General features: G+C 52.7%; 5 protein-coding genes across 8 annotated transcripts; all 5 read left to right on the top strand.

Moving 5' to 3' along the window:
• Positions 1–3,429: 3,429 nt before the first annotated feature.
• KRT36 (keratin 36) lies at positions 3,430–18,207 on the top strand. 3 transcript variants are annotated; one of them, XR_011493839.1, is made up of 10 exons: positions 3,430–3,658; positions 6,833–7,337; positions 7,621–10,056; positions 10,767–10,849; positions 11,108–11,264; positions 11,818–11,979; positions 12,084–12,209; positions 12,382–12,602; positions 13,033–17,639; positions 18,080–18,207. XR_011493839.1 is itself a non-coding variant. In XM_070483245.1 (8 exons), exons 2-8 carry the CDS (start codon positions 9,598–9,600, stop codon positions 13,208–13,210), a joined length of 1,386 nt encoding a protein of 461 aa, XP_070339346.1. In that variant the 5' UTR covers positions 3,430–3,658; positions 6,833–9,597; the 3' UTR covers positions 13,211–16,190. The 3 variants fall into 3 exon arrangements, 1 of the variants encoding a protein (XP_070339346.1); XR_011493838.1 differs by having other exon boundaries at positions 18,017–18,153; XM_070483245.1 differs by lacking the exon at positions 18,080–18,207 and having other exon boundaries at positions 6,833–10,056; positions 13,033–16,190.
• KRT35 (keratin 35) lies at positions 18,121–23,248 on the top strand. Its single transcript, XM_014833546.3, has 7 exons — positions 18,121–19,736; positions 20,568–20,650; positions 20,847–21,003; positions 21,130–21,291; positions 21,597–21,722; positions 22,226–22,446; positions 22,734–23,248. The coding sequence occupies exons 1-7, from the start codon at positions 19,266–19,268 to the stop codon at positions 22,879–22,881; spliced, it is 1,368 nt and encodes a 455-aa protein (XP_014689032.3). The 5' UTR covers positions 18,121–19,265; the 3' UTR covers positions 22,882–23,248.
• Positions 23,249–27,975: 4,727 nt separating this feature from the next.
• Positions 27,976–34,664, top strand: KRT32 (keratin 32). Of its 2 annotated transcripts, XM_044745718.2 has the most exons (8): positions 27,976–28,956; positions 29,634–29,716; positions 29,878–30,034; positions 31,303–31,464; positions 31,547–31,672; positions 32,396–32,616; positions 33,257–33,344; positions 34,526–34,660. In XM_044745718.2, exons 1-7 carry the CDS (start codon positions 28,489–28,491, stop codon positions 33,315–33,317), a joined length of 1,278 nt encoding a protein of 425 aa, XP_044601653.1. In that variant the 5' UTR covers positions 27,976–28,488; the 3' UTR covers positions 33,318–33,344; positions 34,526–34,660. The 2 variants fall into 2 exon arrangements, with proteins under 2 accessions (XP_044601653.1, XP_014689037.1); XM_014833551.3 differs by lacking the exon at positions 33,257–33,344 and having other exon boundaries at positions 27,979–28,956; positions 34,526–34,664.
• Positions 34,665–46,600: 11,936 nt separating this feature from the next.
• Positions 46,601–50,573, top strand: LOC106826295 (keratin, type I cuticular Ha8-like). Its single transcript, XM_014833545.3, has 7 exons — positions 46,601–47,092; positions 47,276–47,358; positions 48,167–48,323; positions 48,688–48,849; positions 48,938–49,063; positions 49,549–49,769; positions 50,180–50,573. Exons 1-7 carry the CDS (start codon positions 46,601–46,603, stop codon positions 50,271–50,273), a joined length of 1,335 nt encoding a protein of 444 aa, XP_014689031.3. The 3' UTR covers positions 50,274–50,573.
• Positions 50,574–57,986: 7,413 nt separating this feature from the next.
• On the top strand, positions 57,987–63,281 carry LOC106826309 (keratin, type I cuticular Ha8-like). Its single transcript, XM_014833560.3, is given in 8 exon segments — positions 57,987–58,541; positions 59,604–59,686; positions 60,651–60,707; positions 60,709–60,796; positions 61,123–61,284; positions 61,373–61,498; positions 61,881–62,101; positions 62,832–63,281. Coding segments are annotated over 8 exon segments (1,320 nt in total). The 5' UTR covers positions 57,987–58,094; the 3' UTR covers positions 62,968–63,281.
• The last annotated feature ends 72 nt before the right edge of the window (positions 63,282–63,353 follow it).

Raw genomic sequence — 63,353 nt, 5'->3', positions numbered from 1 at the left:
GCGGACCCCAGGCAGTTGGCTTAGTCCTACAGGCGTCTCTCAGACATGGCCCCCCCAGCTCACTGGGTCAGAGAAGGTGTCCGCCCTCCACTCATTCCAGATCCTCCCGTCTACCCCACTACAGAAGGAGGCAGGCTCAGTGCGAGTTCACCTGCCCAGAACTGGGCCAGGAGCTAAGGCGTCAAAGAGAAACAGGGCATGGCCTCCACTCCCCGAATGCTTTACCTTCTTCGTGAATCGATTTTGTCAGCAGCTATTTATTGAGCACCCACTGTGTACCAGGCACTATGATGGGTCCTGGAGAGAAAGAGACAGGCCAAAGGCAGCCTCTGTCTTTTTTTTTTTTTTGAGGAAGATTAGCCCTGAGCTAACATCTGCTGCCAATCCTCCTCTTTTTGCTGAGGAAGACTGGCCCTGAGCTAATATCCGTGCCCATCTTCCTCTGTTTTATGTGGGACACCTACTGCAGCATGGTTTGACAAGCGGTGCGTACGTCCACATCCGGGATCTGAACCGGTGAACCCCGGGCCACAGGAGCAGAAAGTGCAAACTTAACTGCCCGCCACGGGGCCGGCCCCCTAAAGGCAGCCTCTGTCTTCATGGAATTTGCAGACTGACGGGGAGGTGGGAGGAGACGCCCCCAACAGTAAATTATTGCGATCTTCGAAGCTCAGCTCAGGCTGTGCCTTTTGCCATAGATCTCCTCTGGTCTTCCTCCCACTCCCATTCTCCCCTATCTGTTCCCAGGGCCTCTGTGCTGGCGATCATCGCAGCAATTATTGGAGAGCTGGGCGTGAAGCCCACAGGCTCTGGAGACACGTTGCCCTGGTGTGAGCCTCAGCTTTGTCACTTACTCCATCTGTAACCCTGGCCAATTGACTTAACCCCGTGGGCTCACTTTCCTTGCCTGCTGAGTACCACCTCCCTTGGAGGTCATTCCATACAAGTGCTTGGAACAGTGCCCAGCACACAGTAAGCACTCAGTGAATGCAAGCTTTCCAGTTCTCTTCCCGAACCTGTGAGTTCCTTCAGGGCAGGGAGAGTTCTGGAGTCATCCTCATCCGCATTCTTAGAATGTTACAGAGCTCAACACACGTGTTGAATGCAGGGAGAGAGAATGAACGAAGACCAGCTGTGAGAAATGAGAGGAAGGTCAGACAGCTGACTGCACTGAGGGCAGAAGGGGACGGGGTCTCCCCCAGTCTGAGGGAGGGGCCTGGGTCAGAGGAGGGCCTCAGAGCTGAGCCCCATGGCTGCTTCAAGGGCCTGTGGGGTCCATAGCCCAGGCTTGCTGGGCCTGAGACCCAGGCCAAGGCTATTGAGGGGGCAGCCCCCTCCTTTTCCGAGCTGGCATTGGGGAGCTTGGTGGGGTACGGGGTTAGTCCATGTGGGGCAGTGAAATGAGCTGGACCCCGGGCCTGATGGGGGCTGTGGCCTGGGAGCCTTTCACTCAACCCCAGGGAGGACAATGAGAAGCTGGGCTCCATCCAAGGACCTCTGGGGCCCTATTAGGAACCCTGGGGAAGTTGGCAGCGAAGCCCAGGTGTAGGCGTTTCAGTCAAAGCCGACTCAGGAGCCGTCCTGAGCTGGAGGAGAGGTGGTCGCCCCAGCACTCCAGTCTGAGGTGTGGGAGAGGCGGTGTGGGCGTGGGATCTGCACCTTCCATCCAAGGCACAACTGTGTCCCCTCGGTCATCTGCACGGCACAGCCACTCCAGGGAGGGCAGCTGTGTCAGGGCTGCTGGACCACTATTGCCCCTCCCCTGCCCCAGGCTCACACCCCTGCTCCCCAGGGCTGCAGCTACGTGGAAGCAGCCCCGTCCAGTGTCCATCGGTGCCTGACCAAGCTCCATGCCAATGATTGTGAATGAGCACGTGTTAATGCAAGAGATGCCAAGAGAGGGGATTATAATAAAGGGGGAAGTCATAATGTGTCTAGCACTTTTCTCCTTATGGAGCTTCTTTTCATCCTTTATTTCATGTCATCTTTACCCCATGAATTGGTACCATTGTGCCCATTTTACACATCTGAAGAATGAGGCTCAGACTGGTTAAGTGACCTGCCTGGTGTGAGAGCTGGGATCCACACTCCGACATGCTTTCCAAGACCACGACTCGCCCTGTGTCAAAGGTCAAGCAGCCAGCCTTGGGAATCAGGAAGCAACGAGGCTCCTTCCTAAGCCCCATCACTTAGGGAACGAAGACTTCAACGGTGGAAGGTTCCCGTGGTGCCCCAGCGCCTCCAAGCTCCGGAGGGCAGCACCTCCACACGGCAGGTGCTGCACACAGTGGCTAACTGCCGTGCTGCCTGTGTGACTCCTGGCTGCTCCCGTCACCCTCCTCCTCATCCTCCGCTCAAGGCGCCTGCCTCTCCCCGCGGCTCCACCCTGGGTGGATGGGCCAGCGCACTTCTGCTCTCCCCTTGGGGCTGTGTGTCCTGCCTGGGCCCTGCAGGGGGCAGACTCACTCCAGAAAGCAGATCAGTGCCTCTTTGGCCACCTGCTGGGACACGGGGTGGAGGGACAGGGCCCCAGACCTGGTCCTACCTGGGCCTGGTCCCAACATGAGGCCCTGTCCAGCCCTCAGCGTTGTGTTGGGCGGCTGGGTGCTCTGGTGAGCAGGGACCAGCTGAGGGCCGAGCTGCAGCCCTGAGAGCCTTTGGGGCCTGTTGTCCCTGTCTTGGGCGGCAGCCTCGAGGGTCCACAGGAGACCCAGAGTATGAGGTGAGGGTATCTGGGGTTTCCTGGCAAGGGAATCCCACTGTCCTGCCCAAGGGAAGCCTGAGGAAGAGAAGGAAGAGCGGTCACAGGAAGGGGGTCGATGGGTTGTGAGGATGCACTGTTCCAGCTTTCCCGTGTCAGCTGCTGGGGCCCTTCTTCCCTCCCTGCCAGCGTCAGCGCTTCTCAGGGCTGCTGGGGACTTGCCCCCTGTGGGACCGTGTTCCTGGGGCTTTTGGTGGCTGGAGCGGAGCAGGGTGTGTGGGTTGCATCCCTTTGATCCGCTCCTCTGGGAGCTGCAGAGATTGGGAGGGAGCAGGTGGGGTGTTGCTGAGACTCGCCTGGCACCTGTTGGGAGTGGGATTTGGGGGCGGGGGTTGGCCAGGAGCTGGCATTTACTCTTCTGGCCCATTTTTATGGACAGCCATAATAACTCTGTGGCTTCTTTCATCCAAAGATCTCAGGCCAGTTTGAAAGCGAATCCGCGGTATAGAGCGTGGTTAATTACAACCTGGAGCCCACAGTCCTTAGCAGGAAGCCAGTGAGGTCAACCCTGCACCAGCCCAGTAAACGCCGGTGGCTGAACCCAATCAAACAGGGAGTTTGGGAAGTTCACTCTGTGGTTCAGTTAAGTGGTACCTGAATCAAGGGGACGCAGAGGCTGAGGTACCAGCTTCCTTCTCCCAGTGGGTCTGGCTGTGCGTCTCCCACAAACCACAGGTTCTCTAAGCGCATCGTGGAGAGCAGGGTCAGCTCTGGAATTCTCCATAAAAGCTGGGTGGGGGGAGTTAGGGACTGAGTGACTCTGAGCAGGAGGCCCAGGACTCTTCCAGACGGGAGCTGTCAGCCAGCACAGCCACGCTGGAAGAGCTGGCCCATAGGCGAGAAGGAAGGGGGCCCTAGGATGCGGAAGGCAGAGCTTGGCACAAGAGAACCGGAGAGGTACGGCTTAAGATGGGGGTCAGGGTGGCTCTCTGGGCCTCCCCCATGGCAAGTGCAGTTTGGAGCAGAACGCTGAAGCCCTGGGAAACCATACTTCAGGGGAGAGAAAGCACCTTTGTATTTTGGGGCATGTGAGAGTTTCAGGGCAGTTCTGGGCCTGGTAAAGTGGGAGTTTCAAGGCCTAATCAGGGTCAGGTCGAGGCCCAGTGGGGATTCAGGACGATGCATGGAGCAGCATGTTGGGAAGATGGATGCCCGGGAGCCTTGTAGACCCAGAGGCTCAGGAGGGGCCCCTGCTCAGGGCCATGGCCAACCTGCCAGCTCCCCCCAGGCCCCTGACCTCGGGCTCTGGGCCCTGTGGACGGGCAGCCGGGGAGCGGGGAAAGACCTCGTTGGTCACTCAGTGTGTGTCCAGGCTGTCCTGAGGCTGGCGAAGCCTGGTGACAGCAGGGGGGGGGGTGGGCGGAGGTTTGGGGCATAGACTGAGGGGTGGGAAATGGAGCCAAGAAGGACTTGCCAAAGCTCGCCCAGGAAGGGCTGAGTCACTCTGCTCAAGGCAGCTGCCATCAGGGCGGAATGTCACTGAGGTGGCCAGGATAAGAGAGAGGACAACTCAGCACAGTACTTCCGAGTCCTGCTTGCTGGGCGTGTGAGGGCAAAAATGGCAGCCACCGAGAACAGGGGATAAAGGGCAGAAAGGCACGATTTCCCAAGGGGAGCCTGATATACCTGTCCCCATCCAGCTGGTCATGGCGACAGGCCCCAGGGGGAGGAGGGAGGGAGCCGCTCTGACTTGTTTGGCCAAGGCTCTCACCCAGAGAAGCCTCCTGTGGAGGATTACTGGGGAAAATGTAGGATGCCCCATTAAATCGAATTTGCAGACAGACAATGAACACTTTTTTAGTATAAGGATGCCCCAAATCGTGTGAGTACTTTTGTTTGCTCAATCTGGCAACCCCATCCTTAGCAGGTCTGCAACAGCCCCGAGTCTTCCCATCAAAATAGAGAAAGCGAGACCTTTCTCTGATTCTTCGGACAAATTAAATTGGTGGCTCGAAATGTCTTAATTGAAAACCTTTCTTCCTCCCATAGTGCTTTCTTCAACTTTTTGTACCTGTTACCGCATGTCTGTACTAGAATCTAACGTCAGAGCATTCGATGGAGTTGTCACAAGATACATAGGAACCGTGCTTTTCAGGGAGGGGCCAGGAATCCCCGCCACTGTCGCTTGAACAAATTCTTTGTTACAAGGAAAAAGCAGTTGTGCGGGGGAAATGAAGGCGAGCTTGGGTCTCCCGTTTTCTGGGTGGATGCTGGGGAGGGTCTAGAGAGGTTAAGACATGGGATCAGCATTTCTTAGATGCCTCTTAGGGAGGGAAATTCTGAAGGACCTGTGTGCATGGATGTCAAAGCTGGAAGGGGCAGCAGAAGAAACCTGGGAGGATGAAGCCTATAGGCCGGCAGGACGCTGTCCGAGAGACAGCCATTGGACTGCTTGAATGATTTTATTCCTGTTGGCGGCCAGTGGTAGGCGACCCGGCAGCCCCGCGGTGCACTGTCTGCTTCCTCTGATGCCTTTGGGGCACTGTGATGGGGTGATGGCTGGCGACCACAGCCCAGAGAAGCAGGGAAGGTGGGAGCCTGCTCGGAGCACTCATCTCCTCCTTGGGCACACTGTCATGGGCTGTGCCTGGTGCCTTCTGTGGAGACTCTGCCCATGGAGAGCCTAGGCTTTCAGATGGAAGCTCATTCGAGGGTGGAGACTTCTTTTTACCGAAGAAGGAGCCACAAACCCAGCAGTTGACTTTGAACTTGGTGGCCTTCCAAGATGGGCTGGGAGAAGCCACAGTGTTTTCTGTTCCTGCAACAGCATCTCCCCTCTGCCCCCTCCCTCCTAAGCTGGGGTCGTGAGGGACAGAGAGCATCCTTTCTGCACTGTAGCCCCCAAATCAGCACCTGTGCCTGCAGGGAGTAGGGTTTTTGGAAGCTTCTAGAATAAGGGTCAGAGGCCAGAGAATCGTGGTGGAGGGGGCCCCTGCAGCTCTAGACACAGCCCCAGCCATCGCCTTTTTGAGCAGCTGTCTTTTCTAGCACAGCTGGGTTAGGCCTCTGAATCAGTGTCCCTTGAAACCAGGGTGAGTGGTTCGTGCCCCGGAAACAGCGTTCCACGGCGTTCAGACGACACGGCTCGAAGAACAGTTTCAATCTCTTAAATCTGTGAAATGAGTTCCCGTTTATCAAGCATGTTTTAAGGTCGCTCTCATAATCCTGTGAACGTGGCCTATGGTCTCCATTCACCTCTCGGGAAAACTGAAGCTCAGAGGGACTGAGCCGCCTGAACTGAGGTCTGGCTGAGTCCAGGCCCCGGACCCGGCCCTGCCACCCAGGCCGGCACTCTCTGAGCCCCTTCTCTGCGAAGCCAAGTCCCCGGCTGAGTTGGCCAGAGATGGATGTCCTTTCAGCCTGGATGTGCTGGGATGCCTGCTCAAAGTCCTGGTGACACCGCACCTCTGCGTGGGCCCTTCTGGGGAGCAGCCTTGGGAGGGGGTTAACGCTGCCTCTGCCTGTGGAAGGAGGCCCGCATCTGCTCTCTCATGGTGCGGGTGTGGACGCAAGGGGCGACTGAGGTCTGTGGTGGTTTGTGAAGAAAACAAAACCTAACAGTGTCGTGGGCTGGAACCTCCGTAACTCCTCTTTATTCTGCAGGTCAGGGACAGAGAAGGGCCAGCGGCTGTTGGGGATGGTGAGGGAGTCATAGACACATCTGGGCGACTCCTGGCCAGCATCATGGGAAATGCTTGGGCCTCAAATCCTGCAATGTCTGAGATGGACAGCCCTCCACCTTGCCTTGTCCAGGCCCTTCCTTGTTCATATTGGGGCTCTGGGGCCCTGGGTGGACAAGGCTCACACAGGGAGTTTGGGGCAGAGCATGGCCTGGAGTCCAGGCCCCCTGACCCTTAGCCCAGTGTATTTTTGATTAATGTTAGAAAGAATGGTCTTAGAATAGGACCCTTATTTGGAAAGAAAACCTGATGAATGAGTACCCCTGGTTTACTCTACACTGAACAGGTGGATTTTTCCAGAGCTGGGCCACCCTGGGGGGTGGGTGGTCACCTGCAGCTGCCCTGGGAGATGAGCAGCTCTGTGAATCCCGGATTCTCTTCTCTGACACAGGCAGAGCATCCTTCCTCTTGGGCCTCACTCCATCCTGTGATGGTCCAGGCTTCCGGGCGGAAGAGCACAGAGGACTTCCTTCCATGAGGGCCTCTCCACCCTTCCTCTGAGAGGTGGCCCTGCAGTCTTCAACACGGAGAAAGTCAGGGGGCTGAGGGTGAGTGAAAGGCCATTTCCTTTGCCCGGCCTGTCACCTGCTCCAGGAGAGGTAGGTGGCTCTCCTCACAGTCCTGGAGATGCCTGCCCGGACTCTGGCCCAGGTGGCCTTCCTGATGCGCCGGCTGAGAGTGCTGGGACCTGTCAGAGCAGCTGACACCTGCTTATTCAGTCACCCTGAGAAAAACCTAGAATCAGCTTCAGATACGGATTGCACGGTGGAGGAATTAAAGGAAAGGAGGCCATTAACTTCAGATGTCCGGTGGCCAGAGTTCCCAAACAGAGAAGAACCGTGCCAGGGGCTTGGCCAGGACTGCCCTCAGGACAAGCACGCTGTGTCACAAATGAGGTGAATTGAGGCCTGGGTGTTTTAAGGACTTGCCTGAGTGGGGCCCACAGTGACAGCCAGACTCTGCACTGTTGTCCTAGAGAACAAAGGGGGGCTTATAGAGGTCTGGTCAGAGCCCCAGGCCCGTCCTGAGAGTCCAGTGGTTCTCAACTAGGGGTGGTTTTGCCCCCCAAGGGACATTTGGCTAGGTCTGGTGACATTTTTGGTTGTCAGAACTTGGGGGGGGGGTGTTACTGGCATCTGGTGATAGAGTCCGATGCCGCTAACATTTTACAATTCACAGGAGTCCACCACACCAAAGAATTACGGAGTCTACGACATGCGCAGTGGGAATGATGAAAAGCCCTGAGACAGCCCCATCCAGGACAGCAGGGAAGATGGGCAGCTGTGAGGACCGTCGCTGAGGCGGCCGGAGCTCTCTCTGGAGGCCTGATACCTCCACCCCCCATCCCAGGAGGGGCCGCATGGTGGGCTCCCTGGGAGCCCACGGGGCTGCTCTCGGGCATCCTGTCGAGATACCCACTGCACTGGGTGAGGCCTGTGCGCCACAGCCAACCCTCCTGAGTAATTTCAGAGAGAAGCTTATAAAGCATTTTAAGAGGCCGGCAAATTACAACTTCAGAAGCACATAAACGCTTCCATAAACGCCAGCCTTGCAAACCAAGTGTGTGTGGGAGAAGAGTGGGCAGGCTGCTCAGGCCTCGGGAAAACCCACGGTGGGAGGCGGAAGCACTGAAGCCACCTTTGCTCCTCGATTCTGAGGTTCCTCTCTCGTGGCTTGCTTAACTCTCTGGCAGTGTTTCATTTGTTCTCCTTGTCCCTTCCCTGTCCAGAGAGTCTGCACTGACCATCTCTGTACCCTGTTCAGGGACTGGGGGGCGCAAGTGGGCTGTCCCGAGGTCCTGATTCTACCTTCCTAGGTTCAGAGACCTGGGGGCCACAAAGAAAATGCCTTCCAAATCAGCCCCACTTGAGGCCTCACACCCATGATCCCTTGCCCAGCACAGCCATGAACCATCATCAGAGACTGTCCTCCTAGCCTAAACAACACCTCTACAGCACCTGATGGTTTTCAAAAACACTTTCATTGTTCTTCTTTTTTCCCCCTTTGGTGAGGAAGACTGGCCCTGAGCTAACATCTGTTGCCAATCTTCCTCTTTTTGCTTGAGGAAGATTGCCCCTGAGCTAATATCTGTGCCAATCTTCCTCTACTTTTTGTATGTGGGATGCTGCTAGAGCATGGCTTGACAAGTGATGTGTAGGTCCATGTCCAGGATCTGAACCTGTGAACCCTGGGCCACCAAAATGGAGGGTGCTAACTTAACCACCACGCCACGGGGATGGCCCCACACTTCTGTTCTTTTTGATCCTTCTCTTATCCATGTGAAGCAGTCAGGGCAGGCTGGTGACCTCTACTGTCTCAATGAGGACGCCGAGGATGCCGGAGAGGGAGTGAGGCACTCAGCGTCACAGGCAGATTATCAGCAGAGACAAGATTTGAATGTAGGTCCCTCGTCCCTAAATTCTGGGTGCCTGCACTTGACCTTGGCAGTGTAGAGAAAGCAGTGGGACAAGGGCATGCGATTTGGTATCTGAGAGCCCTGGTTTCAGATCTAAGCTTTGTTCCTCACAGCCTGTTCACCTTGAGCAAGCTTTTTTTTTTTAAGCATTCTGAGCCTCAGTTTCCACACTGGTAAAATGGAGACAATATTGACCACCTCCCAGGATTGTTGTGGGGTATAAATGAAGCAACTGTCAGCCTGGTACATAAAGAGGTACTCCGTGAATTTTAGTTTACTTTCCCCCCTTTCTCCAGCTCGGGGCCCAGGCATAGGTGAGCAGCTCAGAGGGGTGGGGGTGGTGGATGGGGGTGACAAATGGACAGGCTGGGTTCCTCCAGGGAGGCGTGCAGAGACAGCAGGAACCAAATGTCATTGTGAGGCCACTCCCGATTTATGGGATCTAGAGCAGAGACTTTGAAGAGGCCATAAAATTCATATTCTGCTAGGAAATGACAACAGCTGAGGTCCTGACTTAGCAAACCAAATTCTACAATTATTACGTTTTTTTTACAAGTAAGGAATTCCGGATGGGTAGCAAAAATTGCATTCTAATGAGATTAGCTTTCCAGAATGGGAATAGGCTTTCCCGAGACTAACATGCCAACACCCCACGGAGAGTGTATATAAACGCCCAGAGAGGCCTCGAGAGTCCAGAACCAGCGCTCCTTGCTCAGCCGAGACCTCCCTCTGTGAGCATCATGGCCACCCAGATCTGCTCCCCGATCTTCTCCTCCGGCTCTGTCAGGGGCCTCTGTGGCACAGCAGGCGGCATCTCTCGGGTGTCCTCTGTTCACTCTGTGGGCTCCTGCAGGGTCCCCAGTCTTGCTGGGGCTGCGAGGTCGGCCTCCTCTGTCAGGCTGGGCCTCTCCGGTCTTGGGAGCTGCTTGCCCGGCTCCTACCTGTCCACTGGGTGCTACCCCTCTGGCTTTGCTGGGAGTGGCACCTGGTTCTGCGAGGGGTCCTTCAATGGCAACGAGAAGGAGACCATGCAGTTCCTGAACGACCGCCTGGCCAACTACCTGGAAAAGGTGCGCCAGCTGGAGCGGGAGAACGCGGAGCTGGAGAGCCGCATCCGGGAGTGGTACGAGTCTCAGATTCCGTACATCTGCCCAGACTACCAGTCCTACTTCAAGACCATCGAGGATCTCCAGCAGAAGGTAACGGATGACCTGGCCCTCTCCAGCTGGGCAGCCCAACCTCTGGAAGGGCTCTGCCTTATCCCAAGAGACTACAGATGGGACTGTAGCTCTTACGGAATTATCCTATTAGGGCAAGATTTTCTCTCCAGGGTCTTGGTTTCCTGGGGGACCCAGGCCTCTCTGCTCATATCTCAACATGCTTGTAACATGTTGTCAGCCATTCCTCCCCTCCCCTTGCTGTCTCAGCTGTAGGAAGGGCAGTAGCATGTACCAAGCCCCTACTGGACACAGGCACTGTGCTGGATGCTCTTCTGTCTGTTGGCTTGTTTATTTCTCATCTGGGAGAGACTTGGGTATTACTGGACCCATTTAACACATGTAGAAGTTGAATTCTAGGGAAGTTCAGCAACTTGCCCATGATTACACAGCCTGTGAGTATTGGATGCCTAGCCTGAACCACGTCGGTTGGGTCTCTCCACTCACCCTGCTGTAGCCCTCTGTGCCACTCTGGGGACTGCAGATGCCAGACTGTCGGTCTCTGGCATCCTCGTGATGCCTCTCCCGGGGTCAGTGCTCCCTCTGCACCTGGATTCAGGGCTCAGGGCTGGAAATGCTGAAGGTGCTGGTGGTACTCACAAGCATGGCCTCTGTGAGCTGGGCTGTGTCCTTCCACCCAGCCGCTCAATGCTAGGCCTTCCCCAGCTCATGGGACATCCCTTGCTCCCCAGATCCTGCTGACCAAGGCTGAGAACGCCAGGCTGGTCCTGCAAATTGACAACGCCAAGCTGGCTGCTGACGACTTCCGGACCAAGTGAGTGGGCCTGACCAGGGAAGGTTTCTGTGCGGCTCCCTTGCCTCTGTCCCCTGCCTTTGGGAGCCGGTGAGACGGGATTGAGGCCAGATGGAGCTGTAGGTGGGAAATGTGGCATTGGTTCCAGAACCCTTCCTGGTCGAGGGAAAGGACCACTATGCTGCTGACTCCAAATTAACCACTGCAGCTGAACAGCAGGGCAGGGGTCCGCCTGTGGTGGTCCTTTGCCACAGACTCAGCAGGGTTCTGTGTGTGCAGGTACGAGACGGAGCTGGGCCTGCGGCAGCTGGTGGAAGCCGACACCAACGGCCTGCGCAGGATCCTGGATGAGCTGACCCTGTGCAAGGCCGACCTGGAGATGCAGGTGGAGTCCCTGAAGGAGGAGTTGGTGTGCCTCAAGAAGAACCACGAGGAGGTGAGGCTGGTGCTGGGTGACCTCTCAGTTTCCCCTCCAGTGAGGAGCCCCTGCTGACCCTTAGGCATAACAGCTGTGACAGCCACCTCCACAGTGACCCCAGCTGACATTTATTGACTGCTTACTGTGTGCCAGGAACTATATGAAGCTCTTTGCATTTCATTATCATTTCATCTTCACAGTAATCCCAGGAGGTATATACTATTACAAGCTCCATTTTACAGATTAGAAAACTGAGGCACAGAGAGGTTAAGTCACTTGCCTAAGGTCACACAGATCCCACACTCCTGCCCATGACACTAAATCTCCATTTGGACTCTAGTGCCTGATAAACAACAATTCAATTTGCCTGGTGTTTGCATTGTCACTCTTTACTCTCTCAAATCCCTGAAGGGGGGGTACAGGTCCATGAGGAGGCTGGGGCTCAGAAAGGTTAAGCATCCTGTCTAATTTCACACAGCTGGCCACCGAGGGAGGCGGGTTCAAACCCAGCTCACTTAACCCCAATCCAGTATCTTTTCCACAATCTTATGCCAATTCACCTCCTCTGCAGGAAGTCAATACGCTCCGTTGCCAACTTGGGGACCGACTGAATGTGGAGGTGGATGCGGCCCCCACAGTGGATCTCACCAAGATTCTGGATGACATGAGGTGCCAATACGAGGCCCTGGTGGAGAATAACCGTAGAGATGTGGAGTCCTGGTTCAACACCCAGGTGGGCTGGGGCAGCCCAGCAACACAAGCCCCTGGGGTGGGGGGTTACCCTTCACAGGAGCTTCACTGGTGTGACCGTGCTCTGGGCCCTCTCGTGTGCTTCAGACCGAGGAGCTGAACCAGCAGGTGGTGTCCAGCTCGGAGCAGCTGCAGTGCTGCCAGACGGAGATCATCGAGCTGAGACGCACGGTCAACGCCCTGGAGATCGAGCTGCAGGCCCAGCACAGCATGGTGAGTGGCCTCTGCCTGAGTGGCTGGCCACAGTGCGTGGCAGGCCCTCGAGCCCCTCATCTCAGCATGCAGGTTATCATGGGGTGTGATCAAAGCGGCACACAGATTCCCAGGGCTGTGGTCTCTGGGTGGGATCCCCTCTGGTGTCAGCTCTTCCTCTTTCCCATTGTAGCGGAATTCCCTGGAATCTACCCTGACGGAGACAGAGGCGCGCTACAGCTCCCAGCTGGCCCAGATGCAGGGCCTGATCAGCAACGTGGAGGCCCAGCTGGCCGAGATCCGCTGCGACCTGGAGCGGCAGAACCATGAGTACCAGGTGCTGCTGGACGTCAAGGCCCGGCTGGAGTCGGAGATCGCCACCTACCGCCGCCTGCTGGAGAGCGAGGACTGCAAGTGAGTGGCCCGTGGGCCCTGGAAAGCCGGTGGGAGTGGGGGAGGAATCACCTAGATCGGACCCTCAGTGCTGCACATTAAGGAGTCAGGCCCTGCACGCAGGGAGTCCATCCCTGAAGCAGTTATTGCACAGATGACAGGGGATCGATCCACAGCCTCTCGAGAGAGATTCTTTCTAGCCCTGGGCTTTGGTCATTCCCAGGGGGACAAGCCAGCCCAACACCCAGCGCTCTTCCAGCCATTGTTTTTGGCTGGGACCTTCTAATCTTCATCCCTGCAGCCCCATCCTCCTCCCCTCGGGGATTTCAGAGATGCTGAGGCCCTTCGTTGTCATCACCCACCTGGCTCACTTGATTCCCTGTCTGTTTAACGTGAATGTCAGTCCCATGCCTCGATGCCAAATGCACCTGACACGCTTTCATTTCCTCAGGCTGCCTGCCCACCCTTGTTCCACGGAGTGCAAGCCTGCCGTCAGAGTTCCGTACATCTCCACGGGGCCCTGCGCCCCGGGTTCCCAGGTCAGCGCCCAGATCCGCACCATCACCGAGGAGATCAGAGACGGGAAAATCATTTCTTCCAGGGAACACATGCAGCCCTGCCCGCTGTAACCAGCCTGCCCGGCCCACTGAGGCGGGCCCTGGCCCACAGGAAGGAGGACACCCCTGTGGCTCCTGGCTCTAAATGACCCCCCTTCCCTAGAGGGGCTCCCCGCTCAGCAGGTTTTTCTACCAAAATACTTCTGATGTTGTGTTTCTAGACTTAACTGCTTTTACGCCATGCAAAACTAGGCTTCCCTGGAAATTTCCCCAATAAAGTGTGTTCTCTTGGCATAGCAAACTTGACTCTGTCTATTTTCACCTGCTGACTTAGTGCTTGATCATGGGTTGCAGTAAGCTCGTGGGTTTTGGCTCTGAGTCTTTCCTGGCTCTGAGCAGGAACAATGACAGGGTGATTCAAATATTTAATAACGGGGCAACCCCAGGCCCTGGTTCACAAGAACAGACACTGATCTGATCCAGATGGGCGCTGGCTGTAACCCACAGGCTGGGCCCTGCCCATAGGTGCCCACCTGGGGGTGGCACAGGCCCCCAGGCCCATCCTCCTTGCCAGCCCTGCCTGGATCTGGTGGTCATCTCTGTCTTATTTTCATCTTCTCCTTCCTTGTCCAGCTCCCGTCACCTGCTGGCCCACCCTCAGGCCTGACACTGGGGATAGCTCTGGAGATGGGGTTCCAGGACCAACCGGGGAGAGGCAAACTCTGGTTGGCCAGCCAGGGCCCCCTACCGGAGTCGGGGTGAGCTGAGAGATGGAGGCGGGAGGGCAGGTGAAGCCACGTCTCTGACACTGGAATCAGGGCTGCAGTGAGGGGCAGCAGGGACAGTGAGGTGTGCGTGGGTCTCAGGCACAGAGCAGAGCCTGGGGAGCTCGCTGTGGGGCAGCTTCAGAGTGTGTCCTGGATTCTACGGTTGAGCTCAACCATGGCAAGCCCTGGACAGCCCTTTGCTCAGAGAAGTGTGGCCTGTGAGAAGTCCGAGGGCCCTACGTCTCCTTTGTCCCTCTGCCTCAGGTGACTTGCCCAAGGCCACACAGCGGGCAGTGGCAGAGACAGGCCATTGCTCAGCTATTCTGAAGGTAACTCTGGTGCTCTTCCCAGCACACAGTTTCCCGCCTCTCTCTTTCAACGTGCGTCTTTAACCACCTGCCAGACAAGCCAGAGGTGCAGCAAACGCATCTCAGACCGTAGGGGAGGATGCGCACAGGCGGAATGGGAGCAGCCCAGGCTGAGCCTGGCTCTGCCCTGGGCGGTGGGTGCCCAGTCATGAGGTCCCTGCTGTTGGCTGGTTCATTTGTGAAATGGGGCTGCCGGGATGCTCCAGTGGGACAATGTGTGTCAGCACCCGGGAAGTCATAGCTATGAGTGTTGGTGTTAAATGAAGACTGCCCAGGCTGAGAGTGGGGAACAGGAGACTTCAGCAGGTGGGCCCAAGCTCTTTGATTTCTTATGTGGCAGGACACCGTGGGGCCTGGTCTGCTTGCCAGCAGCACCCTCGGAACTGGACAGTGGAGCTGAAGGCCTTGACCCCAGAGGATCTACCGGCTTTGGGGCAAGAGGCCAGGCAGGAGGGCCAGTCCACATGGTCTCACCCTGTCCTGCCCTGCCCCTCTCTGTGCTCCATACTCCTGCTCTGAGCCTAGGGTCTGCAACTCCTGGCTCACCCGAGGCTCAGGAGATGAGAAGAGGGCGGCCGGCACGCACCGAGCGCATCGCATCCCCGTTTGGGGGACTGTGTCTTCCGTTCTGGCCACGGCTCGAGCTGCCTTGCTACTGCATTGGAGCAGGCACGCAGACCACACAGCATCGAGACCTGACAAACAATCAGGCTGCCAACTCCTCACACCGTACAGTGTTCCCTTTTTATGAGCACTCTACAGTTTACAGAGTGCAGTCACAGCCTCATCTCATGCCCTCAGACAGCCCAGTGTGGCTGCAGGCGCTTATGGATGTAGCTTTGCCTAACTTTTATTAAATTGTTCGGAGCGTCTGCATCGGTTAGGGAAGCCCTTCTGCTCTCCACCTCACACACCCCCTTAAGCGAGTTCCAATTTCAGTCACTAACTGATGTGCACATGAATTCCATACTGTTGTGGACTGGGCATCGCACAGCAAGTGGCAGACTCAGGACACCTTCTCAGATCTTTTGACTCCTGTGTCATTGCCCTTTCCTTGACATCAAGAGAGAAAGGATATGAAATATTACATTTTATCAAATTTCCCCAGTGTGAACATAATACTTTATGTCAAGGCGGTCTGATCAGCTAGACCAAATAGTGGACAACAGGCACAGTCCCCAAGGAGCTGACGGCCGAGCTGTGGAGACAACCCCATGCACTACCACCCAGCACCAGGGATGGCCGGCGGGGTGTGGGGCAGGCTGTCCCGTTCTCAGGCGGGGGAGAGATCACTGAGAGCTGAGGAGACCAGGGAGGGTGTTAGGGGAGAAGCGGAACTGATGGAACCCGTGAAGGACGGGCAGAAGGAGGAAGGAGGGCAAAGGGTATTTAAGAGCATGGCCAAGGGTATCCATGGCATGTTCTGGGGACAGCGTGGACCCCATCTGAACAGAGTGCAAAGGCCCTGTAGGATTATGGTTATTATTATTACATATTATTATGTTATGTGTTAAGCTACTTGCTAAACCACGTTAGGTCTTGCTGATAAGGGGGTCTAGGTAACTATTTTGTTCTATTAAAAAGGATGCTAAGAAAGAATGGAAATAGACCAGAACAATTTACATGCTACTTCATAGCTTTAAAAATATTACTTATATGTTTTATAAAATTATCCAAAAAAAACTTATCAAGAATTTGTAGCCACACTTTCAGTGCTGAATTGACTTACGGGCTCTGTCCCCCTTTGGGCAGAATGGCTTTCAGCCCCGGGAACACTTCGTTCTCTGCCGAAGGGGCTGGTTAGTCTGGGCAGGTGCTGGCCGCCTGCAGAGATGCCAGGCTCTCGCCATCACTGAGGCTCGGGTTCCCCATCTCTAAGGGCAGGGACAGTAAGACGGACTTTGGAAGTATCTTCCCTCCCTGCTCCCTGCCCACTTTTCTCTCCTTTCTTCCTCTTGCCCTCCCTTTCTATGCTCCCTTCCTCTCAGAATCCTTTCTTTGCTCCCTTAGCACAACTCACCATGGGTAAAGCAATCATTCATTCATTCGTTCTGAAGCCCAGCACTGTGCTCGACACTACACAGGTTTCAAAAGAAGCACGAGGTCAGTCCTTGCCTCCAAGAGTTTACTGTCTCCCTGGGAAGATGGGGTTGAAACACAGGACAATTTGAGGACGGTTCCAATGAATGGAGGGCCTGCGGATCCACCACCACTCACGGCCATGGGTGTTCAGAGCCAGGACGGCACCACAGGGCTGGAGCAGGGAGCAGGCTCCAGGGAGAAGGCTGGGCTGGGGCTTGGCCCCCAGTGACCATGAGGATGGCCTCAGGCCTGGAGTGGGAAGGCCTGGGCTTCAGGCTCCCTGGGAAGACCATGAGAATGTTGGGTCAAGCACTCACCATCCTGGGAGTTGGCACCCTTCTTTCCCTGGCTGAGTGGCAGGGTGTGTGGGAGCCTTAAAGGAGAGGGTGCACCTTGAACGGCTGCACAGATGCTAGTTCTGCTGGCTCTGCTGCTCACTAGCTGTGTGACCTCGGGCAGGCTCCTGAAACATTCTGAGCCTCAGTTTACTCATCTATTAGATTGGGATATTGGTGACACTGATTTCACGAGGTTGTTGTGAGGGGTGAAGGAGAGAATGCATGGAGAGAGCTCAGCTGCTGTGCAGGGCCTGGCAGGTACTAAGCACTCTGTGAATGAAGGCTATTACCATTAGCCTCATTAATAGGGCTGGGTCAGGGAGAGAAACCCCTTCCGGGCAGCACAAGTGTGGAGCCCTGCCTGGGAACCCATGTGACCCCTGGAGGTATAAACAGCATGGGGCTTCCTAGGCCTTCACTGCTGTGGCTGCTCTGGGCTCTCTGGCTCCTGAGTGGCCCTGTTGAGCCCAGAGAACATTTCTAGGAGGCTGGGGCTCAGAAGGGCTTGGGCGGAGCCCTGTACCCACATGGGTGGGAAACACAAACGCTCAAAGAGGTGCAGCCAGGCTCTCAGCTCAGCTGCGTCTTTGCACTGGGGCATGGATTTCCAGGGAGGAGAGGCCGAGGCAGCCAATGGGGCCCTGGATTGGGCTGGGCGGGTGCCGGTCACACCAGGTCCCTGGGCGTGGGAAGCGCACAGTGACTCATGGGAGATCTATACTGGAGGGCCCCAAACACATGCACCTGGCCCATGTTTGGTTGCCTGTGTGCTCAGAGTCCATCCCCACTCCCTAGTGACAGCTGCTTAGCATCACCAATCTGAGTATAACAAGACCCCACCTGTGTGGGGACTGGCAATCAGCAGCTGCCGTGACTGAGCACTCACGACGAGCAGGTGCTGTTCTAGATGCTCCAAACTCATGTAACCTCGCAGCAGCCCTGGGAGGTAGGTACCATCCTCCTCTTCCCAGTTCACAGGGGAGGAAAGGGAGATGGAGAGAAGCTAAGTCACACAGTTGCTATGTGGTGGGGCTGGGATTTGAACCCAGAGAGTTCACATGTAACCATGATGCTGGGCTGCTTCTCCTGGGACACTGTGGCTGTTGGCCATCCCCTTGTGGAGCCCACCCAACTCCATCCTTTCTGTTCTCCATGGAGCCCAACCACATCCGGCAGCCCTGATGGGATTCTGGAGCAGAGGTGGAGGTGGGTGGTGTAGTGGAGAGGGCCAGGCCAGACTCGGGTTGGCATCTTGGTTCTGCCAGTCAGTAGCTGGTGGCACTTCAGCAAGCTCTTATCGTCCCCGAATCTTGGTTTCCTCAGCTTTGGGGTGGGGATAACAAGCTCGGGCTCAACATGAGGATTAACACGGTGCTCCGCTCACAGTCGTTCTCCGGATGGGAAGATGATGCATGTCTCCAGAAGAAGAAGCAGGACCCCAGACCGCGGGTCAACCAGAAGGGAAGTCCCATGGGGCTCCGTGTGACGAGGCCCCTCCCCAGTGGCACCCGCCCTCTCGCTCAGCTCCCAGGCCCTCTCCCAGGTCTCACTTGCTTGGCAGATTGGATTTGCTGGGAAAATAACCCACCCTTGTCAAGCTTTCTGGGCACCACTCCAGACAACCTGCATAGCAGGGAGAAACTCTGAAGGTTAGGCTCTCTGTGCCTCCCGAGCAGGCCTGTGAATCAAGGCCACTCCCCTGTCCCCAGGCAACCAGAGGGAAGGCTTGTCCATTTTTCCGCCAGGGCCTGGGAAGACATACCTCCCTATGCATGGGAGGGGTCACCACGGGCAGGTGCTCAGTTAGTCAGCCTCTGGTCATTCTGGCTGGAGCTGAGGCTACACAAGCAGAACAGATTTCCTGGTGAGGGACGGAGTAGGGATGTGTCATCGAGGCTTTGTTGTATCTGGGGTGACCAAGCGTTCCGTTTTGCCTGGGACTAAGGAGTGCTCTGGGGACTAAGGAGTTCTCTGGGATATGGAATTTTATCACTAAAACCAGAACAATCCTGGTGAGACCGGGATAGTTGATCCCCATAGCCATATTTCCTAGGCCATTCTAGAACCTTCTATGTCTCATCAGGTGTGAGGCACCTGCCTTCTTGCAACCACCAGGCTTGGTCTTCCATCGCCCAGGTGCCAACCCAGAGGCCTCCTCTACTCTCTTGGGTCCATAAAAGGAGGCAATGCTGGAGAAAGGCAAGACAGTGGCTGGACTCCCACACCTCTTAACAAGGAGTCTGAGGTCTGGGCTCTGATGACAGGCCCCTTTGAAGAACAGACGGAGACTTGGTCTCCCGGGCGACGTGGGACGATGGAGATGAGTCTCGACGTAGCCGCCAGTCCAACGGGGCTCCTTTTTTATGAGGCCGGGAAATGTTCACGGGGAGCTAAATAACAGGTTAATGAGGGGTTCTGATGGAAAGTGGTATTAACTTTAATGAGGAGAAAACACTTTGAAAAGGCCAACACCCACTGGGGCAGAGATATAAACCCGGATGAGGCGCTGCTTCTCTGCATCGGGGGTGTCTGGCTTTGGTGATCCATCGCTTGTGTCCGGGCTGCTGAGGCCATGGCTTCCAAATGCCTCAAGGCCAGCTTCTCTTCGGGGTCTCTCAAGGTCCCAGGAGGGGCCGGTGGGGGCTCCGCTCGCATGTCCACCATGTACTCCAGCAGCTCTTGCAGGCTCCCGAGCCTCTCCCGGGGGGCCCGGAGCTTCTCTGCCTGCTCAGTCGGGCTGGGCAAGAGCAGCTGCAGGGCCGCTAGCTGCCTCCCTGCTCTCTGCCTCCCCTCCGGAGGCTTTGCCACCAGCCTCAGCATAGGCGGGGGCTGGTTTGGGGAGGGCATCCTCACCGGCAACGAGAAGGAGACCATGCAGTCCCTGAACGACCGCCTGGCCAGCTACCTGGAGAAGGTGCGCCAGCTGGAGCAGGAGAACGCCAGCCTGGAGAGCCGCATCCGCGAGTGGTGTGAGCAGCAGGTGCCTTTCCTGTGCCCTGACTACCAGTCCTACTTCCGGACCATCGAGGAGATCCAGAAGAAGGTAAGGGGTTCAGAGTGGTTTTCGCTGCCCGCCAGCACAGGTGCCACCAGCACTGGAGTGGAACCCAGAACATCTGTGGTGGTAACCCTGCTCCCATGCGGCACTTCAGAGGTCACACAGCATGGTCACATCTGTGGCCTCATTGCTCCTCACGGTAATCCTATGAGGGAGGTACCACCAGCCCACTTACAGATGAGAACACTGAGGCTCAGGCTGGTCAAGTGACTTATTCAAAGTGATCCAGTTGGCAGTTAGTGGAGCCAGGCCTTGAACACAGGCTCTCTGAACTTGTGTGGTCTTTGGTACCACAGCCCCCCTCTCTGCATTTCAATTGCTTCATTTTTTTTTAAGGTGAAGGGATTGGATTTGATGTGTCTGGTGCAGATTGGGTTTCCTATAACCAACTCGGGGAAGGAAAGCCTGCCAGAAGTTTCCTTCTTGCCAAGACTGCATCCCCTGAAAGTCCCAGCTTGCTCCTGAGAGGGACCATGTATGTTCAGGGAAGCACAGAGGATGATGCTCTTGGTCAAGACCTTCCTGAGCCCCTGGCAGCCTGGGAGATAGGAAGACACACCGGGTCTTCCCTGCAGCCTTTCCACGCGGCCCTCTCTCTACCCCAGGTCATGGGTCACAGGCGCACTGTCTTGGAGGGGAACTTAGAGGTTTCCTGGTCTGAACCCGATAGCACGCCTAAGCCTTCGTGGATCCTCAGCTGCCAAGAGCCCAGGGATGGGTGACCCCCTCCCTCCAAAGGCCACCCAGACCAGCGTTGGGGAGCTCAGGAAGCAGAATGTCCTTTCTTTCCCTGAAGTCACTTCTTTATCTCCCCAGACCCTGTGCACCAAGGCAGAGAACGCCAAGCTGGTGGTGCAGATCGACAATGCCAAGCTGGCTGCAGATGACTTCAGGACCAAGTGAGTTGTCCTGCTCGCCCCTTGGTTGGGGGCTGGTAGAACTGGATGTTGGTGATGCCCAGACTCAGGGTTTTGGTTGCACCAAGTCACTGAGGCATTAAGGCAGGACACACAGCACCAGGCCAGTCTGGGGTGGCATCTGACTTAAGTATAAGAAGGAAATGCATCTTCAGGTGCTCTGATGTGTGCCTGCCAGGTATGAGATGGAGGTGTCCATGAGGCAGCTGGTGGAGTCAGACATGAACGGCCTGCGTAGGATTCTGGATGATCTGACCCTGTGCAAGGCTGACCTGGAGGCCCAGGTAGAGTCCCTGAAGGAGGAGCTGCTCTGTCTCAAGAAGAACCACGAGGAGGTGAGCATAGGGGAGGAGGTGAGCAAGGGGGAGGAGGTGAGCATGGGGAAAAGGTGAGCTTGGGGGAGAAGGGTGAATGAGGCAGCCAGCTGGGAAAGTTAGTGTTGACCCTTGTGTGTGCCACAGGAAGTGAACTCACTGCGCTGCCAGCTGGGTGACCGGCTCAACGTCGAGGTGGATGCTGCTCCACCTGTTGACCTGAACCGTGTTCTGGATGAGATGAGGTGTCAGTATGAGACCCTGGTGGAGAATAACCGCCGGGATGCTGAAGATTGGTTCGACACCCAGGTAGGGACCTAGAAACAGTCAGTGCAACAGAAACACGGGGTGGGGAGGGGGGTGATGGGGTCACACAGAGTGACCCTGGGGTTCTGAATCAAGAAACCTGAATTTGTGTCCAGCTCTGTTTCAACCTCACTGCACACCCTGGGCAGGCTGTTGTCCTCTAAGCAACAATGTCCTCAAGTGTGAAATGAATGGTTGGACTGGGTGATCTGGAAGGTCCTTCTTGGCTCATGACTCTAAGTGGCCTCTGTCGACCTCTGAAGCTGAGTCCCCAGTGTTCCTGACCAGGTGCTGTGTGTATGTTTCAGACGGAGGAGCTGAACAGGCAGGTGGTGTCCAGCTCGGAGCAGCTGCAGTCCTGCCAGGCAGAGATCATCGAGCTGAGACGCACGGTCAACGCCCTGGAGATCGAGCTGCAGGCCCAGCACAGCACGGTGAGCCCGAGACTCAAGCAGAGCTGCTGAGAGACCAAGCCTAGCATCACACAGGCCTCCCGACCTCCGTGCTCTGACCTCACAGGCAGGCTCCAGGGGTTCAAGTTCTCGAGCATCAAGGATTTTCTGTGTAGAGAAGAGGAAATGAGGACTCAGCCCCCATTCATAAATCTCTCAGTGGTAAAAGACAGGGGACCTGTAGCAACTGACAAGCCCCGGTAGCAGATCCTGGGTTTGTGTAAACAGACACGTTCAGAGTAATTGCCAGTTACTCAGAGATATCATTAACAGAGGAGATACTCCTCAGATCAAGTTGGTTACAGGGGCTAATTGGCTCATCTCAAATGAGATGTCTGATTGTGGTTCACCCTGACTCAAAGTGATTCTCTGAGCTTTCGTTCTTGGATTCCAAGGCCCTACTGAGACCCAGATGGATCAAGCACATCTTCCTTGCTCCTTCTCTGACCTCTAACCTTTTTTGTCCCTATAATCCCTGCCCTCAGAGAGATGCTTTGGAATCCACCCTGGCGGAGACCGAGGCGCGCTACAGCTCCCAGCTGGCCCAGATGCAGGGCCTGATCAGCAACGTGGAGGAGCAGCTGTCCGAGATCCGGGCGGACCTGGAGCGGCAGAACCAGGAGTACCAGGTGCTGCTGGACGTCAAGGCCCGGCTGGAGTGCGAGATCAACACGTACCGGGGCCTGCTGGAGAGCGAGGACTGCAAGTGAGTGCCCCTGCATGCTTGCTCGCCTTCTGAATGCAATCCACAGAGCCCTGGGAGACAGCACGGTGCCTGGTTAGAACCCAGCATTTGCAGTCAGGTGCCCTGTATTGTAGTTCTGGTCTTGTTACAAATTCATCACGTGACCCTGGCAAGCCTTTTTCTCTCTGGGCCTCCATGTCCCCATTGGTAAAACAAGGAGGCACGACCAGGTGATTTTTAAGGTGCTCTGAGTTATTGAAAACAGCAACTGGAAAATCATAGTAATCTGACCTTTTTCTTTCTCCTAGGCTTCCCTGTAACCCGTGCACCCCTGACCACTCGCCCTCCAAGTCCTGCCTCCCCTGTCTTCCTGCGGCCTCCTGTGGGCCTGGAGCAGCCCGCCCAACCTGCAGCCCCCGGCCCATCTGTGTGCCCTGCCCGGGGGGCCGGTTCTAAGAGTGACTGGCCCAGAAAGCCAAGGCCATGGTCTCCAGGGCTTGCCCTTGGCCTCTATTCAGCCCTAAGCCTAAAGCCCAGTCGCCTCTCTCCATGTGGAGCCCAGGGCCTGGCCCTGAGAACGCTCACGGCAATTCACGCCTTAGAGTTTCTCAATGCCTGTCATGAGGCTGGCCGCAGCTGGAGGCCGCAACTCTTATCATTTCAAAGGGTGCCGGGTCTCTGTTCTCAGGCTGCCTCCTGGGTCAGGTTTTCCTTCTGGGTGCCATTTCAGTGGGTTCTGAAGTGCAAGTGAGGGCTTCTATTGGCAGAACAATAAAGCTCACGTGCTCTGGAAGCCCAACTAGCACGTTCTGGTATTGTTGGTTTGTGTCTCTGCTGGGTGAAGAGGGGTGACTCCTGGGCAGAGGCACAGGGGTCATTTGACCATGTATGACCCTGGGGACGACAGGGTCCCTATGCCCCTGTTTGGGTGCAGAGAGGCCTATAGTGAGGCTTTTTGCTCAGCTTTCCTGATGAAGATGCTTCTCCAAGATTCCAATGTGGTGACGGGTGTCAGAGACCTCTCTTACTCCCCCTCTTAGTGTCCACGCTCATGGGATCCCAGAGGAGCATGGATAAGGCTGAGACCAGTACGACTGGAGGCATTTCAGGCCACCTTTAGCCTCAGGCCTGCGGTCCTTCTAAGAACAGCAATATGGACTCTCACCCAGGGAAGCCTCAGGAGCGTGTTTGCATCAACTCCCACTTCACTGCAGCCCTTTCACACAGCCCTTCCGGTTCAGCAAAGCCCCTTAAAATCCACACACCATTAAAAGCAGGAGAGTCTTGTCCTTGAGACTCATCACGTTCTTGTGCAGCCTTGGCATCTGGTGAGGCACAAAGTGCCTTTGGGTACCAAAGCATTTCTGTATGGAAGTGGGAGCTCCCAGCATCCTGGTCCAAATGTTCTCATTTGTGTCCAGAATGTCTTCCCCTAACAGACCAGGCAAAGACCAAGCTCCATCTATTCCAGTGTGAAATGGAGAAGGATGAAGGCAAAACTTTCTGAGATAGACAGAAAGGCGGGTTGTCCCCAGATGTCCATGTGCCCTTCATAAGATGCTGAGAGCTCTGCTAAGGAACTTCAGGGATACTGAGAGAGTTGTAACAGCGCCCAAGGTGGAGAACAGATTGGTGAAAGATGCTGACCAAGGTGGGCCTGAGGGCCCCACCCCTCAAGGGTGCCCAGTATAGTTCACCCTGATTCAGTGTAGATTCCCCCGCCTTTCTAAGCCCCTGTAAAGGAGGCCCTGGGCTTTGAGTTCTCCCAGCCTCCTCTCTCCTGGCTCGCTGCACCACCTCAGCTTCAGTCTTCTTGGAACACCTTGGCTGGTTTTGCTGAGGCTCAGCCACCTGAAGAAGATGGCCATCTTGGGATCATTCAGTCATTCAACAAACCCACACCGAGTGCTTCCCTGGGCCAGGCAGTGCGTTAGGTGCCAGGAACAGGATTGACCCTCACTGGAGGGAGGCCTAGGGATGGCACAGGAAGGACGCCCACTCACTGCCTCTTTTCCTTCCAGGAAAAGAGGAGACCAGCTACAGGGGGCCATGGTGTTAGTGTGATGAATGTGGGCTCCAAAAGTGAGTCAGACTGCCCTAGAGTCAAATCCCGGCCCCACCACTTACCGTCTGTGGGAGCTTTAGCAGGTGGCAGTCCCTTCCTGAGTCTCAGTATCCTCATCAAAAAAACAGAGAACGTGACGCTTAACTGTGCTGTAATCCCTAATGCTTTGCTGAGCACATGCTGGGCTTGTGAAAGCCGATCAACATTGTTGATTCTGTTCTAGCTGGGTGCCTGGATCGCTCTGAGAGTGGGCACCCACCTTTTCCTTGTCCAGGGTTTCATTCATTTCTGAGGTTCGTTCTGAGCAGCAATGCCCAGGGTAAAGCAGGCCAGCCAAAGTGGACGTGGAGTTATATGACTTGTTGTCCAATTCTGACTTGGAGCAAAGTCAGTGCGGGAAGCCACGGCAGCAAGCAGCACACGGATGCTCTCTTGAGCATATGGCTCCAGTGAACTCTGTTTTACATAAACCACACGCTTCCTCTTTACGGCATCCTTTGTGGTACAAGCACCTTCCAAGCTCCTCCTGGCTCCCCCCAAGATATGCTACCCAGATCCTGTGTAGCCGTGCCTCTAATTATTATTTACTCCCTTTGCTTGTGCTTTTAAATTATGATGCTCTTTCCATTCGGCCTGAGGTTCTCAGCCTTGGCTGCACTTTGGAATGACCTGAAGAACTTTAAAAAAATATGGATTTCTGGTCTCACCCCCAGAAATCCTGACTTAGTTGGTCTGGAATGTGGCCTGGCGCTGGAGTTTTTCAAAGCTCTTCAAGGGTTCCCCTGTGCGGCCAGGGCCGAGAGCTCCTGCATTAGTGGGGGGCCTCTGGGCAAGGCAGCTGGGGCAACAGGCCTCTCAGTGCAGCTCGGACCCAGACCTTAGTGCCATCTGATCCCAGATTGTACTTGTGACTCTTCCTTAGTTCTGGCTTTTTTCTCTCCTTTAATTTCAAACAACTGAACTGAATTTTTAATTTCAGTTTCTGTACTTTTAATTCCAAAGAGCTATTTTTTGTTCTCTGTTCCTCTTTTATAACATCCAGCTCTTGTTTCAAGGATGTAACTGCTATACTGATCTCCGAGATTATCAAAAAAATATATTTATCTATCTTAATAGATTGTTGCAGATTCTGCATTGTTTTGTTTTCCCCAATTTCCTCTTTTTCACTGTTTTCTTTGTTTGCTTGTTTTGTTTTGTCTCTGCTTTTCATGTTGGAAACTTCTCTCAAATGTCTGGGATCCTTCTGTTTGTATGTAAGGACGAGACACTAGAAAGCTGATGGAACGTGCCATGTACACGGGCAGGTTGGTAAATTGGCTTTTTGGCTGGTAGAACTACCTAAATTCAGTTTTAGTAAGTCTTTCCTCTGGAGTCATTTTGTTTTTTCAAAGAGCAGAGGGTAGGAGCTGGTCTTGGGCCAGGCCTGGACACGCCTCCTGCCTGCCCTTACTTGAGTAGGCCCTTCATCCTGGACCTATTTAGCCCAAACTCTCACCAGTATTCCTTCCTGTTTTCTCTCACTTGCTTGGCTTTTTCTGCATCACTTTCCCTTCTCTCCCTCTCCTTTTTCTAATAAATGTATTTGCTCAATAGCTCGCTTTGGCCTCAGAGGGGCTGGGCTTCAGTGAGAGCCTTTGGATTCACATGGACCTAATCTGGACCCACTGTGAGCCTGCCCTGGGGCTGCCTTTGCTGGCCCCCACTTCTTCCACGAAATGTCCCCCAGGTCTGGCACACTGGCCGGAAATCTAGTCTTTGAACACTCTGCTCTCGTTTTTCGCACCACTCTGACGTGAAACTCAGTCCTTCCTTCACAATGTAAAATACTGCTCACGCCAAGCATCTGAATTTGGTGGTCTTTGCTGAAGATCTCTTGGGGACCATGAGGTGGGACTGTGTCACACAGGTCACAGCCTCTCACCACCTTCCTGGTGCCTCTCTTCCTGGCTCCTGCCTCTCTCTCCTCTCACTCCTTCCTGCCACGATTGCCCTGGGAGCTTCAAACTCTTCTCCTTTTTCTCCCTCTGATGTCTTGCTAGCCAGCATCAAGGCACTTGGGGTCCCGCCTTCTACCCCAACAACTTCTTAATGCATTTTTTCAAGTAAAGACAATTCTTTCTGCAAGAGGAATTCTGGCGGCAAGCGTTAAGATACACACACTCCTATACCTCAGCGGTGCTCCAAAGCGCCTGGAGGACTCGTTAGACACAGATGGTGGGGCCCTACCCTCAGGGTTTCTGATTCAGTTGGTCTGGGGTGGACCCAGAAACTGCGTTTCTAACATGGTCCTGAGTGATGTTGATGCTGCGCATCTGGAGACCACACTTTGAGAACCCCTCCTACACCTGCTTACAGTAATTATATTGTAATTTATTTTGGTGAGGATTAAACGGGCAAATTAATGCCAAGCACCCAGCACAGTACCTGGCACTTATGTATGTTACATAAGTACTGGTTATGATTTTAAAGGGTGGTCCGATGAGTCTCATTCCACGTGGTTGCTGTCACAGCTCCTTCTGTCTGATGCCACTGTCTTCTCTAAACAGTTAATCCAGACAAAGGAACTGGAATTTACGATTGTTGCAGGAAATCAAACTGAGAGATAATCTAGTCTAACCCTTTCAATTTGCATGAGGAAACAGAGGCCAAGAGAAGTGACTTTCCCAAGATCACACAGCAAGTTAGAAGGTAGCATCTCTATCTTGACTTTTCTTAAGCAACAAATTTTGGGGACTATGGCTGGGTGGCATTTGCCCTTCCCTGCCGTTTCACCAACACTTCTAGAAATACATGAAAAATAAGAAAGTACTTATACTCCAATATTTTACTGAGAAGATTAATGAATAAAAAGTGTCTATGTAACACACACATCTTAGACAGGAAGTGTGAGAGCCCACAAGTACTACAGGCAGGACTGAGGACTCCTGGTCTTGCCCATTGCTTTCTTAAGGAATGCCCAAGGCTTCTATAATTGGGGACATGCTTCCAGACTTAGCTCATCTTGGGGCTGCATAGTGTGGCTTCTCAAGGGAGCTGGTTCATGCTGCTTCCGGTCTCCGAGGTCCCGGAGTGAGCCCTCCCTGGCCACCACTGCAGAAAGCAAAAGCAGAGTCTGTTCCAGCCTGTCCAAGCTTAGTCTGTTCAACAAACAATCATCGAACTTGTGACAACTCTGCATGTGGAGCAGCAAGAAATGGAGGGGAGGATCCAGAGATGCTCAAGACGGAGCATCTGCCTCAGGGAGATCTTTACGACATTGATCTCCTTTCCCAAGAGTATGGTCCTCCCGTCTCTGTTTCTCAGTCGTGTCCAGTTGGAAGGATGTCCCTGATTCTTAGGCTCTCTGTCTGTGTCCTGAGTTTGTTCTCTCCTCCCTGATTGTATTTTCTTCCTCTTGGTAGGAAGACAATGCGTGCTAAGAAGCCTCAGACGTTCTTTCTCCTTTCTCCCTGGATTTATACCACTGCCAGTATGGGTGCAGCTTCTGTCTCCTACACATTTCCTCTTTAAGGGGCCAGGCCTCTTCTGACAGGGAATGCTCCCATTAAAAGGAGCAGCCACTGCCCCACAGAACTGTGGCCTTTCTCAGGGCCGGAGCCGGTGGGGGCGCAGGGGGCAAGGCCACTGGTGGCCCAGGGCCAGGCTGCTGTGGTATCCTGGCAGCCCTGCCCTGGTAATGAGGGCCCAGGTGTGGAGGCGATCCTTTGAAGATGTGTCCTGCAGCCCTCCCCTGGCGATCAATGACAGGAGCCCAGAGTCCTGCTTTAGCCAAATGACAAGCTTGGCCTCTTTTATGAGGAAAGAAACTCCTTATTGGAAACCAAATTAAAAATTAATTAGCAGCTTCTTCTGGGGCTGGGTATAAACATCAACATCCATGATGACTTTCTAGCAGGAGCCCCCTCACTCCAAGGGTATAAAAAGGCCCAAGCAGGATGCGGTCTTGTATACACTGGTGATCCAGGTCACTGCAGCTGAGGAGAAGGGGCCTCCCCAACATGACATCCACCTGCTCACCGGCCTCCACCAAGAGCTGCCCCCGGCCCTCCTCTGTGTGCTCCAGCAGCAAGAGCTGCCGGCCTGAGCTGTGCCTGGGTTATGTCTGCCAGCCCGTGACATGCATGCCTTCCGTCTGCATGCCCACCACCTACCGGCTGGCCAGCTGCCTTTCCAAGACGTACCTCTCCAGCTCCTGCCAGCCCAGCAGCTGCCGGCCAACCAGTGGCATCTCCAGCTCCCTGGGTACCTGCAGCTGGTACTGTGAAGGGACCTTCAATGGCAACGAGAAGGAGACCATGCAGTTCCTGAACGACCGCCTGGCCAACTACCTGGAGAAGGTGCGCCAGCTGGAGCGGGAGAATGCAGAACTGGAGAGCAAGATCCAAGAGGCCTGCCAATCTCAGGTGGTCACCATGTGTCCTGACTACCAGTCTTACTTCCGGACCATTGAGGAGCTCCAGCAGAAGGTGAGGGCAAGCGGTGAAAAGACTTGTTGGGAAGGTGACGGGAAGAGCTGGCATTCCAGATTTGAATCTCATTAATTTACTAAGCTATGTTCAGAGAAAAGAGACTTCCCCAGGGCACGGGATTATCTCATAATTTGAGTGCTCAGCCAGGCCCCTTAACGAGGAAAGAGGCCTGGGATGTAGTCTCAGTTCTCCCATTGATTCACGGCATGACTGGGAGGTCCCTTCCCTTTTCCAGGCCTCAGTTTCCTCATCTGTAAAATGGGGATCATAATGGTCCTTACCTAATGGGGCTGTCGAGAGGATTCCGTGAGTTGATGCAGGTGAATTGTTGAGCGCAGCCCCTGGTACGTGGTGAATTTTCAGTAAATGTCAGTGCTCGTTAAGGACTCTTCTAACTGTTGCATGAAAGACATCAGACTTAATGAGATTTTTTCCTTTCACATTGCTCATTGCATCCAAAATGGGCATTTGGATTTGTGAAGACCCAGGTGCTTAAAAAATAAATCTCCTGTTCTCCAAGGACTCGTCGTTCATTAAATATCCCCCAGAGTTCCAGGGGCTTCCACAGGGATGGCTGCGAGGCTGCAGGGCCCATCAGCTGTTGTCTCCTCATTTGGGTTCTTTTTCCTTCCTCTCATCCCAGACTAACCCCCTCTCTGTGCCTTGGCCCCCAGGTTCTGTGCACCAAGGCAGAGAATGCCAGGATGGTTGTGCACATTGATAATGCCAAGCTGGCTGCTGATGACTTCAGGACCAAGTGAGTTTGGCTGGGGGATGGGGGGGTCCCCTCTCCCTGTACAAGCTTGGGCAGCTTTCCATTAGTTTCACAGAGAGTTGGAAAAGCACCCGCAGGACAAGGTCTTCCCTGAATTCTGTATTCAGTTTCACCCCTCTGCTGCTGACCCTGTCCTTGCACAGGTACGAGACGGAGCTGGCCATGCGGCAGCTGGTGGAAGCCGACACTAACGGCCTGCGCAGGATCCTGGATGAGCTGACCCTGTGCAAAGCTGACCTGGAGATGCAGGTGGAGTCCCTGAAGGAGGAGCTGCTCTGCCTCAAGAAGAACCACGAGGAGGTGAGCCCTGAAGTCAAGTTAAGGTGACCCTGGGAAGCGGGGTGGGAAGAATGTGGGCTTTTGGGTTGGGTAGATGTGGGTTGAAATTCCTAGGCCTGCAGCGTATTGTTTCTGGGACTTTGCCCAATTTATTTAACCTTTCTGAGCCTCCTCAGCTCAACTCCGTCATGCAGTGTTGCTGCGAGACTTGAATGAGGTCATGAGTGTCAGACATCTTTCACTTGGTCAGTGCACAGAAATGCTAGCAAGCTTCCTTCTGCATTTCCTGCATGTGCGTGACAGCCACACGTTTGTGGTGACGGCATTTGTTTTTCTCATGAGAGCCACATACCAGGGTAGAGCGGTGCACTAGGGCCGGAGGGGGTTGGGTTCTGGAACCCATAAGGAATGGCCTGTCCATCTCTGCTAGGCTGGATTGCTGGTGGTGACCCCCATCTCTTCTAAGAGACAGTTGAACTACAGCGGTTTTCTTCTTTTTTCTGTCTCAATCCTTGTTCCTCTTCCTCTCTTCTGTCTGCATATAATATACTTAATCCAAAAGCCACAGGTTGACCCTAGGCTTTCCGAGTTCTCCTCATCTCCTGCAGGTCCTCGGAGGGAAACCCCTCCCCGCTGGGCCCCTGTAAAGCCCACCTGGGCTCTGTGGTTTTTCCCTCCTTCCCTGGGTTGACTCTCAGCCTCTTGACTTGGAGTTTGAAAGAACAAGTGCCTCTGAGTCCTGGCTGGGTTTCCTTAGGCTTAAGTGTAAAGTAACACTCAGTCATCACTACTCGCTGAGCGCCCTAAGGCACCTGACTCATCCCAATTAAATCAGAGGACTGGGAACCCCACCAAGAAGTCACTAACGAGGCATCATCACACACTCTGGCAGCCTCGGCGACAACTTTCTCTCCTTGGCAGCCGGGCCTGGGGAGGTGCCTGAACCGAGAAAAGCCAGGCTCCTGCTGCCCTCCTTCCCAGACGAACGCAGGCTGGGAGTGTAGCCAGGCACACAGGGCACAGGTTTCCCATTTTAGCCCAAATGGACCAAACAAACCGTGACGCTGCTCTTGGCTTCCGCCAAAGCAACAGGAAGCGTTTAGCTGGAGTGCTTCTCCCATCACGGGTGTGTCCAGCTGGAGCTGGAAGACCAACCAGATACTGCAGAGTGGACTGCGGTCCTCAAAGGGCCCCTCTAACCTAGAGATCTTCTGTTCCATCTTTTCTCGTCTCCCAGGGGAGATGAGCTGGGATTGTGTGACTTGCCTGGGGCTCTTGTGCCTTTTTAGGAAGTCAGCGCCCTTCGATGCCAGCTTGGGGACCGCCTTAACATTGAGGTGGATGCTGCGCCCCCTGTGGACCTGAACAGGATGCTGGAAGAGATGCGGTGTCAGTATGAGACGGTGGTGGAGACCAACCGCAGGGATGTGGAGGAATGGTTCAACACGCAGGTGGGCCTCCCGCAGGTGGGCTGGCCCCCCCTCAGTGTCCCTGAGAAGGCATTCTCAGCCTTTCTTGTGTCCCCCATCACAGATGGAGGAGCTTAACCAGCAGGTGGCCACGAGCTCTGAGCAGCTTCAGAGCTACCAGTCGGACATCATTGATCTGAGACGAACGGTCAACACGTTGGAGATTGAGCTGCAGGCCCAGCACAGCCTGGTGAGTGCAGCTGGGTGGGCCCCTCTCCCCCAGCTCTGGCTCCCGGGCAGCACCGAACGTAGATGCAGGCATTCAGGAAAGAGGAGGAAGAGGAGGCCCAGATTCAGCCACCACAGAAGCTTGCGCAGCTGACCTCTCCCAGGGGGGGCTTTCTCCCAAGACCAGGATCAGAGATAAAAAGGGCATGTTTCACATCTGACACGGGTTAGGCAGCCACTGTCAAACACAACTCCCTGAGAAGGCTTGTTATGAGCTTAGCCTGCCCTGCCTGTCTGAACCCACGCTCCTCGACCCCACGTGCGGGGCTGTTACAAATCCCCATGCCAGGATGGATTAAATCAGAGTCTCTGGAGGTGGGGCCTGGGCCTGGGTCTTTTAAAAAGCCTTGCACGTGACTCTAATGTGCAGCCAGGGCTGAAGGCCACTGATCTCAATGACGCCAAGGGGGAGGGGCCAGGCGAACTCAGAGCCACAGCCTGCAGCCAGGCAAAGCTGAAGGAGGGAATAAGTGACTCAGGATCACACAGACCTGGGTTCAAACCCTGGTCCGTCACTTACCAGCTGCTTAACCTTGACCTTTCTGGGCTTCAGTTTCTGCAGTGACGTAGGGAGGTGTCATTCCCAGCCCCTGAGGGAGTCTTGGCTCTTCTTGGTTCTTTCTGAACCGGGCCGTGGAAAATAGGTCTGCTCCTCGGGGTTATTTTGTCTTTCCTTTTGCCTTAGAGGGACTCTCTGGAAAATACCCTGGCAGAGACCGAGGCCCGCTACGGCTCCCAGCTGGCCCAGATGCAGAGTCTGATCAGCAACGTGGAGGCCCAGCTGGCCAACATCCGCTGCGACCTGGAGCGGCAGAACCAGGAGTACCAGGTGCTGCTTGACATCCGGGCCCGGCTGGAGTGCGAGATCAACACGTACCGGGGCCTGCTGGAGAGCGAGGACTGCAAGTACGTGGGCCCAGCCCAGGCCGCACAGAGACACGTGGGTCGGGGTCAGCCGAGGCCATAGGAAGCAACTGGATCTACCCTAAGATAGAACCCTGTCATGATCAAGAAGTGATTAGGAAGCTAGTACGATCTGAGTCAGGCAGGTGTTTACGCTGCCATCCCCAACCTGGCCTGTTGCAGACCATTCTGCTCGATTCCAAGTCGACAGACTCCTTCCTGGTACCTACCACGTGCCAGGCACCATGGGGGACACCGAGGTAGAGGACAACAAGGCATCTGCTCTCAAGTGTCTGGGGAGACAGGCAGACGGGCAACTGGAGGTCACACTGGTGGAGGCAGGGGATTGTTGGCGCTTGGGAGGACAATAGGGAGCTTCCTGTGATGAGCTGCGGTGGGAAGGAGGACAGGAAAGTCAGCTGGGGCCCATTTGTGGAGAGCCATGAAGGCCTGGCTGGGGAAGAAGCGCTTTATTTTATAGGCAGGTGGGAGGCCTTTTTTCAAGGAAGAAATGATAGAATTTGCTCAACTATTTCCGCCACTAGAGGGCAAACACCTAGAACTCAGAGACAATATGAAATATTTTTATCCCCTGCTCCTGGCACGTAGTAGACGCTCAATAAACGTTTCTTGACCAAGTCAGTGAGAACTCAAAGCTGCTCTTCAGGAAGATGGCACAGATGGCAGCAGGAAGGACTGAGTAGAGGAAGCAGGCCCTGGCGGTGGTCTAGGTGAGCAGTGGGGGGGCTCTGTCAGGGCAGAGGAGGCACCCGCCCCCAGCCGCTGTGCAGGGAGGCTCCACAGGGCTTGATGGCTGGCTGGGCGCAGGACACCTCTGGGCCATGGACCACCCGGTGGGCTGATGACTCTCGCAGGCAGTTTCTTATTCTACATTCAGCCTCGCTTCTCTGTCATTCAGAATCTTATCCTCCAGGACAAGGGTTGCAAAGTCAAATGTTTTTCAAGGCCCAGGCTATTAACATATATGAGTGACATGGGTCGCTGTGAGACTGCGGAGAAGCAGGGAGCTGTGCCCTGTCCAATGAGGGCGCCGCCCCCTCAGGGCCGTTTCTACCCTGTGAGATGCAGCTCCGGTATCGCTGGATCTTCTGATTGTTCAAGGGAATCTGGACTTCTTTTACATGTTAAATTCTCCCGATTTTTAAATATTTTCAACAAATTAAAAAAATATAATGTGCCGGCCAAATGAAACACATTTCAGGCCGGATGTGGTCCTTGGGCTGCCTGTGCAATCTCTAGGTTGCTTGGCCTCCATCCAATGTTCAGCGTGTTGTTTCTAGTTTTCAGCCCGCAGCTGTCCGTCTCCGAGATCGTCCTTTCTCCTTGTGCTGTGTATTCCTTCTATATCAGTTGATTAATTCACCTTATTTAACACATTCTTATGAAGCGCCTGCTCTAGGCTCAGTATATGGGGTGGGCAAGTACACACGGCTGCTGACCTCCCTCCCTAGTGGAGAGACAGACCATAACAGAACAGTCGCAGATCACTCTGGAAGGAGGTACATGGGACCCTAGGGCGATTGGACACAGAGAGATCAGAGGAGGTTTCAAGGAGGATGGGACAGTTGGGTTGAAGGAAGCCACTCTTCATCCCAGAGCAAATGGGAGCCCTTGAAGGTTTCAGGCGGGGGAGGGCACGATGAGATTTGTGTTTGTAGACGGTTACTCTGGCCACTGAGTTGACGATGGTTAGCAGGGGCGAGCGTGGGGTTGGGAAGACTAGTTAGGAGGCCGTTGGGGTTACACAGGCGAAGATGATGGCGGTTGGGACTAGGGAAGCTGGGTGGAGAAGGCGCACAGTGGGGTTGAGAGGCGTCGGGGGCAGAATTGACCTGACTTGTTGCTGAGTTGGCTTCCTTCTAACCCCGCCCCACCTGCTTTTCCTCCGAAGGTTGCCCTGTAACCCGTGCTCCATGCCGTCCTGTCCCCCTTGTGCGCCCTCCCCCAGTGTGCCCCGCAGTGTGGTGCCATGTACTGTCGTCGGTGTACCTTGTATTACCTGCCCTCCCGGCCGCTACTGAAGTTCCTCAGCACCGGTGGATCCTGGAGGGACCAGAGCTGGGCGGCTGGTGCCTCCTCAGGATGAGCCTGACCACGGGTGGGTGGCCGCCAAGACAGCAGGGTCCGCCCGGGCCAGCAAGGAACCAGGCACCACGTGCAGCGGTACCAGGAGGAGGGCCGTCCGCAATGCGCCTGCATCCTGCAGGGGGCGCCCTAGCCCCCACCGCTTAGCGCCTGCCCGGCTCACTTCCCCGGCAAATCGCTCTCTTTGCTGATGCTTCTGGCTGTCTCCCGCTGCTTCAGGAGCACGTGTTCCGAGTTACCTGGAAAATAAAGCCTCATTTGGTGGTCCTGCAAAGACATCGTTCTCTGTTTGTCACTGACGCTGCTGTATCTGACAGCCAATTCTACACAGTTGGGCTCAAGAGGAAAGTGGCCGATTTCTATATTTATTTCTATGTCCCTTCTGCTTCCACAGGGGCTTCAGAGGTGTTCACTAAAAAGTCCCGCATGCCATAAACCAGTTAAAACTGGGGGATCGGTCCAGAGCCAAGTAATAAAAGAACAGAGGGAGATAATTATGGCAGAAACCCTGGCCAAACTACTGTAATTGAGAATAATACTGTAATAACCCCACCCCTAAACCTCATTACAGCTGGTACAATGGGATCATTCATTCAAAAGATCTTCACCGATTGCCTCGTACGTGCCAGATTCTACATTACGGGCTGGCTAATCCACGTGGTAGTCCCCCAGACACCTTGTTAATAATGTCCCATTTAATCCTTGCAACAATCTATGCAGAACATACCATTATTTTCTTCCCTTTATAAATGAGGACACTGAGGCTCAGAGAGGTTAAGAAACTTGTGCAAGGTCACACAGCTAGTAAGTAGTGGACCCAGAACTCAAATATAGATCTTTAGGCCCCAGAGATGCTCAACCAATTCACATTCTAAGTCCTCACTATTTGCAAACTACAGCTGGGTGCAGGGGATACCAAAAAATGCAAGTGATCCCCACTGTCCAGACACTTCTAATTAAAGAGGGAGCCAAGACCAGTGTGTGTAAGGCCTCATTCCTTCTTCAATAAGGGTCTAATAATAATAATAAAAATAATAATAACCATTGCTACCACTTATTTAGCACTTATGATGCAGCTGGTACTGTGTTGAGCACATCACATAAATTAACTTGTGCGGTTTCCTGAACCCTGTAAGGCAGGCATCGTGTCCATTTTACAGATGGGAAATGGGGATGTGGAGAGTGGTTTAGTCAGTTGCCCAAGGTTACATGCAAGGACAAAAGTTTGAACTCGGGTCTAGCTGCTTCCACTGTGGCATTATTCTAACCACTCTGCTACATTGCCCAATTCCTACCTAGAAGGAGCATGTGCTGACAAAGATCGGGAGAAAGTACCAGCTTGGGGAGAGCAGAAAAGGCTTTATGTAGCTGGTGGCATTTGCGATGGGCCTGGAAGGTTGACTAGAATGTCTACAGAGCAAGAGAGGTATAGGTGTGTGGGGTCTGCAGGAAAGCAGAAGTCACGCCGAGGAGCCTTGAGTGGCTCTGCTGGCTGGAGCAGCCAGTTCCTGTGAAAGACTGGTGGTCATAAAGGTCAAGTGGTAGGAAGGTGGGAGCCTGTGGTTGGCCTTGGTTTGCCCACGAAGAGCCTGGACTCCGTCCTGAAGGAGGTGAGAGGGCTGCTGCAGGATCTGAGCCCAAGGATGACATGACCAGAGTGGTATTCTAGAAAGCCTCACCAAGGAGGGTAAACAGGATGGCCAAAGGCAGGGAGGAAGCTGAGGAATAGAGTGAGGAAGATGTGAACAGGGTCTCAACTAAGGCAATGACAGTGGGGATGGAAGAATAAGGGATCAGTTTGAGAGATTCAGTGAAGGACCTGAGGGTATGATTGGCCAAGGCAGATAAAGAGGAGACAGCCAGGAACAGGAATCTCGAACACCTTTCTGAACATCACCCTCCAAACGCATAGTTCTTCCTCAATGAGCTGAGGTGATGTTTCTATTAAGGATCTGCCTTCTGGACCTGCCAAGAAGTGATGAGAAGTGGATTGGATCCAGAAGCTGCCTGGGGCTCTCTGGACATGATCCTGCATGCATGTCTGGCAGACAGGGTCATGAGCCTGACCGGAGACACAAACACACCGCTGAGCCAGGCGGGGGAGAGGATGGCGGCGGTGGGGGGTGGTGGGGAGGATTTCAATGAGCTGGAAGGCCAGGGAGAGCGGCTCCTGGCCAACTGGGTGTTCTGATGCCTGAGTGCAAACTAGCCGTCATTCATTCCAATCCCTGTGCAAAATTTGTCTAGAATGTACTTAGCTTGGTAAACATAGCAGACTGAACAGAACCAAATCTTTGGCTCTAGAATCTTAGGCCTGATCTGTCCAATATGGTAGCCACTAACTTCATGTGGCTATTTAATTTTTAATTAAAATAAAATTAAATAAAATCAAAAAATTCAGTTCTTCAGTTACATTAGCCATATTTCAGGTGCTCGGTACCTACATATGGCTAGTGGTACCATACTGGACAGTGCAGACAGAGAGTATTTCAGAAGAGAATATTGCAGAAAGTTCTATTAGATGGCACTGTCTTAAACTGTCAGAATCACCAGGAACCTTACGGACGATCTGGCCCAGGCTCTCACATTTACAGACGAGGCGTCTAAGGACCAGCGAGATGGATGGAAAAATGTGCTCACAGACATGCAGCCAACGGGCAGGAATTGAAGCCAAGCGCTCTGACGCCAAGCCTAGCGGGTCTCTCTGAGCACTTTATTGCTTTCTCCAAGCACCAAGGTTTATTATTCTTTCAGGCTAACAAATGTTTCCCCTGTGCCCTTCTTTCATGTTCCTAAGAAGAAACATTTTCTCTGAGATGCTGAAACTCTCCCCTGGGAATACAGTTCTCCTTTAAAAAATAGCTAGCAACCACCCCCTCAGACTCTCCTTGTCTTTTGGGGCCTCAGGCTGTGGCCAGAGCTGCAGCAGGAGCAATCACGCAGGAGTTGCGGACACTCTGGGGACTTCTGCAGGCTCCTTTCCCCAGCATGGATTGTCCAATCTAACCTGGTCCCTGTTTCCACACCCGTGTGTCACTCCGACTTGCCAAGACCTATCAGACCACCCAAATGCCTGTTAAAGATTTTACAGGAAACCAAGCTGCACAGCACAGGGCCACGAGCGCCGCCCCCTGCTGGAGACGGATGGCCACCATCTTCCGTGTTTGGAAGGTACTCCAAGATAGAGACGTCACGAGCTAAGCTCCCACCTGGCCCATCTCTCTTATTTGACGGATGAGGAAGGCGTGGGCGTAGATCTTGAGAAATGTTTATGCCCACCAGCACCAGGACCTCCTGGAAACTGGACCCAGTGCTACGCGTGGGGATTCTCAGAGGAGCTCTGTCCTCATATCAAAGCATTTGGATTTAATTAACTCCGGTTTATAGCGAAACTTAGGCAAGGCCACGGTAAAGTAATAAAACCTCTCACATATTTGATGTCTGGGAGAAGTGCCCACAGGCAGCGGGATCCTCCTTGAGTGAGGATGGGAAAGAAAGGGCCAGTGTTTCAAAGACACAACTTTCTCTGAGGCCATTAAAGAGTCTGGGCCTCACTTCTGCCCGTCTCTGCCCCAGAGCAAGGCCCCTTCCTAGGGGTAGGGAGGACGGCCCACTGGGCAGAGCTGCCTTCAGGAAGCCTGGAGAATGGCCCAGGGGTCAGACACAGTGACCGGGAGGCTGGGTGGTTTGCGGACTGAAATGCACTGAATGGTACCCTCCCTACTACTCTGGGAAAACTTTTATAATATGATCAAAAAATGATATGCCAGGCCATACCTGGGAAAATTGTTAACAAGAAAACAATTCTCTTTTGGGTTTCGTAAATTTAGTATATGAATGCAATGATCTCAATTTTGCTAAACAGAAAGTTCCTAAGATCATTTGATGTCTATCTTTTTGAACAATTGGTCGAGATAAGTTTATTTCCATATAGCCCTGTCTCTTAGTCATAAATAAGTGACACTGAACACACCAATGAGCATCTTGCCATAATGGCAACAGTCAGTGTCTTTGGCTTCAGAAAACCTGGGCTGGGATCCCCATTCTAGCACTAACGTGTGTGAGATTTTGGTATATCGCCCAAACCCCCGTGCATCTCAGTCTCCTTTTCCCCTTGGGAAGGAGGACTAATTCTCCCTTCTACGCACAATTGGGACAGGATGCACGTGAAAATGCCTCTCGTGATGCCTGGTGTATTGTAAGTGCTCAATAAATGCTGGTTAAAGAAACTCTGCTTTTCCAACAAGTGCTCCCATCTTCTGGTTCTCCTCAGTGTCTACGGCAGCTCAGTCACTTTCTGAGCCATTGGAGCCCGTGTTTCAGAAACACCAGGAGCGGCAGCAACACCACCACATCATCACGCGGGCAGCTTTGCTTGGCTCCAAGGTTAAAGAGCATCTGGATGGACTTCTTATCTTGGTCTAACCACCTCGGTTAGTGGAGGGTCCGTGTCTGAGGCCCAGTGTCCAGTTCTGGAGTCTACCTGATGGCGCCTTTCCTCCGCTCCAGCCCTCCGGGTCCAGAGCGCACTAAAGGTCTCCCCACGTGCTCCGAGGGATCCACTTGTTAGGCCTCATTTATTGTGCTGCGCAGAGCAGGGGTCGGTGAACTACAGCTCGCAGGTCAAATACAGCTGTTGCCTGTTTTGGTAAATAACATTCTCCTGGAACGCAGCCACACCCATTCGCTTCCGAATCGTCTATGCCTGCTGTGTGCCACACCGGCAGGGTTGGACAGTTGTAGTGCAAAGAGACTCTATGGCCTGTAAAGCCAAAAATATTTACCATTTTCCCCTTTAACAGAACAGGTTTGGGGTAGAGGAAAGAGAATGTCCTGGATTAGGAGCCCCCAGTCCCAGCCTGGGCCTTGCAGCTGACTTGCTCTGTGCCCCTGGGGAGCCCACAGCCCTTCTCGTCTCCAGCTGAAGCAGGAAGGGGTTGAATTTGCTCTCTTGGTTTGGTTCTAACACCTTAGCACCCCTTCATTCTGTTGTTCCGCCTCTCTGGGGGCTCCCCCCTGAGGCTAGAGGCCCCCACGCTCAGTGAACTCTGCCTGTGAGATGACTCCTGCATCTTAAAGGCAGTGCCACTCCAGAGGGACACCAGATGGTCGCTCAGGGACCAGAGTTTAACTTCTCCATGGGGTATCTTTAAAGAGATGACATGAAACATCCCTTCTAGCAACAGAAGCCTGTAACACAGAGTCCAAAAGCAGCCGCCTCTCTCTTTTGTGAGGTAGGGAGTTACTTATGGAGCCTGAATACCTGCCTGTGGTTGTTCTGACGGCAGCGGACATGAGGGTGTCACGGGGGAACAGGTGTCGTGCGCCTGCTCCCACGGTGGGTGGATGAAGGGTCTGGGTGACACAGCACTCTCACACTCGGGTGCTTGACCCTTGGAACCAACGTGCAGCTCAGCTTCCAGGACCATGGCTTCTAGCTGGACCAGAAACCCTTGCTCTTCGAGCTCTGCAAAGAGCTGTTTGCAGGCTCCCAGCTCCATGCAGCCAGCGTAGGGACTCTGTGCCCAGCGGCTGCCCAGCCTCCAGCACCGCACTGGGGCCCACCTGAAAGAGAGTGGCCAGTCTAGTAACCATCTTTCCCGAGCCTGTGGTTCATGGCCAGTCCAGCCTGGCCTTTCCTGTGGTCATCCAGCCTTGTCCTCTCCAGGGACCAGCAACCCTGCTAACTTGTAGATACTTGTAGCTGGCTTAGTGAGAGCTCAATGGCAGCAAGAAGGAGTCCATGCAGTCCCTGAATGACCACCTGGCCAACCGCCTGCAGAAGGTGCGGCAGTGGGAGCAGAGGGAGGAGCTGGGGGCTGAGGTTCAGCAGTGGAGCAGATGGCAGGTTCTCAACATGTGCTCCGGTTACTGCTCGCACTTCGAGACCGTTAAAGAGCTGCAGTAAAAGCTAAGGCGAGGCCTAGGGCTCTGACATCAAAGCAGGGAAAAATGGGTGACTATTGGTATAGGAGAAATGGAGGGGTTGCCTGGGGGATGGCATTCCATAAATGTTCATGGAGATGAATTGCGGGTGCCAGAAATAAACGTTGGTGTCAGAGGCCCGACTGCTTGGTCCTACCCTCAGTTCCATTCAACAAGCGCCGCTGCTGAGGACTGTGATGAGAGGACTCCAGTCAGGACATGGGTTTATTTCTTCACAATCCAGATCCTGCCTTATTTAAGGACTTGCCACCACTCATTCGAGGGAGCACAGCCGGCGGTGAGTCGCTGTCCTGGGTGCTGTGGAGCAGACACGCCCGCAGAGTGGGGTGTCTGCCCTTCAGCTTGGTGTTCAAGGCCACTCTGGTTGGATCCTCCCTGCTTTTGGTAGCTCACCTCTCTCTAATCTTCTTGACACATCCTGTACTTCTGCCAAACTGCTTCGCCACCCCCAAAACATTGGCTCCCATGTGTAATGTTCTCTTTCTCACCTTTGCCTGTCCCAATTCTAGCTGGGCTCCAGGGCTGGGTGGAAGCTTTTGTGGAGGCCGGCCCCATGGGGAGGGCTCTCAGCTCCTTTGAACAAGCCCTAGCCCGGTATTTGAACACCTCTGATGGCACTTTCATCTCTCTCTCCTGCTTTTGGAGCCCCTCTTCTGTACAAGATGGTGGGAAGGATGAAATACCTAGCTTCCTTTGAAAGAAAATATGAACTGTGTTTATTTTGTATTTTCATTTCAGTGCTGATATTCAGCTGGGGGGCCCAGGCTGTCTGTGCGGTGGTTTCTACCAGTCTCCTTTATGCTCGCTGCCAACACTGGTTAGAATATTTCTGATATCACCCTTGATTCCACTAGATGTCAAGACTGAACTGTCAGTTTTCACATACGTTATTCCTTTGAGCCCTTTCAGCACCCCCTGAGGTGGATATTATTATTTCTATTTTATCTAAAAATAAAGTGTGCCTTTCTGAAGGGCTCAGCAGGTGTCAGGAGCTTTGCTGTGCATTTGTGCTTGGTTGCGTTCAATTCTTACAGCGATCCAATAAGCAGGTACCATCACTATTCCCAGTGCACGGAGAAGACTTCAAATTTAAAGGAGCTGGAAGCTGAGCCTGCAGTCACAGAGTGGTGACATGGGGCCACTTAACCACGCATTGGTGCCTATGAGTAAGTGGGATGAGGAGACAAAGGGAGGTCAAGTGGACCAGGCTCAGGGTCACGTGCATGGCTGTGCAGGCGAGGGGCTTTCCTCTGACCACCTTGTTGCTGCCCAAACCTGACGAAGGCAGCTCCATCACTCCCCTTCCAGATGGATCTACAGCAGGACGAGGGGTGGAATCCCAGCAGGGTTTGTACTGTCACAGAGCTCAGCCTGCTCTGCTGTGACTTCACTGCCAGACCTGAGACTGTAAAACTCCCAGAAGAAAACCCAGGAAAAAAGCTCCTTGACATAGGTCTTGGCACTGATTTTTTGGATATGACACCTATAGCACAAGCAACAAGATCAAAAATAAAGTGAGACTGCATCAAACTAAAAAGAGAGCATGCCCTCGTATATTTATCAGCCATGTCTATTTTGTTTTTCTGAAAACGCTAAGCTTTTTAAAGGGGGTGATGGTGGTGTTTGGAGACCCTGAAGAGGAAGGGAACTGGCGCTTGTGAAGTGCTTCCTCCGTGCGAGGCATTGTGTTGGGACCTCTGCCCACTGGTATCCTTTGCTCTTACCAGTAGCCCGGTGTGTCAATATTATTGTAAATATTCATAGGAGAAAACGGATGCATTTAAGGGTTAAGTAACTTGGTTGAGGTCAGGCAGCTCAGAAACTGAGGTTTTGATATTTTCTATTTCCATTGCTGTGAAACAATAGAAAATATGAACATTGGTCTTTTTCCTGGGTTCCTGGCACAGAGCGCCTAAAACCCTTGTGATTTCCTAAGCGATAACACTAGGAGCATCTTTTGTTCTAATATATGGTCTTTGATCCCAGCTCCTGACTCAGAGTTCCTAAATTCTTTGGAATTTTCTTTGGAATTTTGGGTGATGAGAGGGTCTGTTGTTCTAATGAGGGCACTCTTGGTGGGCTCCTAGATGGGGGCTGCTCACCAGAAAGACCAAGCTGTGATTAGAAGCTCGGGACTTTCCACATCACCCCCATCCTCCAGGAAGGGAAGAGGGACTAGAGACTGAGTTAATGATCGATCGTGCCCACGTGATGAAGCCACCATAACAATCCTCAAAGTATGGGATTCACAGAGCTTCCAGGTTGGTGAACACATGGAGGTGCTGGGAGAGTGGCTCGCCTAGAGAGGGCATGGAAGCTCCGCCCCTTCCCATAAACCTTGCCCTGTGTGTCTCTTTATGTGGCTGTTCATCTGTACCCTTCATTATCTCCTTCCTAATACACTGGTAAACGTAAGCAAGTGTTTCCCTGAGTTCTGTGAGCCATTCTAGCAAATTATCAAACTCAAGCAGGGAATTGTGGGAACCCTGATTTATAGCCAGTTGGTCAGAAGTACAGGTGACAACCTGGGACTTGCCACTGGTGTGTGAAATGGGGGCAGTGTTGTGGGACTGAGCCCTTTTGTGGGATCTGACACTAACTCCAGGTAGATAAGGTCAGAATTGAGTTGAATTGTAGGACACCCGGGTGGTGTCACAGAGAATTGCTTTGTGTGTGGAAAACCCACACATCTGGTGTCAGAAGTATTGTGGGTGTAAGAGTAAAGAACAAAACAGGAGTGTTTTTTCTAGACAGTCGCAAAGGAAACTAGTTTCAACTTTGATCGGCTCTTGGGCCACCAACAGGGTAATGGGAAGAAAGATGGTGACATGTCTAAGGACCTTGGGGTGAGTGTGGCACCACCCCCATAGGCCCAGTGTGGAGCCTTGTCACAAATGTCACCCCACTCTAAGGCAAGGACTTGTCTTTTATAGATGTGCTCCTAGTGTCTAGAGTATGTCTTGGTAGGTGGAAAAATAACATTGATAAAGAAACAAACTTTGTGGATTGTGGGACTGGATCTAAGAAATCAGACGGTAAAATCCTATCTAATTTGAATTAAAAAGGTGATGAATTGCCTTTTCCATTCATCAAATCCTCAAGAGTTGCATACTCAGAATAATAAATTGATATGCTCAGCCTCTTAAGCGACTTCATGGTTTTCTTTACCTACGATTTTCTCTGGCACCATTTCCTAACGCCTAGGAGACATGGGAGTACGAGGCTCTACACGCAGTTGTTGTCTTCAATCTTTGTGTCCACTGCAGTGTGTGACGGATGTGTTCCCTTACAGGGCACAGACCGCTGGATGCCCCCAGATGTCTTTCTGCAGCATAGAAAAGGTAACTGTGGGTTATGTGCAATTTCCAAGTGCTAGCCTGAAACTCCACTTCTTTCTCTCCCGCTGGTTGAGATGCACCTGTATATAGCAATATCAGGTTTGAAAAGAGCATCCCAAGACCACAGCTCCCCATTTCCATCTGCAGTAGACTCCCTGCATCCGGAGACTGGGATTTCTGCAGTCAGAATCTGTGCACAGAACTTTGCACACACAGGGGAACGAAGGAGGGCTGACAGCTTCCACCACTCACACCTTGTCTTCACCACTTCTTGGCACTGAACCTAACTCATATTTGGTCACCAAGGACCACAAGGACTCTTTTTAAAGGGTTGGGAAGGAAGACAGTCGTCGGAGTGACGGTAGGGATCCTCACCCCACACTCACCTCCTTTGAGAAAAATGCAAATCAATGGAACAAAGGAACTTTACAAAGGGACACACAACATCAATGCCATTATGCAAAACGGCATACTCAGTAGAAGCCCAGGCCAGGACCATGATCAGGCTTTAGTAGAGAGGAGCATCCTCCAAACATGTAACGCTTCAGCAAGGATGTTATGAAGTAAGAAGTGTGTATTTTGAGATGGAAGAAATCATGGGTTTTAGCCAATGGAATGAATTCTGCCAGAGAATAAGGTCAAAAATGGATTCTATTTAGCAAATCAAATGGCTTTAAAAGTCTAGTTCCCTGGTTTATAGAGAAGCTTGTCGCTATGTGATGAGGCGGAGGAGGGTAACAAAGGAGTGTTTGAAGATGTGAACTATGCAGGTCACACCCAGAGGCCTCTGAAGGACAGATGGCCTGGCCAGGTAACGTCTTCTAATTATGGTGCCTGTAAAGGGTTTTTCACAGATTTCCCGGGATACCCAACTGGACAGAATTCTCGACTTCTGTATTTCTTCTTGATAGAACTCCAATAGCCTATGTTTCACATGTATGTGTCTGGTTTCTGTAGAGATATCTGTTCAGCTTTTGCTTGATGCTCAGAGAACTGGCAAATCTTCATTTTCTCAAAGATCTAGTGATTATCCCTTGGGGATCTCGCTCTACATCAGGCCTTTCTCAGTTCTATCTCCTGTCACAAATTTTGAGAAAAAACCTCTGGGACCTTAGGAGTCAGCTGTTTTGGTTCCCCAGTATGAAGAGCTAGTAGGGTCTGGGATGCAGTATTACATTTTGGAGACAGCTCTCCCCTGGGCATCGTCCTGCGTGGTCCTTGGAGAAACCCTGCCTTATTCCTTAGGTGCCACAACACCTGTATTTTCTGAGACACAAAGAAGAATACAGAATGTCAGATTTTTGTTCTATCTCTTAATTTCAACTTCTAGCCCAGTTTCTAGGCCTTATAATCCTTCTTAGTTCTGACAATGACAGAGTTGTCCTCCTGCCGGGGGGTGGGGTGAGGGATGTGCTGGTGGTCAAGGTGAAGAGGACAGGAATAGGCTCTGGAATGGAAAGAAAGTGATACTGAGAACAGGCTTTGCCTCTTTATAATAGGGCTGATCTTAGAAAAATGACTTCACATCTCTGGTCCTCAATGCCTTATTTATTTCTTTATTTGGTAAGAAATAAGATAAGAGTATCCATCTCACAGGAAGGTAGTAAGGATTAAATAAGATCATTGATCAATCTCCTAACACAGATGGTAGGTGCTTGATAACAGGCTTTAGAATCAAGGAAGTAAGGCAGGAGGAGGACCCACAGTGACTCTGATAACTCAATGCCCTTTGAGTTTCATGGCCAAGTTCTTATTTGGGATTCAAAAAGATTGTTGTTCATTTTTCTCGTTTCTGGCTTCTTGAGTTCACGTTTCCTGGTCCAGATCAGGCACGGTCTTTAAGGCCACCCTCATACTGCTGAGCTTCTCAGACCCCTGATATAGAACCCCTACGGCTATCCAAGTTGTGGCTGCTTCCTGACGGTCAGGAACTATATCATGCTTGACCAGTTGTACATCAGGTGTGTGGGTCAGAGCCTGGCACACAGGATGTGCCAGGAGATAGGCATTGAATGAAGGGACCTATCGAAGTCTTATTGCCCCTCAAAGTGAGTCTGAAAGACGAACAGATGAAGAAAAAAGAAACGTAGAACTTCTTCATAACCAAAACCCATAACATCTACCAACCAAGACCCAGTTTCTTCCCTGTATAGGGGACGCTCGTTTAGTCTTAACTCAGGTAAGCCCCGCTAGTCACAGGGGTTTGTCTCTCCTGCTGCTTCAAAGACCAACAGGAATAGTCATGCCCTCAGTGTGGGTACGTCAACAAGGAGGCCAAACCGTGTCAAGGTACAAACATCTGATGGCTAAAAGGACTTCTGTTTTTAAAAAAGTAATAAAAAGCTTCTGTCCTCCCACCAACAGCCAAGCTGATATCAAAGAGCCGAGACATTCCTTTCATGAGGTGAGGAGCTCCTAATGGCAAACTCAACATCTGCGTAACAGGATGACAGCACAGCAATAGGTAGAGAACCAGGGCGGTGAGGTGCAAGAATTGAAGCAACACCCACCTGGGCTGGATGTAAAAGGGCCAGGAGGGAAGGGGGTTGCCACACTCAGTGGCTTGGCCTTCCCAGCTGCAGCCTCAGCCCAACACCATGACTTCCTCCTGCATCAGCTCATCCCACTGTCTGGGCAGCACCAGGACTTTTAGAGCCAGAAATGTCTCCGTGTGCTCCAGTGACGTTGGGGACCAGCCTGGGGCTGAGGTCAAGGCTGCCTCCCTGTGCCTCTCAGCCACCCAGGCACATGCCAACCGAGTCTGTGTGGGGACGACCCCTCTGGGCCGACCCAGCCTCTGTCTGCCCCACAGCTGCAACGCTGCTTGCCCCTTGCCAGGGACCTGTGACATTCCTGGCAACATTGGCACCTGTGGGACCTACAGCGAAGGCACCATGAATAGCCATGAGAAGGTGACCATGCAGTTCCTGAACAACCGCCTGGCCAACTACCTGGAGAAGGTGCGCCAGCTGGAGCGGGACAACGCGGAGCTGGAGACCAAGATCCTAGAGTTGAGCAAATGCCATGAGTCCAGCGTGTGCCTGGACTACCAGAACTATTTCTGGACCATGGAGGAGCTCCAGCAGAAGGTGAGGCTTGGAGCAGCCTGGGGTATGCTGGGTCTGAGGAAGGCGGAAGGGCACGGCAGGCAAAAGACCACTGAAGGCTCAAGGGGCTTTGGGTTCTTGGATTCTCTTGAGCATGAATGTAGCCGTCACTCGTAGAGCTGGAGCCCGGAGTATGATGTTTTGTGTGTGAACTGTCTCCCTCAGATCCTGTGCAGCAAGGCTGAGAACGCCAGGCTGATTATCCAAATTGACAATGCCAAACTGGCTGCCGACCACTTTAGAATCAAGTAAGTCAGGTCGAAAGAGGGCTCAGAGCGACTCCTTCCTCCACCCTGTCCCAATGCCTAAAAGCTTGCTGAACGAGCGAACTACTGAGCTATCTCCTCCTTCCTAAATTCCCCAAATTAAAACATTTTTATTATAACCCAAACTAATAGAAGGCGGGTGAGAAAAGACACCATTAAATGAAATGTGTGGCAGAGCCCAGGGTAAAGTCTCCTTCATTTATTTCTCAAAAATGGTTGTAATGAGGCAGCCGGAGTTCATTAACCAGGAGCAAAATAAGGGGATTTCAACAATAAGTGAGCAAGGATGGCCACTGACTTTCCTGTGAAGGTCAGGGGAGCGGCTTACACATGGGTCAGGGTCCCGATTTATGTATGGAGCCCTCGGGTCCTAGGTGTTTCCGTTAAACAAAGGTGAGAGATGGAAAAATAGCCCAACACAAGGCATAGCCAATCAATGGCCAGGCACCTGGCGATTGCTTATCTTAGTCAACCCATAGCTCGTGCAATGGCACGAATCCCGCACTAGGTCCTAAGATACATGACCTCAGGCAAGTCAGTTCATCTTTCTGAACCAAAGTTGCCTCAGTGCACAATGGTAAAAACGAGAACTGCTGTGGATGCTCACTATCATAGGCCGTTTGAGAGGAGGGGCTGTGTCTAGCGCGCCTCTGAGCCCAGCTGTATCTAATTCATCTCCGAGCTCAGTGAACACATGAGGATCCAAGCTGGTGAAGGAGGTGGGAACCGGGGGCAGCCGAGAGGGGCTCTCCTTGGCATCTTGTTAGTGTTGCACCTCCTGTGATGGAAGGCACGAGAGTGAGCGCGCCCTGCGCCAGCTGGTGGAGTCGGACATGTGCGGGATGCACAAGCTGCTGGACGACCTGAGCCTGGCCAAGGCCGACCTGGAGGCCCAGCAGGAGTCCCTGAAGGAGGAGCTGCTCTGCCTGAGGAGCAATCACGAGCAGGTCTGGTGCTGTGGGCTGCAGACTCACGAGGGAGGGCCTTGGGCAGAAAAGGGAGCCCCTCCTACCCAGTGGCTGTAGGATTAGAACCCAGGCTCACTTGGCCTCAGGGTAAGGGTTGATCTGGGTCTGAGAGTCAGGCTGACTCTGTGGGATGTGGCAGAGTGGGAGTTTGTCCCCCAGAGTTTTGCCCTGTGAGTTTAGGAAGGTCTCCAGGTGGGCTCTTCCCATTGGATCCTGGGCAAGACCTGTCAGAGCGTGTGTGTGGGGTCGCCCCTCATGCTGCTTGTCAGGGGAGGGCTTCAGGTGCCACCTGCTCTGTCAAAGCCCTTTTCTCATTAGGGCATCCGTCCTTCTGTCCCTGCAGGAAGTGAGCAGTCTGAAGAGTCAGCTGGGGGACAAGCTCCGGATTGAGCTGGACACTGAGCCCCCCGTGGACCTGGGCAGGGTGCTGGGGGAGGTGCGGTGCCAGTACGAGGCCATGGTGGAGACCAACCGCCGCGACGTGGAGCAGTGGTTCCAAGCTCAGGTGAGGGCGATGCTGCCGAGCAGGGAGGGAGCCCGGCCGCCGCGCGGGCAGGGAGGTGATCCCGTGTCCCTGTGCCCCTGTGCTGCAGTCTGAAGGCATCAGCCTGCAGGCCACATCCTGCTCCGAGGAGCTTCGGTGCTGCCAGTCGGAGATCCTGGAGCTGAGACGCACCGTGAACGCCCTGGAGGTGGAGTGCCAAGCCCAGCACAACCTGGTAGGGTCCTCCTTCGCCCTCACCGCGCTGTGAACGCCGCAGGCCACGGCCTGGGAGCAACATTTTAGAAACTTCACTAGTCAGTTCTGTTAACAGTAATTTAGAGCTCAGGATCTGAGTCCCTCTCTCCCCGGGGGCGATGCCTTGCTGTCAAGGTTAGTTTGACCCAGAAAAATTGTTCCTGTTAAAAGTCAACTCCACTTCTTTTAGAATAAGATGTGGTGGTTCAGGCTCTCATTCCATAAGATTTTAGTGGGTGTCTACTTTATGTCAGGTATTAGGGATACAGAGATGAACATGACACAGTTCCTCAAGTCAGATATTTTTGGGAAAAGTGATGGTCATATTGACAGCGAGTTCTCCAGAGCTCTGGGAATGTCCTACGAATTCTTAGAATTTGCCCCACACCTGGTGAGTGTGGCCGTGATTTTCACTGCTGAATTTTAGGTCACCTGTGTCTCTTACCCCATCATTTCCCCTTATAGAAGGACGGTCTGCAGAACTCCCTGTGTGAGGCCGAGGCCCGCTACGGCACCGAGCTGGCCCAGATTCAGAGCCTGATCAGCAACGTGGAGGAGCAGCTGTCCGAGATCCGGGCGGACCTGGAGCGGCAGAACCAGGAGTACCAGGTGCTGCTGGACGTCAAGGCCCGGCTGGAGGGCGAGATCGCCATGTACCGGAACCTTCTGGAGAGCGAGGACTGCAAGTACGTGCGATCTAGGCAGTTCCTGGCCAAGCAACATACCAGACTGTCAGGCGACGCCTCAGAGATAAAGTGCAGTGCTTGTGGGAGGAGAGCTCACCGTAAAGAGCAAGCCTCTCCGTGCACGCTCGCTTAGTGACTCATTCAGGCCTCCTGGGTGTGCAGACTGCACTGTTGATAGATGTTACGTAAATAGTAACCGGGTCCCTGAACCAAGTCCCTCCAGAGGATTCCTGGATGAGCAAAGACACAGATGAGAGTGGATGTGGGACTGCTCATGTGGATTCCATTGGGCAGGGGGACTTGTCGGTGGCAGACCTGTTCTTTACCCGTTGGGTCTCGCCCTTTCCGCCCATAACTGAGACATCTTTCCGTTGGTTGTGTCTAACTCTTCCTTCTCTCTCTCCCTGCAGACTCCCCTGCAACCCCTGCTCTACACCTGCCTGCTGCGCCCTTCGTCCACGGTGCGGGCCGCCCTCCACCGGTGGAGCCAGTGCTGAGAGCTGATTCTGCAAGTCTGAGTCCTGTGCGGGAGGTTGACGCTGGTTGCACTGGGGCTAGGATTGCCCTCACCTTACTTGGTCTTCTTTCCAGGAAGCCATTTTCACTGAATCAAAGGGTAGCAGATCTTCCAAGCAGTGGCTTCCTATTTGTGCCTTAAGCTGATTTTTTTTTGCAATGTTACAATTATCTTCCACTTAAGCTGCTATTTTTTCCCCAGTGTCTCTTCTGGGATTTTGGTTCTATTCCAGTGCTTCAAAATCTCCTAAAATGTAATTGGGCTCCTGTATTAAATGGTCAATAAATCTCCTTCCTGTATCAAGTGCTATCCTTCCTGTGTGTGGCAGTGTCTGTGGGGTGCCTGGTCCTCAAGCCCTCAGGTGGTCATTGGCCCTGACGTGTTGCTGCCGGGATCTCTCTGGGGCACTGGGGTCTTAGCCTCTGGATGATGTGTCCTTGCCTTGCCCATCGATCCCTAGAGACTAGGAAAGGAAACCACGCTGGTTGCCAAGTTTGAATTCCTTCAGAACACCTCGGAACCAACATGCCCCTACCGTGCTTTTGGCGTCTTCAGTCTCCTGGTATTTTGTCCAACAGCAAAATCGCACAACTCAGAGTTCCAATCTAGTCAGAGGGAGGTTGTGTTGAGAACCGCCTTGGCCAAGTTACCAAGTTTTTTCTCTTATTCAGATTGGCCCCTTCATGGAGGCACAGTATTCCCACATGCTTTTAGAGATGGAGGCTCAGATTGGGCCCTGGGGACAGTTGTCTTGGCCCTGGCCCTCTTCCGGGATGGAATTTTCTCTAGAGAGACACTGCCACTGATGTGCATGCTTGTCTCCTCTGCTGCTGCCTTCCAAGTGCTGGTAGAGGGGACTGCAGTTGTCATGAGAGCTCTGGGTGCCTCCCTGCCTCTTGGACGTGGCTCTGACACAGGTCAAGGTGGTTCACAGCCAGACCTGGTGGAAGAGTGGAAGGGGAACAAGACCCGGGCTGTGTTCCTTCCATGCTGTGCTGGTCAATGCACAATGTGGCTTTTGGCAAGTGCTGAGTGTGTCTAGAAGAGTGAAGCTCTCAGATCTCAGCTTGCCCATGTACCCTGGTCCATAGACCAATGCAAAGCCGGTCCTTCTTCGTGGAGCATAGTATGGTGGAAAGAGCATGTGCACCGGACTCAGGCAGACCTGGGCTCAAATCCCACCTCTGTGACACGAGCTGAGTGAAGACGCTCTCTTAAGACCTATTCCTCAGCTGTAAAATTAGAATACCTGTATTTCCCTCTCACTGTTGTTGAGGGACAATCTACAAAATATTCCTGGCACATAGAAGATGCTCAATGGATATCGGTTTATGGGGCTCCCTGGGAACCAGCAGGGACAGTCTTCTCCTGCAGGGAAAGAGGAGCTAAAGAGGAGGGAGCAGAACCATCAGCAGCGTCAGGGGCCAAATATTCCCAGGTTGGTGGCCTGGAAGTTTGGCCAGACTCCTGTCCGCTTATAAGCAATAATGAAAACCACCCACTGTTGTTACCGGAGCTGTTTCTCACTCCAAGTGGCCTAACAAAAATCCAAAAAGCATTCTCTGGGCTGTCATAGGACAAGAGTGCCCAGTGGACTCTTGTGGGCTTCCTTCTAAAAAGTAACCCCTAAAAGTCATATGTTTTAAGGAGTGGCCATGACCCCTTCATGTGACGGGGCCATGAAAATCTGACCTGTCCTCTGCTTACCTGGCCAGATCACTCCCTGAATGAACCCTAATTATGGGACCCCCATGGCTACCAGTTGTGGCAGGAAACACTATTCAGACACAAGGGGACTGCAGGCTAGGGAGGCTGGCAGGTGGCTAACCAGCCCGGCCCAGGCACCTGGATGTTGTGGTTTTACTCACGTCCATTGTTACTATCTGAGGGCTCAGGATTCCCTCTGGCACCAAATCCAAGGACTTCTCTTCTTACAGGGTGATTCTCCCGTCTGCAGGTTATGTTCCTCTCTGCCCTCCCTGCGTCACGTTACCCTCACGGCTTGGACTGCTGTGGGCCCTAGATGCTGTATCTGGTTTTGCTTTGCCCATAATAAGTTCAGCCGGATTGACTGATCATTTTCCTGCCCCTGAGGCTTTTGCTCCCTTGGCTTGGGACCAGATCCAGTTTTGAGCCCCCTGGAAAGCTCTAAGCCCACTAGCCCTGTTTCCCAGCCCTGCACTCCCTACGTGCTGATTTATAGTGTTTCTTTCCAGGCTTCACATAGTAACATGGGTCTCTCTAGGCCCCTCCTCTTATCGCCTGTTTTTCAACTCCAAATTCTATTTTCCCCCAATCCCAGCAAAGTGTTAAGGAGTAGGATGGCTAGTGCAGGCCCCTGGGGGCAGATGCTGGCAGTCACTGAGAGTGTTCTGGGAAAGGACCCACATTTCTGTCCCCACCACTGTCTATACCGAGAAGCCAAGAAAATCAAGATGGAATTCCTGACTTTCCAGAGCATGAGCACTTTTAATTTAGACACTGTTTTTTTTGCGGTCCACGAGGTGTGATACCTAAGGTCGTGTGTCACCTTCCCCTCAGCATCTTCGCTGCGTCTTCCTGACTAAGAACAAAATCAAATCCCTCCCTTCTGATGGCCGCTGGTAGTAACCTCCATGAGCTCATCTTACTCAACCATTTTCCTTTGTCTGTTTTTCATCTAATTCTGTTCTCAACCTTTTTCTCAACCATGCCTTGCCGTTTAATAAACACAGAAAAACCCCTCACCTCCTCGCTTAATGTTGTTTTAACTTTCACAAACTCGTCTCATGACTAAAAGCCAGCTCGTGTAGAATACAGGTTGTGTTTGTTTTCATAGGACACTCGCTCCAACGAAAATATCTTCCCTATCACCTGTTTTGGAGGTTGCCAATGCCACCTCCCCTGTGGCAAGGGGGAGGGGACTCTCCCACTCCTGTCAGGTATGAGTCCCTGGGCTAACTCAACCGCCCTGCCTGCCAGGTGGAAGAAATCTCAGCAGCTCGGGAGAATTTCTCAGTGGGTCTAAAGAGCTGCTCTCTCCTGGCTCCAGGCCTTGACCTCTGACCCCCAGGGGGGCAGTCCCACTTAGCTACACTCACACTCTGCAAACTTGAACTCAGCTTCTCCCCCTGAGCCAGCTTTTTGCCTTGACTTCCCTTCCCACCACGTTATTGTCCTAGGAACCTAGGGGTGACCTCAAGGACACTTTTGCTGTCCCTCCCTCCTTTGACCCCAAATACAACAAGCTGCTCAGCCTTGCAGAGTTTCGGTAGAGTCGTTTTGTAACATCTCTGCCCTCCGAACCTTCCCTCCTGGCAGCACTGCTGGGGGCTGGATTTGGTTTCCATCACCTGCTGTCAGGGTTCGTGTAAGAGCCCCCTCCTGCCCTGTCTCTCCTGTGCCGAGTTCACCCTGCAGACACCGCCAGCCCTTCCCTCTGTCGTTGAACATGTCTGGGCTATACATTATATACTACGCACTGCATTCGTACTAGAGAGCCTGCAAAGTGGAGATATGGCATTCCCACCCCTGGGTGCATCCTGCACACTAAACTCATTTTCCTAAACTGCTACTTTGATCATCTCTCTTGTCTGCTCGAAAGCCTCCAGAGGACTCTGATCTGCCTTCTGCTGTATTTCACCAGCTCTTTAGACAAATGTGGGGCCCAGAGCAAGACCTCGGCGCCCACTTGTTGAATGAATCTAATGGATGGACTGGATGTCTGTGGCTGCTGCCTGGGGGCCTGGGCTTGGCGCGTGGGTGGCCTGGTAGAGCAAAAAGAACTTGGGCTTAAGGGTCTGGCAGCCCTGAGCTGATGTTTCAAAGACTGTGCTTTCTAGCTCTGTGAGCTCAGACAAGTTATTTAACTGCTCTGAGCTTTGTTTTTCTTATTCTTCAACATGATACTTGAAACTCCTTTGCAGTGTAAGGATTAAAAGGTGATTATATATAAAACATGTGGCACAATACCCGGAGGCACATAGTAGGTAGTCAAATATGGTGGGGTATAAGGACTTTGAATATATAGATGTGAGTGAGTGAGTGAGTGTGTGTGTGTGTATTGAGAGAGAGAGGCAGAATTAAATGAAATCCTGCATGTTGAGCGCCATGTGAGATTCCGAGCATATGGTAGATGTTAGTGCATCTCACTCTCTTGACCTTTCTCCGTCCTCTGCAAATGTTGTCTTCATGTGGACTGGCTTCTTACCACAGGCTTGACAAACACAGCACAGGTTTCCCCTCCTGTCCCTCCCTTCTCCTTCTGTCTCAGATGTTCTCATGAAACAAACCTCCGCGAAGAAGAGCAAACCAGGAAAACAAACAAAACCTGCTTTTTATGTTGAAGAAAATGAAAACAACAGATTTGAAATGTGGTCATTCAAACACCGGCTCTTCCTGAACTAAATACTGTTTTGTTACATCGCGCTTCACCTACATGGCGTGACAGTCAAAGCTTGTCTATTTCTGTAGAGCGACGGCTCTGTTCTCACAGTGTGGTCCTCAGACCAGCAGCCTCAGTGTCACCTGGGAACTTACTAGAAATGTAGACTCTCGGGCTGACTGCAGGCCTACTGAATCAGAAACTCTGGCCCTGGGCCTGGCAATCTGCATTTTTGCCAGCCATCCAGTTGATTCTGAAACAGGCTAAAGTTTGAGAATCACCAGTGTAGATGTAATGAAAATATAAGGAGCATTAATCTAGCATAAATTGCATAAATCAAGCATAAATTAGCATAATTTCAGTTTAACATGCTTTAATTCTTTGACTCTTTGACTCTTCAGGTCTACATTTCTGAGTCATTGAAATTTGTTTCTTTTGGGGCCCGCCTCTCAGGGCCGGCCGGCCTCTGTTGGCTGCATCTTGTATTCCTGAGGTTGCTGCCCTGCTCCTCCTGAGCCCACCAGGCACATTTCTGCTTCCTACTGTTTGTGCTCATCTCTGTCTAGAAAACCCTCTCTCTGTCTCTCTGCCTGTCCAAGTCTTACGTATCTTCCAAGCTCCAGATCAAGTCTCTTTGATGCCCTTCCACATCTCTGACTCTCCATGACCTCTTCTTCCTCTGGGTTACATGACCTATTTCTCCTGCTCTGAGCTTTTTGAGAGGTGAGAATTTCTCTGACTCATCTCTGCATGCCCCCCTGCCCCTTGGTGCCTTGAGAGGGCTCTTCTGTGACAGGAGCTCATGAATATTGGGTCATTTGGAGTAGTCACTGGGACAAGGTCACTGATGGTGGTGAACCATACCTTGGTGAAAACTGCCCACATCTGTACATAGAGTCGTTGTACCAACAGAGTTGACACAAGAGCAAGAAGCTTTGCCGGGCTATCTCGTGGCAGCCTCTTGATCCGAACTTATCAGAAATTCCATTCTAGGGCACCCTCCTAAGAGCGATACAAGCTACGAGGAGTGTAGTCAGAGGATTACACTGAGGATGGCGAGAGGGTTTAGAACCATGCTAAATAAAGAACTGAGAAGAGAAACTGCGCATCAGTCACAAGGAGCTGATGGTCTGCCAGGTGGCAGAAGGATTGGATTTATCCTCTGTGGGACCCCATGGGTAGAACTAGAAAGTAAAGGACAATCTCTCTGACTTAAACTTGCTAACATACCCTCAGTGTCCAGCCTTGGTGCCCATCTGGCACAGAGTAGGTGTTCAATAAATATTTGCAGAATAAATGAAAGAGCAAAAGAAATCAATAGGCAGGAATAACGTGGAGGTGGACTTGTCTTTGCCTAAAGAACTTTCTAACAATCCCCTATGTGGCAGGCCCCTTAAGGCAGAGCTAGCTGTTCTTTATCTCTTGATTCCAGTGTCTTGTACAAAGCCTGGGAAACTGAGCCACAGACTCCAAGTTGGCAATGATGGAATGGGCCATTCTGGAAAGTGGTGGACTAGATAACGAGTTGGACGGAGGTCATCAGAAGGGGTTTAATGCCAGAGGGTCCTAGACTATAGGACTTCGAGATCCCTTTGGCTTGGAGAGTCCATGTTTTAGAGCCAGCCAAAAAATGCACTGCTGTCTCTAGGCCCTCCTGGTGAATTCATTCATCTTAGGAATGGGGTCAAGGTAGCGTCTTCCTTAGCACAGCCTGGAAGCTGGTTGGCTGCTCTTTTCCAGGGTTTTTGGAATGACTAGCCACTGGCTTGTTTGTTTTAGGAACTGAGGAGGCCATAAAGCTTCTGATCCTCTGAGTGTGTGTGAAGATTAAGGAAATTTAAATTTTGTTCTAGAGTCCCCTAAGTAATGGACAATCAAAGTAGGTGCATTTCAAAGAAACGCAAGAAGTTTCAAAAGATGAAAAATCAAAGTTCTTAAGGGTGCATCTTCTTAAACAAGCCAAGAAGGACTCAGTCAGTGAGAGGACTGATGTGTAAGAAGGGAAGATGCTGGAAAGGAGGGGGAGGCCCTGAGAACAGACACCATAAAGTATTAATCACTGCCCGCCTTAATTAGCCTATAGACTCCAACAGTAGGGAACACAATTTTATTTCTTGGGAATGACAAATAACCCAGTTTCATTCACAAGTTTTTTCCCAACTTCCAAAACTGCTTATCTGTTTCACATTTGCACAGAAAAAGTCTTAATTACCAAAACCACGTTGATATGTTTATTTTCATTTTAATTCAGTCCAAAATACTTTAATTTCTGATTTGATTTCTTCTTTGACCCATGAGTTGTTGAAAAGTGCGTTATTCAGTTTTCAAACACCGACATCAATTTGGAATTTAGGTTTCTCTTTCATTGTTCTAGCCTTGTGTTTCCCCCTAATATTTATACAGGAAAATTCCATCCTCTTTCTGTTACTTTCCTTCAAACAGAACCTGGATATTTATTTTCCTTCATATTGAGGAGAGTCAGCTTCCCGGGGCAGATCTCTATCTTTGACTTGCCTCTAACTGAAGATTATATATGGGATGGTCCTAGCATTCAAGGCTTCCCACAACCTGGACTAAACGTAACTTTCCAGTGCTGGCCTATGTGTCTTCATTATAAGTGTCAACGCAGCTAGATAATTTTCCATTTCCCAAAAACATTTGATTCTGTTCGTTTTGTTCTCTATGAGAGATCCTCTCTTCCCCAACCCCTCCTGGAAACCACCATTCAACACATTTTAAATGTTGCCTATTCCGTGAAGATTTTTTCTGGTCTCTCAATGTGCTTTCTTTTACTGAAAATCTTCACAGCTCTTTTATTTTTAAAATTTTTAAATACTGTCTCTTATTGCCTTTGTAACATCAAGGTCATTCACTTTCTTATCCCTCTTGTTGGAATCTAAGTCCTTCCCTCCAGGCAGGCAGCGGCCCACCCTGGGCCCTCCGTGCATGTCTGCTGAAACAAACGAATTGTGGTCTCTCCCTTTCCTGGATGCCTGATTGATTAATATTTTAGACTTTGCCAGGATGGGAACATTCCAAGGTAGGAAAGGATACTGGAGCAAGAGAGACTTTAAGGAAGTTTTAGGAGTCTCTGTTCTTGATTATTTCACAGACATACGCTGACAGAGGGGAAAGAATTCATAGCCGCAGAATGTGGGCTTCTCAAAGAAGACCTTGTTTTCTCTTTTTCCAGGACCCTGCAGTGATGGAAGCATCCCATGCGGGTCAAGGCCTCTTTCATGAGCTCATTAACTCTTTATAGGAGACGAAATCACTGACTAATAGAGTGATTGTACAAGAATCAACGTAAATATTAATGAGGAAAATGCCAGTTTTCTTGCACCACCACCCACTACAGGCCTATATAAGGTCTAGAGGAGAGGCAAGGTTTCAGCTTCAGGCAAATCCGGCCGTGGGCAAGGCAGGGGTCTGGCCTCTTAGCACCATGTCTTCCAACTGCTGCAGGTCTCTCCTCAGTGGGCACGTGTCAGAGGCCAAGGCTGCCTCCCTGTGCCTCTCGGCCACCCTGGCACATGCCAACCGAGTCTGCGTGGGGACGACCCCTCTGGGCCGACCCAGCCTCTGTCTGCCCCACAGCTGCAACGCTGCTTGCCCCTTGCCAGGGACCTGCAACATTCCTGGCGACATTCCTGGCAACATTGGCATCTGTGGGACCTACGGCGAAGGCACCCTGAACAGCCATGAGAAGGTGACCATGCAGTTCCTGAACAACTGCCTGGCCAACTACCTGGAGAAGGTGCGCCAGCTGGAGCGGGACAACGCGGAGCTGGAGACCAAGATCCTAGAGTCGAGCAAATGCGATGAGTCCAGCGTGTGCCCGGACTACCAGAACTACTTCCGGACCATGGAGGAGCCCCAGCAGAAAGGTGAGGTTTTTGGTGCTCCCGATCAGGGGTTGGCAAACTACAGCCTGAGGGCCAAACCCGACCTACTGCCTGATTTTATAAACAAAGTTTTATTGGCACATGGCTGTGCTCATTCATTGATGTATTGTCTATGGCTGCTTTTGTGCTACAATGGCAGAATGGAGTAATTGTGACCGAGACTCATGGCGTGCAAAGCCTAAAATATTTACTGTCTCGTCCTTTAGGAAAAATGATTACTGACACTTGCACTGAATTTTCAGGGACTGGATTGGCAGTAGAAACAGCCAGGGCTGCAATGTCTTTTGGATTGCGGGAAGAGAATCTCTTCAGTGGAGGTGAATGGGGCTGTGCAAAGGATGAGGTGCAGGACTCGACTCTCCAGGATTCTGAGTTTGCGTCTGTTTAGTTTCAGTACTTACAATTCTTAAATTGTAGTTGCAAAAACATGCAACCGCACTTCTGGTGCAGTACAGGGAGCAAGTGCTAATGTCCTTTATGAGCCAGTGTAGATCCAATCAGTAGCATTGGTCTCTCATGCGTATCTGCTGTCCCCTTTGATTACCAAAGCAATGCTTCTTAAGAGCCTACATCTTAGTTCTAGAGACGGGAAGACAAAGAATGTCAGAATAGGGGCCACAGAAATCTGACTAGATTCAGAGAACTCCTTTGGGGAGGCTGACCAGCTAGCGTAAGGGACTTCTTATTAAGAATGGGTCCCACCTTATCTGAATAACCAGCCCACTGTTCTGTGGCCTAGATTCCAGATATTCTTGTTTATATCAGGCTAAGCATCATGGCTGGCAAAATAAAATTAAGTCTCTGTTGTATGTTCAATTTGCTACCACTTTCATCTCCCGGGTCCTTTGCTTCTACGCCTTCAGCCTTTGCGGGGAAATCCTCTTGCACATTGTCCCTCCTGCACCACACCAGCATCTCTTATATGTTTGGGAGTTTGTGTTGTCCACGGGGATGCTGTCGTTTGAATCCCAGGCAATGGAACTTCCTTTGACTCGAGGCCATAGATGGCTCTGGGAACAGTGAATCACTGAGCCTCTCTCTCTCTTCAGATCCTGTGCATCAAAACTGAGAACAACAAGCTGGTCGTGCAAATAGACAACACCAAGCTGGCTGCAGATGACTTCAGGACCAAGTGAGTTGGGGTAGGACAGGCAGCGGGAGCAGCCACATACCTGCCCTGACTTCTGTCTTGTGATGCAGTTGGCATCAGAGATCTCATTGATCAAGATCCCAAACCAACAGTGACAGCAGGGGAAGCCAGAGGGCATTATGCCCAAGATCTTAAAAAAACAACCCCTCTGCCATTTTTAGCTTTTATAGTTTACAACATGATTTAGAATGCACCGTCCACTTGATTCTGTTGTAAGAAGAACCTGGTGAGGCAGGCAGGGCAGCGATGGCATCTCTCACTCAGAGCATTGAGGTGACTTGCCAGAAGTCACATGGCTATTGAGTGGCCACAATGGAACCTGGGCCACATTTCCTACCCCAAGGTCATTTCCTACAAAACTCTGCTGCCTCAGTGAGGACACGTTTCCACACTGCGGCTCGACCAATCTCTGAGCACTAATAATTCATGACGGAAATCATGCTCCCTTGCCCGCGATGGAGGCAGGTGAAGGTCACAGGGTTTACACTGGCTGAGAAGGCGCAACCTGGGAGCAGGAAGGGGCATTAAATTTTATCGTTTTTCTTCAGGGCACCGTGGAAGCCTCACTCCTCTAAGCAAAAGAAAGCCCTTCCTTCCTCCCATTCTGGCAGTTTGACTTCTAATTCGAGAGAGAATCCAGCGTCCGGCTCAGTAGCGGGTGGCAAGAGGAGGGTCTGGAGTGATCACACTTTGGCCTGGTCACTCTACTGTCTTCCTTTAGGCCATCAGCCCATGAGGGCACTGGCCCTCTGCCTCGTTTGTCTGAGGTGCTTAGTGTTGAGTGAGTGGGAACACCCTGTTGCTTTGTGAGCTGTGAGCGCACTACGCAGGAAATGGCAACTCACAATTAGACTGTGGAGGGAAGGCCAGCGGAGTTACGCTGTAAACTGTGTCCTGGGGCCCCCTCTGCTCTCTAACGCCAACTCCTGTACCTGCCCTGGTAAAGGTTCCAGACAGAGCACTCGCTCCGCCAGCTGGTGGAGGCCGACGTCTGCAGCCTGCGCAGACCTCACACTCGCCAAGTGTGACCTGGAAGCCCAGCTCGAGTTCCTGAAGGAGGAGCTGCTCTGCCTCAAGAAGAACCATGAGCACGTATGTGGCCCTTTGTGTGAGACCTGAAGACTTTCTAGGGGTGAATTCAGGCTCATTTGGGGTAAGAAATTAGGCTCTTCCTTCTGCATGGGATGAGCTGCCCTTCTTCATGGTTGAGCCTCACAAGCCGTAAAGGTGAGCTCTGGCTTTCAGCGGGAGCTTGCTTTTCTTCCATAGCCTCTGGAAGCTGCTGGGCTGGGGCAGGCAGTGCCTCGTCCTCGGGAGCTCAGGGAAATTGCTGTGGAGGATGGGAAGTGGGAGATGAGGCTCTGGATGGAGGGCAGCAGGGGCCCCATGAATGGGACGCCCTCCTCCTATGCCCACAGGAAGTCCACACTCTGAAGTGCCAGCTGGGGGATAAGCTCCGGATTGAGCTGGACACTGAGCCCCCCGTGGACCTGGGCAGGGTGCTGGGGGAGATGCGGTGCCAGTACGAGGCCATGGTGGAGACTAACCGCCACGACGTGGAGCAGTGGTTCCAAGCTCAGGTGAAGGCGATGCTGCCGAGTAGGGAGGGAGCCGGGCCGCCGCACGGGCAGGGAGGTGATCCTGTGTCCCTGTGCCCCTGTGCTGCAGTCTGAAGGCATCAGCCTGCAGGCCACACCCTGCTCCGAGGAGCTTCGGTGCTGCCAGTCAGAGATCCTGGAGCTGAGATGCACCGTGAATGCCCTGGAGGTGGAGCTTCAGGCTCAGCACACACTGGTGAGTTCCTTTGTGCGCGTGGAAGCCTCAGGTTGGCTCCCACTCCCATGAGCGTCCCCGGGTTCAGGACGCGCCTCTCTTAAATACAGACAAGGGACACAGCTTAATCCTTGACTTCCCTGCTTTTGCAAGAACTTTCTCATAGATGTGGATGCTGAGGGGATGAACATTATCCCTGATGAGGGAGGTTCTGCAAACTTATCCCAAGGTTTACGATGAAGAGCCGTAGCACGTTGTTACTTCTTCCTGCTGGGCACCGCTAATGGGAGCTGGACTGTTCTCTGGCCCTGGCAATGTCTTGGGGTGTCATGGTCTTACTGAAGAGGCTGAGGGCAGGGATCCATGATTTTTAACCTGCTTCCCCCTTTCTCTGGTATCACAGAAAGACTGTCTGCAGAACTTCCTGCATGAGCCCGAGGCCCGCTACAGCACCGAGCTGGCCCAGATGCAGGGCCTGATCAGCAACGTGGAGGAGCAGCTGTCCGAGATCCGGGTGGACCTGGAGCGGCAGAACCAGGAGTACCAGGTGCTGCTGGACGTCAAGTCCCGGCTGGAGGGCGAGATCGCCACCTATAAGAACCTTCTGGAGAGTGAGGACTGCAAGTACATACCCTGATGTTGTTTGTGTCAACATCATGTGTAAAAGCAGAAACCTCTTATTGGGAATGACCTATAAGGAGGGGGTGGCCTGGCAGACTCCATCTTTGGGGACAAACTTGCTACCTAGTAAGCCTGGTGGGCTGCCTGGACATAGAGGAGGTGTGCAGGGGCTTTTCAACTCATGCCGTCCATCTGGCCGATGACTTCACGCTCCTGGATACTAGTCTCTCCCACAGGGGCTAAAATACTTGCAAGCCCAGTGCACTTAGGTTTTGCTAAATTCTCTCTGGAAGAAATATTCTAGTACCAGGAATTCTTCCTACTCAGCATTTAAAAATATTGCTAGGGGCATTTCCCCCGTTCTCTCATTTTAGTTCCTCAGTAGTGCTGTGAAAAAAGTAAGATGGATAGTACACCCCTTTAAGCAATAAGGAACAAGATTAGGGGCTGTGTTTAAAATAAGAGAGTGGCTCATGCTCTCGCTCCGCCAGCCTTTCTCTCTGCCCCATTCCTTTCCACGTGGCAGATAACACTGGTTTTGCACACGGGCACCCTGAGCTCTGGTCCCAGCTCCACAGTGGACTCTGGGCAAGTCACTGTACCTTTCTAGGCCTAGAGGAACCTCTAAGGTCTAAAATCCCCTTTTGCTCTTCCAATTCTAAAGTGTCTACATACTTTTGTCTTTCATGCACTTCTCATGTGAATGTTTCAGACACCTTTGTTCTCTCCGCAGGCTCCCCTGCAACCCGTGCGTGACCCCGGTCTCCAGCACGCCCTGCCCAGCCCCTGCAGCCTCTCCCTGCTGCTCTCCCTGCCTTTCCAGGCCTCCTCGGGCCACCTGTGGGCCCTGCTCATTGCCTCGACGCTGACCTCCTCCTCAGTGTGAGGTGCTGGGACACGGGAACTGTTGCAGCCCCTTTGGCTCCAGGCTCCGGGCTCCAGGCCAGCCCCCGAGGCCTTTCTGCCTCAGCCAGCCGGCAGTGCTTCTCTGTCGATGGGCTTTCCAGTCCAGCGGCTCACTCCTGGCCCCTGGATTTGTGCTTCCTCTCTTCGCAGTGTCTGGAGTGTTCCATTTTTCTCTCTTCTATTGCCTCCTGGTCTCTCTGAGATGCAGCTGGTAACCTTGTTTTCATTTCGCTAATAAACGTTACTTCTGCAGCATAAGGAGCACGGTGCCTGGTGGTCTGAGTTTCTCCAGCCCACGCTGAGAGCGTTGCTGGGAGCTCCTTGAGCCAGTTGTTCCCCGAGCAGCCGG

Source organism: Equus asinus, chromosome 13 (assembly GCF_041296235.1).
Source record: "Equus asinus isolate D_3611 breed Donkey chromosome 13, EquAss-T2T_v2, whole genome shotgun sequence".
Classification (NCBI taxonomy): Eukaryota; Metazoa; Chordata; class Mammalia; order Perissodactyla; family Equidae; genus Equus; species Equus asinus.
The sequence above is the reverse complement of the archived record's forward strand: the minus strand, read 5'-3'. Positions and strand labels throughout refer to the sequence as shown.

Bases quoted from the DNA above. Each gene is read 5' to 3' on its own strand.
- KRT36 (XM_070483245.1), top strand. From the start codon at position 9,598: ATGGCCACCCAGATCTGCTCCCCGATCTTCTCCTCCGGCTCTGTCAGG. The intron at 10,057-10,766 runs GTAACGGATGAC...CTTGCTCCCCAG, and splicing joins TCGAGGATCTCCAGCAGAAG to ATCCTGCTGACCAAGGCTGA. The intron at 11,980-12,083 runs GTGGGCTGGGGC...CGTGTGCTTCAG, and splicing joins AGTCCTGGTTCAACACCCAG to ACCGAGGAGCTGAACCAGCA.
- KRT35 (XM_014833546.3), top strand. From the start codon at position 19,266: ATGGCTTCCAAATGCCTCAAGGCCAGCTTCTCTTCGGGGTCTCTCAAG. The intron at 19,737-20,567 runs GTAAGGGGTTCA...TTATCTCCCCAG, and splicing joins TCGAGGAGATCCAGAAGAAG to ACCCTGTGCACCAAGGCAGA. The intron at 22,447-22,733 runs GTGAGTGCCCCT...TCTTTCTCCTAG, and splicing joins CTGGAGAGCGAGGACTGCAA to GCTTCCCTGTAACCCGTGCA.
- KRT32 (XM_014833551.3), top strand. From the start codon at position 28,489: ATGACATCCACCTGCTCACCGGCCTCCACCAAGAGCTGCCCCCGGCCC. The intron at 30,035-31,302 runs GTGAGCCCTGAA...GTGCCTTTTTAG, and splicing joins TCAAGAAGAACCACGAGGAG to GAAGTCAGCGCCCTTCGATG. The intron at 31,465-31,546 runs GTGGGCCTCCCG...CCCCCATCACAG, and splicing joins AGGAATGGTTCAACACGCAG to ATGGAGGAGCTTAACCAGCA.
- LOC106826295 (XM_014833545.3), top strand. From the start codon at position 46,601: ATGACTTCCTCCTGCATCAGCTCATCCCACTGTCTGGGCAGCACCAGG. The intron at 47,359-48,166 runs GTAAGTCAGGTC...CTGTGATGGAAG, and splicing joins GCCGACCACTTTAGAATCAA to GCACGAGAGTGAGCGCGCCC. The intron at 48,324-48,687 runs GTCTGGTGCTGT...CTGTCCCTGCAG, and splicing joins TGAGGAGCAATCACGAGCAG to GAAGTGAGCAGTCTGAAGAG.